The following is a 63,070-nucleotide window of genomic DNA, read 5'->3' on the forward strand; positions in this document are numbered from 1 at the left end:
AGCACAGTAGTTCTCCTTCAAATGATGTATGATGGGCTTTCATTCTGTTGTCATCTGCAAAGTGCTAAGGCTGATGGATACTATGGAAATATCCATCTGAATGTTTGTATAAGTGTACATTCTTGGAGCATAGGCAATATTTATATTCATGATTGTGGAAGCACACTAATGTTTCCAGCAAGAGTTTTCCATCCACTTCTCCTCCCAGCCTTTCCGTAGCTCCTGTCACACTCCACACTCATTCATAAAATCTTGTTTATTTTTGTGACAATGATTAGCCTGTCGTTTCTCCTATATAGCAAAGCAATTTTTCCAGTTTCATTCTCCCTTTCCTTCATTGGTTAAAATTTGGGGCAGGCGGGACTGAGAGGTTTCCAACAGTAAATTCTACCTATAGATAGCAAATATGGACAAGTTTTTCTCTGTGACATTCTTTTACATAATGAGCTAAAAGGGATGTCACCACAACATGTGGGGAAACCCTAGCAAGAAACTGCTAGTCAGTGTATGGATTATTCCAGAAGGAAGAGAGTCCAGATGGGAGATGCAGACCAGCTCAGTCGTCACAGAGAAGAATGGCTTGGGAAATGGTACCTCAAGAGACATGTAGAGGAACACAAACTATTTTCTTAAGGAAGTTGCCTCTTACCCTCTAGTGGACCAAGAGATTGAGCAGATGTCATACAAACTGTTGATCCGGTCAAAGGTCACTAATCTATATATGTGTATCTTGAGTGAAAGAGAGAAACACACACATACTTTAGGTGTACCCAGCAGAAGCACACGTGTGATCTGCCACAAGTCCCCCTTTTGAACTACTGCCCTGGTAAATGCTGAAGGTTTTCCGTGCTTAGATAAACCGACTGTACTGTTAAGAGAAATGATGGCTCTGGTGGCATTTCCTGCTTCTCTAAGTGATGGAAGGTGGGCAGAGAACTGCCTGTGGTATGTGGGCTGAGACCTGGTAACACCTGAACCCTCCTGAGATGTGAAAAACAATAAATTTTCTTCTGTAATGTAAAATATGTTCTGAGGCACAGGAGAAGTCTTGTCTGTTACAGGGAAGCACAAAGAAACCGGACTGGCCAGTACAGGCTGTGTAAATATGCTGAATTTATATTCTTGCACCGCTGAATTTTGAGCCACAGCTTCATCCCCACCTCGCCACAACCCTGCAGCTGTGCAGATGTACATGCTGTACTGCACAAGCAAGAGACACATTCTTAATAAGTTATTCTGACATTTCTACACTATGGCATTTGTATTTATTACAGCAGACCATCACTGTGCACATTGCAAATCAATACAGTGAATGTGAAGCTGTTTGTAGCACTCAGAGCCTTGTCCATTACTGTAATATCCAGTTGTTTACAGTGCAGTAATGAGGCACTTGTAGGCCTCACTCAAATATGGCTTTCATTCCCCAGCATGATCAAATGCCAACATGCTGTACAATGGTTCCTTTGTGGATCAGGTATATACTGATTTAGCCTTGGAAAACACTACACAAGTCAACAGGGTTGTAGTTCACTCACATCAGCAGGTAAAGATAAATTAAGTCAAAACCTCAGACTCAAGCAGTTTCCAGAATAAGGGAACTTTTGGCTCCAATCCCTTTCTATCAGGAAGAAGAATTTAAAGAGGAGAAAGGGAGAACAAGGAAAAAGAGGGTGTGGAGACAAGAAAAATATGCCATTTCAGCCATGCGCTGGCTGCTTCTGTAAGACAAGTCATGACCACAGCTCAAAAACACATTTCACAACTTCTTTGACTGAAACAAAGCCTAAGCAAGTGTCTGTATTCCATTTCCTAATATCACAGACTGACTCTGCGCAGGAGAGATTGCAGAGGTGCTTGATGGTTCTCTTTGCCATGTCTCTCAACCCTTCACGTATCCCAGGTGTGGGCTGTTTAGAGTTCATTTAGCAAATATTCTGGAGACCTACACTCCATTTCTATGGAAACAGGTAAACATTCAGTTGAGAAGGCTTTAAACAACAATGACAATAATAATAGTGGTGTTTGTTTTTGTTATTATAATACCTTGTTTTTACATTAGAAACATCAACCCTGTGGGGAAGGGTTTGCTGACTACAAGCAGAATAATTTCACCCCAGGTTCCTAGGAAGGAGGCAACACATTCTAAATTTGAGATTTTATTATTTTCCCACCAGCGAGACGAAGGGCCTGTAACAGGTTGAACTGCTACAGTTTTGGGAACAATCTGGTGTTGCACTAGGAAACACAAAACCAAAAGAGCTGTTTTGCTTGCAGACCAGAAAGATTTCAATGAGATGCCATGAGCAGCACAGAATGACTTAAAACAGGGCTTTGTCCTTCTCTCAAGCATCTTCAATGACCATATTAAAGGTAAAAACTGAAACTTGTAGTGAAGGAAAAAGAATAGATGCAATACAGGTATTTCCTTTCCTTCTGGCAGTGACGAATTTGTTCAAAATCTCTTACCTATACTTTCTTCAAATTTCACCTTTTTTCCTCTTTTCTTTTTTTCCCCAGTCTTTTTTCTCACTTTTCAGTCTCTTTTTTCCTGCCAAGGATTTCCCTTTCCACAGTTCCCTTAGCTCATTTATGTCAAATCCAGCTCCTCCAGTTGTCCTTCCCTAGTGGACCTCTCTCGTCTCCCAATCCTTCGTTATCTCCCTGCAGCAGCAAGCTTTATTATTCTGCTGTTCCTAACAAAAACCCAAACTACCTGTTTTTCAGCATCCCAGCTCTGGTGCAGGGCCAATCCAGAATGAGCAGCCCAGGCAGGCTGCACCAGTACCTGCTCACAGATGTGGCCAAGGAAGGCAGACCGATCTACCCCGGTGCAGAATGGGAATGGCTACACCTAGATCAGGGCTCTGATGTTTAAGAAGGGGTGGTAATACTATAGATGAGTAGATCTGTAAACAAGTGCCTCTGTAGAAAAGCTAGAAGCTTAAGGAAACTGGCCAAAGCACTTAGCTGGGAAGGTCACAGCTCCAATTTTATTATTTTGTTGTGTTACAGCAGTCAGTTTTTCACCAGGTTATGGCCTTTGCATGTGCAGTGGATATACTTCCATAATGTATGTCATTTGACCTTTTAACCATGCAGATTGATTTTGTGAATACAACCTAAACCAAAAAAACCCCTAAATTATTTTGTTTAGTTTATCTTTTGGATATCCAAAAAATAGTCTATATTTGCTGATTTGTGCATGCTCAGATTTAATGCACTCCTGCAGACTATCTGCTTAACCCCCAAGCAGCAGGGCTGCTATATTCCATATGCATCAGAGTAACTGCACGTGCATGAACCTTCTGTCCGAGATTTCCAGCAACCTGGTGAGAAGAGCAGCAGCTCTGTTCAAGCTAAAACATTGGGCAGAAGGACGACGTGGCCTGGCAGGTAGCCTTCAGGTGCTGAGCTTCATTCAGCTTCACAGAGCTGCTGCAAGGTATGTAGATAGTGGTAGCCTTCAATCCCAGGTGGTCCGTGACAACTGAAACTATGACTGGCACAAAACTTGGTCGAGAACACGCAAAACCAGCCCTGGAGGAGAAATGGTGACTGACACATTTAGTGAGCAGCACTTAGTTAATATTAAACATGGCAGGCTCTGCAGCAGCTGGAAATGTAGAGTATTGTAAACATTGTTATTGTGCAGAGCAGAGGGTGAAGGCAAGACTTGCCTGACCACTAACACACTGAGCAGGTAGACTAGAAACACAGCAGCAAGGCTAGAGCTTCAGTGACAGCTTCCAGCAATGAATGACATGACTGTCCCCATGTCAGTTCCTTATCTGAAACCAAAGTATTTCTCAGAAGTCAATAACTAGGCAGGGCTGCTGTGCCAAATTGTTACAGGATACATACAAGGAATTGTTGCTATGTCTGAAATGCCTCTGTTTGTTTGCCTTAACTCTTTTCTGGCTTTATTTGCTACTCTGCAAATTATAGTAAATCTCTTACTTTAGCCAATTAAAAGAGAGTAAGTTTGGAATCCTTTACATTTTTCTAGACATACACAATCTATAAAATTTACATTTCATTCAGTGGCAGCTCCTAATGAGCTCATCATAACTGCTGTCTCAAGTGAAACTTATTTTAGCCACTGCAAAAGCTGAGTTCTGAATGTGAGGACCTGGTGAATCAGACGGGATGCAGCAAATCCTCCAGCTGATGTGGTCCCCTGTTCCATCTACCCTGACCCAGCATGGCCACATTAGGAGTGTCACTGCTATAGAGCTGTGCTATTCTGTTTCACAAATCCACGCCTCTCTAGTGTGTACAAATAACAAACTCCCTCGCTACCACTCCAAAAATATTTAACAGTAGTGGCTCCAGGGATGATTCACATTACTGAAATGTAATTAGTCCTACAAGAAGTGTAGGAACATTTACTAGTCTATTATATTAGCATAAAGAATAATTACAGTGCAGGGATTTTTTTTTTTAAACGCAGTTATAGAAGTACACATTTTGCACTGTGAGCACACAGAAAGGCAGAGAGACCTGGTAAGCCCACAGAATAGTCTTTATTTGAGTCATGGGAAGAAGAAAATATCCAAGGTTTATAGGTAACCTGAAAAAGGGACAAAGGCGCTGCAGTGATTCACCAAATTGCTTATTCTAATCCTTATAAATATGCACCACATATATCTTTTATAATTGTTATATTTTGCAGTATTTAGGCAATAGTGGGTATTGAAGGCTTTGTCAGCTATGCTTCAATGGATTCACAAAAGCACCTTCCACTTAAAGAAAGAGGATTTCATAGTAATGGGCAAAATTTTAAGTGGTGTCAATGGCTACATTTCATCTCATTGATTTACACTGTGTAGGATGATTGCCTGATGTGAATCCCATATGCTGGAGACGTGCCACATTCAGTGCAAAACAACTGGAGTTTATAAAAGAAGTGAATTAGCAAAAATCATGGACTCTGTCCATAGAAAGCTCACAGGGTTACACAGTGCAGCAGTGAGGGGAAACTAGCAAACAACGAGTCTTCAGATGATGTCTTAAATCTGTCTGGGGCCAAAATACATGTGCTTAATTAGCAAGTGTTCTGTTTTGGTGCAAAACATTGTTGAAAAGAGGCCTTGGGCTGGGACAACCACTAACTGCAGCTAAGTGGAGGGTGTTTCGAGATGAAACTTGCAGATTGGGATGGTTGGCACTGTTAGCAAAACACTACTAAAGCCTGTGTTTGCTGGGGCTTGTTCTTGCCCTGGATAATGGTCAGTAAGGTGGGAGGAAGCCAGGGATGGGTTATGATCTGAGCTATGTCAAGTTGTTCGTGCAGCAAGGTGGAAGGGGTGTTTTGAACTGAGTGATAAGTTAGGTGTGTCACTTGGACTTCAGACTTTGTTACTTGGACTTTGTTATGGTCTTCACAGTCAATGATAAGAGGTGACATCCTGGCGTACTTCACCTAAAGTGTGCTGTCATCAGTAAATCAAAAGGCAGAGGTTTGGTTTGCCTTGCGCTTCACAGTAAAGATCAGACACCATGTTTTCTCTTCCAGCCTATTTCATGTAGGTCCCCAAAAGTTACATTTCTGTTCCTCTATTAGACTAAGTAAGGGCATAGTCTGGATACTAAAAGCATAGTAATTTTTTTTCTCTCTCTCTCAAAGAGGGATTCAGTCTGTGAATTCTCGTGGACTAAATGCACAGCTTTTATCCCAAAGTACAACAGTAGGCAATAGCTTAAAATTTCAGCTTAGAGATGAGCTGATTAAATGTGCACTGCACAACAAATTTTCCTCAAACCAAAAGCATCACAACTATGGGATGCAAAATACTTTCAGCACAACTGAAACCTTCAATGTAGAAGAAACTTGAAAAAGTTGGCCAGGATTTAAAATATAGGCTATAAGCCTAGGCAGACAAAAGGTTAACTCAGAGCACAGCAGAACAGGACAAAGGAGCCTGAGCAAGGTCAGAGGAAGGTAAAACCTCTATGCAGCACAGAAGAGAACCATGCTGAATTTGAGTCCCAGAGGCAATACAGATGCACCAGTGCACATGTTAATAAGCTTCATCTCTGCAAAAACTATTAGCATGGGCACAGCCTCCTGCTGCACCAATTATTCCGCTTTGAGTGCTGGTTTAGCTTCTTCAAGGTGCTCCACTGCAAACAACAGCCATGCCCTCTGCTCCCCTGCCATACACAGCTCCTTTGCTAGCAAATAAATCTGTGGTATGCAAAAAAAAATTAGACATGTCTTAGTTGTGGCTTGGCCTTGCTTCCAGTGTTTGCATTGAGGAGTCAAGAGCTATAACAGTTTTGATTGTCTGAGAAGCTCCCCAGGGTATTTTTCCCTTGACACATTGAGGGTGATGGAGGGTGTGGATTGGGAATGCTAGCAGGGACCCTTGAACCCCAAAGCCAAGTCTGGCCAGAGCAGGGGGCTGGCAGCCAGCTGTTTGCCAGCAGAGACTGCTCACCTTTACCCTCACCCAGTCATATGTGGTCAGCCCTGGCTGACATTGGGTTTCCTCTGTGTGCTGAGTGTTTAGGAACCAGGACCTGCCAGGTGAGTACATCTCTGGCACACCTGGCAGCTGTTCTGTGGCTGTCACTGATCGCTGCCACAGGAATGAGTTTGCCCTCAGGCTGACGCAGCTGCTGTCTGGCTTCAAACACAGCAGAACTTAGTTTGGGTCACATCTGCCCCAAAAGCAGTTTGGATGAACTGGCTATTTCAGTGCATCTCCCAGGTTTCTGCCCTCTCTGTCATGTCTTTGATGATGCCAGCCCAAGGATTTATTGTAAGGTTCTGGAACTCCCCAGAGAAAGGGATGAATTCAAATGGAGAGGGTGCACCATGGCCAAGCATGTTGGCTTGGGGTTTGACCGACCCCCTCCAAACCCAGGCATCAGTGACTGCTCCACTGCCCCCTGGAATTCACCTGGGAAGGTAAGACATGCAGCCAGGGAAGAAGACAAGTTCTGAAGCCAAAGAAAATAAAGCTTTAATCATAATTATAGGGTTATTGCATGATATCACAAGAGATCATCAGGAACTTTCCGATGTATTTCTCTTCAGACTTATTTTAACTAAGCTAACTTCAGCTGAGTTTTCTGTGAATTATGAGGCTTGCTTGGGGGACAATTACTTCCCTTTGATGTGTTTTATGCTGGCATGATTGACATATATACCAGCCTTAACTTCTTAACAGGGGTTTTGGCTCAGTTCAGGAAACAATTCTCCTCGTCCCATTCAACTTATATTTAAGTGTAATAGCCAGTACTAAGGGGTTTTCTTGCACAAAAGGCCAAATGCAGAAGCAGGTCTTAGATCTCTGAAATTAGATTTTTGTACTGAAACTTAGATCCTCTTGGAGGTTGATCATTTTGTACAGCCTCTGAAGTTCGTGGATGGAGAGGTGGGGGAGCAGCATGTACAGGAAATGGCTGCTGCACCAGGAAGACTGGGGCATTTAGGTAGCAGGTAAGTCCAGTAGTGGCACTTCATCAGAAGATACCCTGTTACCCTCCATTTCACCCTGCCATATACAGAGAAGGCTTTGTGTCTTAGCAAAGAAAACAGCCTTTCACCCCAGCCAGCCCTGGAAGGGCACACTCTGGAATTAGGATCAGCATACAGATGGAAGCATAAAAAGTAGGTGCAACTACTCATGTTCTGAGATACCATGACTGATATCCAGCTTGCATACTGCTCCTTGCCTAGATCTATATCTATGACCAGGTTACAAGGATCTGGACCATTTCCAGGTTACTTGGTCTCTCTTATGCTGCTCTCTTTACCTTCTTTTGCTCTTCTGGGTCAACCTATGTCCTCTGAGTACAATTCTCCAGCCTATGGCAATTTTCTGGATGTGTTGTTTGGGCATGTATTTTTTAATCCAATTGACTATGAGCTTCCTACCAGTGCTAGCACTTTTCTCATGCAGGCTAAGTATCATCACACATTGTTCATTACCTAATAAACTTGGTCAGCACCACCGCAGAGTCTGGAAAAATGTTGAATCTAATCCTGTCTCACTTCCACCACAGTCTAGTGACTCACCATGGCTGGGAGCAGAGTCATGCTGACACCTGGTGTGGTGCCGTGAGTAGGTCCCACACCTGTGCCACAGTGAAATCCACTCTTTTTGACTTGGTAAGCGAGTGGAGGAGCCTCTCTTCTCTGTCTGTTTTGGAGATCTGGTTCACAGCTGGTGGTGGTGGAGTCAAACACAGCTGCTTGAGGGAGCCTTGGTTGGCAAGAAAAACATGGAAACTGCTAGACATTGAGAGGGGCAGTGAGGAGATCAGAAAAAGCATTGGTAGGAGAAAGGAAATCTGATCTAATAACCAAGGTACAGTGTTCAGGGACTAGGTAGCAGTTGCTACTGTCTGCTACCCACTTTATTATGTCCTTGGGCAAGTCACTTTGGATCCCAGCATCTGAAGGCCTTGGGCATTTCATGAGCCTGCACACCTCAGTTTCCCTTCTGTAAAGAAATAATACTGCTTTCTTACCTCTCAAGCAACTTGTGACAATAAATATATCAAGATTTCTCAGCAGCACAGGTATGGGTATGATGCACACCAGCAAATACCTCTGGGCTCTTCTTGGTTGGAAAGCACATGTGCTGTGAGGGCATGTGGGCACTGGGTGTGTGCAGCCCAGCTGGGCCTGGGGGGCCATGCAAACCCCACGTGTGGGGGAGCTGGTGCCACAACACGGGAGATTTACACCTTGGCTGGCTCCACAGTAACGTCCTTGTGCACACAAGTCCTCATTGTACCTGCAATGTTCCCTGCAGGGATGTGCTATTAATTCACATCCCAGCCTTGCGTGCAATAATTTTCCAGTGGAGACAAGCCTCAAGACAGACATGAGAGTGGAAATGTAAGGCAGGGCAAAAACTAAGGCCAGCTGGAGCAACAACATGGTGGGGAAGGAGGGTTGTGTACCCCTTCTCCACAGCCACGTGCAGGATGAGCGAGGACTCCTGTAGTCCCTTCAGTCTTCTCTCCTACCTGTGCCCTAATATGTTGAGAAAACAAACCTTATGAGAAAAAGTTTTATGAATCAGTGAATACAACATGGAAAAGGATGGAAGGATTTGTTTTGTCCCAGCTTTTTAACACAGACCAAGCTGGAGTTTGCTGCAGGATTGAGCGGTTTGGTGCGGTTTGTGCCCACAGACTCGCACAGCAGCACAAAGTTGGAGAGAGAGAAATGAGGCCTTGTGAGGAGGAGATGCAGAGCAAAAGCATGCCAGGAGAAATGAATATTAGGCAAAAAAAAGAAAGTGGGCACGCCTGTTGTGAGTGAGCGTGTGGCTGCGGAGAGGGGCATGTGCAAGACAGAAAGTAGATGAGGGACCTGCCAGCAGCAAGTGTGAAGATGAACACCCAGTAGTGACAACGATGTTCAGGCCAATCAATGATGCTTGATGCATGGGGGACGGGGTAGATGTCATTATTCTACAAAACCATACACAAGCAAAAACAAAGCCATCTTTTTAAAATGGAAATGAAAGAAATGACAGGCAAAAAGCAAAATATTTGTGAGATGATTTAAACAAAGAGAAGTAAATCCGAAGAACATATTTTTTCCCAACCAATATGATGTACTGTATGGTTTACAAGAGAAGAAGGAAAAAAATCAATCTGTGGCAATATCTGATGTGCCTCTGTGTAATAAACTGTTCTGCAATTATATGAACAAGGTAGTGGTGGTGACGAGAGTTAGGGGATTTTTGTGTCTCCAAATGTGCTGGGTTTGTATCATCCTGTCACCAGTTGTTCAATATTGTGATACCGGACAATCTCCAGTGTTTTTCCCAGTAGGTCAGTGAACTTATTTTCTTATCAAGCCTTAAGGCAGGTGTAGACACGAGGAAGGCATTTGCCTTTGTTTTTCTCCTTCAGCCCAGCCCAGCAGCTCCTTAGTATGCGTAGCCAGTGATTCAGCCACACAAGTTTCCTCCTCCCAGTATTTTCTTTATAAGGATTGCAGTGAAAAGCACCACGGGGAGAAGTTTCATCTCTCCCTGTAAATACAAATGAGAGAAATGTCTAATACCTGTTATAAAAGGTGGCATTTTAATTACCGCACCACGCTGCAGCAGGCACACACACACATCTGCTGCGCCTACACAGTCACAGAAACACACACACACGCACCACATTGCACCTCTCTCCCCCCCTCGCCAGGATGAAGAAGGTCTTCTTCCTCCTCCAATCCCTTCTCCGCCTTTATGCAACCCGGGGAACACGGGCTGATTGGAAAGGTCTCTTTCCTTGATAACAACAATTCAATGCGCCTTGACATTTTAATAGCCTGCCGTCCTAGTGAACACAATCGAGCTGAGCAGTGAAGCAAAAATCATTAGGTAAGCAAGATAATCTAAACGAAAAATCAGCCTCAACTGGTTCCCACATCTGGGGCACATCTGGGCAGAGGCTACCCTTTCCTGCCTGCTTCCGAACAAGAATCTTCTCCTGGGAACACTTTCAGGGAAAAGAGGGGTGTCCATGGATTTATTGCTGGGGGAAATCCACCCTCTCCTGCCCCCCTACCCCTCCCACCTGCAAACCCCTTCCCTCTGCTCACACCCCCTTTTCCATAGGAGTGAGATGCTGACTTTGCAAGCCATTCGCTTTATGAATATGACCCTCAAAGGGAAGAAACCCTCTCACAAGCCCAGAACTATGTTATCATCGTTATTAAGGAGCTTAAAAAGGAGCTGGGAAGAGGAGACACCGGTGGAATTGCAGCCTGATTGTGATTGATGTGTTCCTATTAGCTCCTCACTGTTATCTCTCTGGATGGCAAGAACAGCCAGTGGCTTGTAACACAACAGATTACCTGAGTTTTCAGCCCTAGACGGATGTTTAAATAAAATATAGTCCCTTTTAGCGAGAAGCTCATTTTCTCTCCGAGGCTCCCAGACTATTTCATGTCAGCTGTGATTCGCTGTGACTCTCCTCAGTAAACATGTCTTATCATTAATAATTCTTTACAAGCACAATTTCATGGAGTCTTTTTGTATGTGTGCGTGGGGGGAGGAGGGGGCGTGCATGCGCAAATGTTGGTCTCAGCCTCATCTCGATACAGTTTGGGAACCCAAGGTGCTTCTCTTCAGAATTTCACCTGCCTTGCAAAAAATGATTGATTACCCCTAGCAGACTGGGTGTCCAGCTATACCCAACAAATGACTTTGGCCCCTAACAACAGGCCTTGGCCAGATAGAAATCAATATTTCACCATTAAAATCTATCAAAGAAGAGTTAAGGCACCATCTGTCCCTGCCGCCTTTCCATGGTGTGTGAACATTAAATCCGACACTTGTAGTACATGAGTAATCAATATATAGTAGTTCACAGATCATTTGTGGTCCCCTTTTAGCAGTGATGGATGCTTGGAATAGTTGTGATTCATTTTGTCACACCATTAAACAAGATTCTGTCCAGTTCCTTCCTGATTTCATTTAGAGGATCATTCTTCACAGTTCATAAGAGAGAAACGGTTTTACCAATCTGCTTCTATTTCAATAAGTCACTTTATAGAGATTTTGTGTCCTGCAGACTGTAAAAATTCTGGAGAGATAGTACAAACATACCTCTAAAACTATTCACTGCATGACATATGCATAAAGTGTGAAAAACTGAATGTAAATATGTTTACCTCTTTATCTACAAATATTGGTTTTAACCCTTCCCTTGCTACAGGGGACTTGAGGCAGAAGTGCATGGAAATGCAGCCTCCCCTAGGGCAGATACAGCCAAGTTTGGAAATGGGCTGTAATTAAAAGCATGAATAAAACAACTGCAAACTCAGTGATAGGGCTTTACTTCTGAAATTGAAATGGTCAGGTCTCAGTAAAATAAACACCTTTCTTAATTGCTTCTGGTCATATGCACCAAGCTTCTTCTGAATTGTTCATTTTATACCAACAATAAATGTATAATTGCAAAGCATGTTCAAGTGGTTCCAAATAAATGGCTTTCTTTTCTTTTAATTTTTCTTATAATTGTCATTATTATGCAGACTTCTTCCTTTTTGGAGGAGGGGAGAGAATTACATATTAATGTTCCGTAGATTATTAATCTCATAAAAGACCTTCTCTTTCAGTCTCCGAATCATTCAATCAGATCCTCAGATGATGCTGTAATTGGGCATCATGACGGGGCTTCTCAGATTTAAACACTTTAGGAATTGGCCCTGTCTGGACTTCCCCTGGCTGCAGTAAGATATCCAAATAATATAAGCAGCAGACTTGGATGCGGAGATAAAATCAGAGGGAGCCCTGAGGATCTGTCAGAAGACATCTTCTAAAACCTGCATTGTGTGGCAATTTTCCTAATTAAAGGACATAAACAGCAGTGATTCATGCAACTAGCAGTGCTGGCCTGTCCTCCATGGAGCACTTGATGCAGTAATTTTTAATCAGGTTGGTCATTTATAACCCATACATTTTTAAGAATCCCATTTGGCTGCTGGAGTGCATTGACTCACTAAACACAGGGCAGAGGAGGAGGAAGGCAGAAGTCCGTCCTCGGCTGGATGAGGTCCCACCAAAGCTTTCCTGGCAGTAGACCAGACCCCACAGACACTTAAGTATTCCTTGAGGAAGAACATAGTTGTTAGAGTGCAAACATCCTCAAAGTAGGGTTCCTCTTCTGTGTGTGGCTGTGTCCCAGCAGTGTTGAACGGCTCCAGGCAGATGGGAAGAGGCAGCAGGAGAAGGGAAGAGCCCTATTCTCTTCAATGAGATCACTGAGAGCAGGAAATGCAATAAACTGATGAGTTCATATGAGTAAAGGAACCAGAATATTAATGATAAAATTTTACAGATGATTTTTGTAAGTAAGGTTGAGTTGTTGGAGCAGAAATCCATAGTGAAGAATTCCTGGGGCCAGGCCTGACTTTGTCACAACTCCTGAGTGGCTGGGCTCAGGTACATAAAATGGCTCCAGGCAGAAAAAATTGCCCCAGCTACACATGCTTCTGGGCTGGTATCCCAGGAATACTGCCTGTGGTTCCATACATGTCAGAGCAAGGACGAGAATGGAGGAGCTGTGCCTAGGAGTTGGCTCTGAGACATGGACTTAGGCAGCAGCTGCACCTTTAATTTCTTGCTTTATATAACCATTGCTCGTTAATTCCATAAACAGATCTGTGCTCCTGGGAGATAACAAATGCAAAGTATTACTGCTAAAAATGTGCTACTTAAAAAAGCACAAATCAAATCCCCACCTAGGTTTCAGTGAAGATGTTCTGATTTGCACACACAGAAGCCCCTGTCCCTTATGTTTAGGATTGCTGTATTTCAGAGAACAGAGAAGGCAAAATAATTACTGACTGCTTTCCAGAAAAAAAAAAATGGAATCATAGTATGGAAGCAGCTCCTAACTTCAGCCATATGCCTGACATCCTGGAGCTGGAGGTTGCTGAAGGTACCAAGTTTCTCCTGTTACCACCTAGAAAATCCATAGGTTCAATACAGAAGCCAAGGAAAGAAAAGAGGAAAAAAAATTAAATCTAGTAAGAAATCTGAGTTATTACCAGTAAAAACACTGCACAGGGAATAGAAGAAAAAACGAAAATATGTATCATTTTTACTCTTCAAATATTATGCAGAGCACCCCTCTTCAGCTGAATCTCTAATACATTTCAACAGATACATGTATTGATTTTTTTGCTAATAAACTGCATAGCTGTGATTCCCTTATTATAAATCTTTTCCTAAGCACAAAAGTGAGCAAAGGGAGGAGGAAGGGGTTGTAGGGTAACAAGACTAATCAGGACTTCACCATCAAAGCAAATACATCCAATTAACAGCTATTAAAGAAGAATTTTATGGCACCGTGCGCAGTGAAGGCCATTATATCCAGTGGAATTAATCTTAATTATTTGTACCTGTGTACATACATGCAAAGGAAAGCAACTCGCATTAATCTACATTAAACTTAATACACAGTTGGTGTATTATCTTCTGAGTCAAAATTGACTGCTGGTTTCTGCATATGTATAAGTGGTGCTATCTTCAGTGCATATGGGATGTCTAAGGACAGAATTTGCTCCCTACAGAACAACTCAGCAGTTAAAATCTTTCCTGTGATTTTTAAAAAGCAAAAAAACCAGACCAGTATAGGCAGATGGGCAGATATTATCATCTCAGAAGCCTTTCTTGAAAAAAAAAAAAAAAGAGATACACAAAAAAAAGGCCAGAAGAAGCTGTACAGATTTATTATCCAGCTTAAGGGGAAACCGAACAAATATAAATCTACAGCTTTCTGAGGTTTAAATAACAGCAATTACTACCCCCAAAATATTGCATTTCATGCACTGTGGACAACGTTGTTAAAACCACCCACAATATTTTGGACTGTGGAGATTTTTTTTCCAGGTTTTTACAGAAGCTGACGGTAAATTATGTTGGTTGTTTGTTCACTTGGTTTGCATTATTTGATAGGGCTGGCTGTGGAGGTCTGTGCTGCGGTAACAATAATGAATGGTGTACTTTTTGCTTTAAATCCCTGTCTAATGAATATAGACATAGGCAAACAGCTACTTAGGATTCCAAAATATAACTAACCACAAAGCAGAGCTCCAGCTGGTCTTCCCTCCTAGTGCATTGTTCAAGGGCATTTTCCTTATCAAGAAATGGATTTTGACTCCTGAGAAGCAAAAAGAGAAGCTGATAAGCCCAGCAAAAGCACTTCTGATATGGTGGTGATCGAGTACTCAACTGCTTAATAGTCTTATAAAGGTTCACACCTAACAGTGGGTTTTATCCAGGTAATAATAGGCAAAATCTTGACCGTGCAGATGTCAGTAGGTCCCAATTTGTTGCTGGGTCTCAGCTCAGGATCCCCAGAGCAGGTGTTATATACTTTAGTAAACATAGATAAGCTCCTTGTCCTGTGTGAAAGCCTAAGCACTGCATTTTAGTTATATTTTAATATATGTTATTAACCTTCAATAGCTACCAAGATACTAAAATCTCATGGACCCACTATACAAAATATTTCTCGTAGGGCTAATCATAGATAGCAGCAAGTTAGAGTCCTTCCATGCCAGCATTTGCAGATGTGTCAAAATATGCAACTAAGTCCTATTATGCACTTCAGTTGTTTTTAACAAGCACTTTGAGCTAACAATTGTAACTATGAACCTCTGGTAGTAAAACTGGCAGATTCATGAAGATTTAAAGAAAAGGCTTGATAATGTTTCGTGTTATTTTCACTCCTGCAGCAATGTTTAGTCTGATCTTGAATGTTTTAGGAGCTGTTATATTTCACTCTATGCTATTTAAATATTGATGCATGTTTCTCAGCTATTAAACCATTACAGCTGAAGTGATTTCTCCTACCCAGGCTGCTCCTGGGGCTTGCTGCAAGTACAACTGCACAGGATACTCAGCGCTCTTGAACTGCTGTTCAGTCTGGCATTTTAGCATGAAATCAAATTCTTATGTCAATCTTAGTTTTTGCACTGTCAGGGACTATCAAAAGGGGTGGTGTCGCTGGATTTGCTTTAATTCAGATGCTTACTGAAGTCTGAAGTGACCATCCTTTCCTCTGCTTGTATAGCAAACCTAAGGCTTTTCCCTCAAGCCTACATCACTGTCCTGTCTGTGCACATTAACCATAAATCCAGAGATTATGTTGCCTTTGGGTTTCTCCATCAGGATGACAATATAAGCACCACAAAACAGAAACGCTCCCAGCCCAGGGGCATCCAAGCAGCAAGGAAACTAAATGAAGAAGCTCCTGCAAAGGTGGGGAGTACAGAAGATTAATGGGTATGAAAGGAGACAAACTTAGAAGAAAAAATGGGAGAGTCACCTGCCAAAGACTGATGTGCTCAGAATGACCTCAGTGACTCTTTTTGAGAGGATATTAGAAAATACACCATTTTCCACTGTAAAACAGTAAGATCTGAGCTCTGATGCTCTTGAGAACAATTCTGCACTGGGATAACTTTGCAAGTTAAGACAATGAAGGTGGTAGTGAACCTTTAAGAAAGCCAGTGAACTCCATGATGGAATGAAGGCTGAAGGCAGAAGTATGGATCAGTACAAATACCATCATTAGCTGCATTCCTGAGGTCTGCAAAGTGCAACAGAGATGTCTGTTCATGCAAAAAGTTGTTAGCAAGCCTCAAAACCACCAAATAAGCGGGTGGGGATGGAGGAAAGATTTGTATACAAAGATGAGTCTTTGTGAATTAAGGAAAAAAAAAACCAAACAAAAAACCACAAATAGATGTTTCTGAAAATATCTCTATCCTGAAAGATTAGCTTCAGCAGAAGTGTCACTGCAGAAACCATCTGCATATTGAAGAGGTTGCCTAGCAAGGGTTTTTTCCCTCATTATTATTTTCTACTTAGATTTCTAAGAAAAGATCTCTCAGGAGAAATAACAGTAGGATCATAAAAATAGTTCTGAATCTGCCATTAAAAATTCAATATGGATATTGTCTAAGCCATCTGTACTCAGGTTGTTTTGAAGCCATCACATTAAATAGCCTGAGATTCTCTGCTGAACTTGGTTTTAATTTTAGCACCCACTTGAGTATTTCCCTGAATTAAATGGCCAAAGAGCAGAGGGGTGTTCCGGGACCAAACATGGGTTTGAGGGGGCTGTCACACCAGGGCACAATGAGCAGGCTGTGTCCTCCTGATGAAATAAAACAGGACAAGGAATTGCTCTGAGATTAGAAAAGGAGATCCATAGGAGTTACCACAAGGACAAGAAATTGCACTCTAACTAGAGGAGCTGATCCATAACAGTTACCATGAGACACTCCTGCAATAAGAATGGAAAGGGGAGTGAACCAAAACCTAATGTTTTCTGTGTTTCTCCCCTATGCTATTATATATATGTTGTTATACTGTGACCACCCCTGTTGCATTTTGCCCTTTTCTGAAATCACACAATGGTTTCTGTCATGTACTGTTTCTTCTTTCTTCTTTTCCCCCTCTGGAAACTGCGTATTCTCCATACAAATTTGTTCTTTCCCCATTTAGTCTTTCTCTCCTCACTATTTTCTTCATTCACTGCCTATCCCATCAAAGGTCTCACTGCTGCCTTCGCCTCCCCGGGCGCCCTGCTTCTCACAGGATCTGAAGAATAAAGTGCTCAATAAAGAGCACTGTCCTCTTGAAAACAGGAATGGCATCAGCCAGCACAGTTTGTAGGCTATTGCTGTATCACACAGTTCATATATTAGGCATTTTTCCACTGTGGATTGTGTGCCTGGATGATGGTAGGCAGGAGGAGCCTCAATGGCCAAAACATTCCTTTACCCTGCAGTGCCGTGTACAACCAACACTTGTTTGATTCCAAAGTCATCACTCTCAGGAAGAGCAGGATGCTGCACTCTTCTGTGGTGCAGATGTTTGTTTATGTTTATATTTATATTATTTACTGAAGCAAATATTATTTGGATACACTTAGTGAGGATGAATGTAGCAAGCAGAAACCTGTGTTAAATTACGAATGTCTACATTTGGAGGAAAGTGAGTAAAATGTTGATATTGGTTAAGAATTTTCATAATTCATCTTAATGTGTCGAATACAAGTGGAGGTGGGTAAAACCTCAGCCCTAGTGAAGCTAGTGGAAAACCACTGACTCCTTAAAACACCCAGCAGAAGCCAAAATTTTAGGTGGATGGGAAACACTGTGAAGATTTATTGTGTCCTAAATTCTCCATCACTGTAGCCTCCAAGCACATCTCAAATAATATGACTCATTGTTTCTTTTGACCTTCCTCTGGGGACAGCAGAGAATGCACCATGAAATGGTTTCTTTTGCTGCCAGCTGTATTTTGAGGTGGAGGGGCTGCACATCCTGTTTGTTTCTGCAAAGAGAGGAAGGCAAGGCGAAGATGTCTGTACCTTGTACCTGATTGACAGGTAATTGTGCCTTTGATGACTGTCCATTCCCAGAGGAGTCTGCTTCCCAGGCTGGTACCATGAACACCCACCCTCACAGTGAGAGAGCCAGGAGGCTGCCTGGAAATGAATTCCAGCATGCCAGAGGCATGGAGTGGGCAGGCATTGCCTCCATCTCGAGCCTTGAGCCAGCCTGTCATATATCTTGGTCACAAGCCACCAAGCACTTTAAAGCCTCAGACCTGTTCAATAACGTCAGTGAGTGCGTAAAACCTTTTGTGGTCCCACACAATAATTCAACTTCCATCAGTGCTGCTGATCTTGCCAATGCAACAATACCAGCTACCGCATGCCAAAACAATAAAATAGCTGTTTCCATGAGCAGCCTGATGTAATTTGAACTCTTCAGTTCTTTCCAGTTATTTACAAGCATTGTATGTCACAAACAGACCACCTCTTTTGTAACGTTCTTTAGGAAAGCTGTGTATTATATTGGCATAATAGTCTTCTTCAGGGAGAGCATTCTGTTTTAATAAAATGTGTGCCACCATATTTAATCAATCAGATTGATTGACACCAGCACTAGCTGCGTTTCCCAGCAGATGCTGCTGCTACCTTATTCTTATTCCAGTTTCATTTCTCAATCAAATCCATGTGTAAAAAACATAATATGCTGCCAACATAATGTAATAAAACTTCAACTGAAATGCACACCACTACGACTGAAACTGATAAGTCAAAGTATGGGGAAAGTTAACTTTAGCAAAATCATTTTTGACATGAAAATATTAAAGTTTTACAGTTCAGATATGCCTTGGCTAACCCTAACATAAATGCAAAAGTTTCTCGGGTGTTAAAAAAAAAACCTATAGAAGGAAATTCTGGTTATTGAGCTTTTAGCTGGCTCCCTGCATTTTCTAATCTTTGGAATTTGCTAGTGTCATTCCCGTTGGATTTAAGTGGAGGCTGCCCAAGTGAGATGAATTATAACTTTTACCTGAACAGCTCGGGTGCCTGTGTTAGGTGAACACCAGGTAACAGTGACACATGGCTCAGTGCCAGAGGCTGAACTAGCAGGTTTGGAAGTTAATGATTCATACAAGCGTAACGAGAACCCTGACTGTTAGGTGTCACACACAGGATGAAACTACTCTCAACTCTATTAAAGTTCATACTAAATAATCTGCACCCCCACATTACCCACAGAGCACATATGGTTCACAGAGCACTTTTCTGGGTATTTTCCTTTACTGTACTTACAGTTTCAGATCACTGAAGTCGAGACCCCTCTTGATACAGATGGATCATTCAAATTCCCAAGGTGGTTACACCTCAAGCCCCCAGGGTCAAGCTTCAGCCTCACAGCAGTTCCCCAAAGCCAGCTGGGAATTAAAGCTGGGCATCTGACAACTTTTTTACCATGTGCATGCTGTTTTCATGTGTAATTACTGAAGAAGGTATGAAAAGAGCTCCAGATCAGTTTTTTTAAGGCTGCACAATAAATTACTTCCCTTTCATTTATTTTATACTTCTCCCAGTGATGATATGATAGGAAACACATGCCATGAATTCACATCCCACCAATTTCCATACTTCTGTTACAAAGGAGAACAGAGGTTTTAATCTGAGAAAATGTCCCTTTTGCCTTCCCCATTTCAAATTAATGACTCATTTTCAAATTAAAACATTTCATTAGCTGCAATCCTGTTGGACAGTGCTTTGGACAGAGAAGGAGAGATTGGGAAATTCTAGACAGCAAGGAACTTGCCACAGATGAAAGTTTTTCAGCCTCTTTAGGCAAAATGCACAAATGTTAAATATATTAATACAAATAACACTTAAAGAAACAGCAAGGCTCAAATATTATCAGCCTCTCAGTTTTTGTCTCCCCAAACACAATAAGCCCAGTTGGCAGGTGGGCTGTGCTGAACTGTGCCAGCCAGTTGATATCCCTCCTTTATTCCCCTGGGATTCAGCACATTCTGCTGCCAAATCAGCCCATCTTCCTCAGAAACAATGCGTTTCCAAAGAAGGTTCCTTTATTACAGACGAATGTCCAGGTGTGCTCCAGCCTCACAACACGGGGGCAATCACATGTAGGCTCCATAAAACAGGAGTAAGGACAGTGGTAGGTGTTGTTCAAGCTAACCTCAAACCCTGAGCTGAGGCTGGTTGAGGTTTGACTGCTCAGTTCCTGCTTTCCCTTGCCTGTCCCAAAAGGTGCTCACCATCAGGACTACAACACCAAAATGCCCCTGGGTGACAGAGGCAGTGAAAACCCAGCAGTGCCGGAGCTGTTGTCCCACCACCTCCTTCTGTGCCTTCCCAGAGTGGGGCTGAGGCTCCTTGCCCACCAAATATAACAAAGACACATGGGCAGCCTGAAAGAGATTCCAAAAATGAGCCATGGAAATGATTCAGTGTTTGGAAAAAGGCTTTTCTGTAGTGCAAAGATCAATCCATGCAGTTTAGTAAAATGAACATTCAGCAATAGTTTAGTTATCATCTACACATAGTATCAGGGGAGGAAATTCTGACAGCAGAGGGCTCTTTAAGCCAACAGGCTGAGGTACAGAAAGATCTGGTAGCTGTAAGCTGAAGCTGAACACATTTGGACTGAAACATCGCTGAAATCTATTAGCGATGAAAAACTCTGATCTCAGGACTTCCTTGCTTTAGAAATAAGTTGGATTCCATAGAAGATGGAACTGTAGTTTCAATTGGATTGTAAATAAAATTTTCATTTAAATTAGATACATTTTTAAAAAGAAATAAACTTCTTTAAAATTGCACTTGTTATTATGACAAGCTATAGTAAAACCCAGATTTACTGTTATCTTGGAGTAATTCAGATGCATAAAATAACACACTGCATCAATGAGATAAAAGTGGTTTAAATTCCACATTCATTGGGTTTTAGCATGTAGTCCAAGGAAGAAACCTGAACTTCTGGAAAGAGCCCAGGGTGAAGAGACTTGTCACAAAAACATGCAATGTCATTGCCTGCATTATATTTTTTTTTCTTTTTAAGTTTAAAAGACCTCAAAAGCTCATTATTTGCTCCAAGCCCATTTCAGGACTGAGACATCAACCAGATGTCTTTTCATTCCCTCAAAAAACACATCCTCTCCTTTTGAACAACAAGCATTCCATGTTCAACCGATTTTTCCCATGGAGAGGTCACAACTTGCTGCCTCTGAGAGCACAAGCACTGGCTCTGCAGCATTAAAGTGTTCATTGCTGAAGACTTCACCCATGTTCATCAGAAACAGGTGGATATTTCTGCCAGAAAAACAAAGAAAACTGCCCATTTTGTGAACAAAACTGAAGCAAGCGATGTATTGCATGTTTGAGGAAAGGTAGAGTTAAATGAACCCAGAACAGAGTTTTGTTGGAGATGGTACAGTGAAAACACTCCCATGTGAAAAAACAGAAGAAATTTCTCTAAGAAGTTTTCCTCAGCGCTGCTGCTGAAAGGAGTGTTGTGCCTTCATACTACAAAGTGGAGTGGCTGGAGCAGGGTTTTACATGGCACTTGGTGTGTGCCTCAAGGAGAATCTGGCTCTCATCGTGGTTTTAGGAGAGAGAACTGATGGTCAGCTCCCAGGGAGAAATGGCTCTATTAAAATATGAATAAGAAAGAAAATATAGCAACATGACTCTTGACTCTAAAATATTTAGATTAAATTTCATCCACATCTGTACTGAGCTTCTTTCTGGCACAGCTCTGGCAATGTCCTTCCAGGCTATAACATTGTGTGTTATTCCAGACAGTGCCAGTGGAACACAGTTACATCCATGTATGAAAGTTATTACTTTCATTTTCTGATTATCAAAACAGCCACTTATCTTAGTACCTGGGCATGTTGTCTTCTCCTAAGGGTGGCAATTCGCACTGTTACTGAATTGCCCCTCCAGGAAGCTCTCTGAATGAGGCACAGTTTTCCAATGAGTATGTAGAGGAATTAAAGCCCAGAGGGTAAAGCTCAGCGGCTGAAATGTAGGTCTCTAGTGCCAGGTGGGATGCTCTGGGGACCTGAGACATCAGTATGGGACCGTCAGGAAGGAAAGATGACTTATGTGAGACCCCAGTATCCACAGAGAAGGCCAGGGCTGGCCAAACGGAGAGTGAGGTACGTGTGTTGCAGCAGCCAAATCCCCTTCAAGATGACTGAAACCTGCCCAAGCTCCTCTCCAGTACGGCAACAATTTTTACAGCATGAGGCTGGTCCACACCAGCCTTCCAGGGCAGGAGTTGGATATGGACCCTGCTCATAGCTCACAGTCTTCATTTGCCCCAAAGTGCCTTTGGTACTGATGGACCCTCAAAAGAGGCTTAGTATCCTTTGCCGGAGGGACGGACATTGCTTGTCTGAGCTGACACCCTGCAGGCTCTGCCACCTCCTCATAAGGATGCCTGTTCGACTAATACCTTTTCATTAATGTCTCTGTGACCTTTTCTGGCTTTTGTTTAACATGTAGTTCAAGCTTGTCAAAGACGTGATCACTGAAGTGTATTTTTGAGTATACCTTTGGCACTGAACACCCCAGGCTGTGCATTTCAGTCTTTCAGCACTATTACTTGTTGCTTCCTTATCTTCTTACATGCAGTTTTTAATTATGATTTTTTCCTCCCCCTCAACATAATTTCTCAGTATAAATAAGGGCAACAGCACTTCTCACTTCCATGAGCATTTAAACCCTGAAGCAAAGTGTGCTGCCACTGCTCTAAGGGTCTTGTTTTGTAGTGGAAGTGAGGAGATATTGTGCAGAGGGAGAGTGGATCTGTGCTCCGGATGCCTGTGGTCAAGGTGGGGAGGACACATTTTTCCTGTCTTCTGCTACCTCTTCTTGTCTTTCCCTGCCATTCCTTGGCATGAGGTCATGGGTGTTGATTCCCTCTCCCCTGAGAGCTGTGACCCCATGATTTGAGTCTGGATGACAGAGATAAAAAAAATGAGCCACAGGAGTGAGTGATGAGGGCAGAGGAAATGGTGCTACTGCCCCTCTCCCCACAGCCAGCCAGGGCTGTGCTTCCCTGGCTGCCGCAGGCGTTCCCAGCACAGTCTGTTCCCGCTGCCTCCACTGCACTGCTCTGCTATGGGGGTTTTTGCGTTCTATTGGTTTTGGCCACCTTCCATAATTTCCCTCAGGAATGCAACTGCAAGGGGGGAAATGGCAGTTTTTAACACTTCATATTTCAGCCCAAACGGAATGATATTTTAGTGGAGAAAAAACATGGTGGTTGAGCACCTCTGTAGCCCGAGGGCTGTCTGCTCTCCAAACACCACCAGCACGCCAAGATCCCAATGTCAGCCTTGTGAAGGGAAAAGACAGGACAGTTCTACGAGGAGACATGTTGCAAAGGCTGGAAAAAATATTTCATTGCACACCATGCTCTAGTACATGCTAGAGAAGTCAAAAAAAATCCGGACGTTAATGTTTTCGGTAAGTTTCAAAAGCTCAAACTGATACAAACATCCTCAGATTTTGGAAACTTTTCAATTCCTGTTCAGCATCCTGTTCAGCCTGACTCCATTTCTAATTCATTTGTTACTACAGAGACATGAAAAGTCCTGTCCTGTTTGTCTCCCATGTTGAGCTCCGAGCTCCCTCCTTGGCACAGTGGGGCTTGCAGTTGGATTGCAGCGCCCTATGCACACGCTGCTCGCCCGGAATTTGGCTGTGGGGTTATTTACAGCCTTCCCCATGGAACGAGGCAGGGTGACAGTTGCCAGCTGTGCTGGTGGCTTTTGTGATGAGCAGACTGAATGCTCTGAGTTTAGCTGGAAATGTATAATTCATTGCACATTAAAAAAAAATGAACACCATCAGATGCGATGCTCCTTTTAAATGCCCTGCTGCTTGGCTCAGGTTTCTCCTCATCTGTGTGAAGAAGCTGCTGCACGGCCCGGGATTGTGGACAAGTTGGGACAGCAGCTGTGCTGCAGTCATCCTTTTGGAAAATTGCTGGGTTGGAGGCTAATTTTACAGACTTTGGCAAGGTACAGAAAAGAAGAAACTTTAGGATATCTGGCCAACCTTGGGAGTATCCCACTGATGAGAAAATCTTCAGACTGAGGTGTTGATGATGAAACAAGTTGATGTTATGCCAATTTACACTTTCCCAAATAACTCAAGGAACAGTTGAGTAGTACCAGGAGAGGGGAGGTTAGGCTGGAGTATCCTCATCCCTGCCCATGGACAGATTTGTTGCCATCTTATAGTAAAGACTTCTTTACACTAAAGGTTTTGTTTTATCTTATCCAAGGCATCTCTCCTGCTGTTTTTCTTGCTTCATCCAGTTGTTATGGCTCATCATTCATATAGGCAGTCTGTTTGGGACTTCCATATTCAAAAGAATGGAAGTGTAACAAAGTCATAATTTGGATAAAATTACCAGTGCTGCCATGATACAAACCAGGAGTTTTCTCATCTAGGACAGGCAAATAGTTTGTAAACCTCCCTATCAAGTATGAGAAGTTCCTTCCCATAACATTACAATCTCTCGAATAACCCAAGGGATTTGATTCCTTTGCTGCACAAGAGAACTGTGTGGACTGTGACTTGATGAGAGCTGTTCAAAGAGCTGATGTTATCCCAAAATTTGAATAATGTCTCCTGGAGAACGTGAGGTAGAAGGAGCTACACTTAATCGAATTCAGGATTTTAGTTGCTTGTATTAGCAGCTAAGGAAACTGGTTTAATTTCTTCTGTGAGAAAAGTGAGATAAATGATGTGTACATGTGTCTCTGGTAAAATATTTGATCACTTACCTTCTTAGTCATCACTGGTCTTTAATCGCTCATTATGTAACATTACACCCAGTACAGATTACATCGGGGGGGAAAATCACAACCATGCAGCCTGCAGAAACTAGAAAGCAATTTGTCTCCAGGAGGAAGGATGCTCTTTTCTGCACACTCTGTGTACAGCACCATTTATCACCTGGGAGCATCACCCAGCAGAACAGCGCTCAGCTAAAGTCACATCAGGCCAACTCTCCTCTTAGAGGCTCATGTACCAAGACCAGCCAGACCCTACAACTTTCCTAGGGCAAAGGCCTCTAAAGCAATGCCAAATCAGTCAGCCCAAATAGGTTTATAAGACCTTTTAAACTCCTGGGCACTGCTCGTAGTCTTTTCAGGCTACCTCTGTCATAGTGCCTAATTCAGAACACATTGTACTTGCAGATTGAAGACAGATCTATTTGGTAATACAAAAAAGAGAAAGAAAAAGAATCCCAAAGCCAAACGCTCCAAACAAATTATTTCCTACTGAAGGAACTTTTCTGGTCCTGTGAAACCTAACTACACTTTGGCACGTTTTCCCAAACACAGTATGCAAAAGTAGTAACATTTTATGTTTTGATTATAGGACATTGTGGGCTGCAGCCATCTGCTAAGAGAGGGCCATTCTGCTCCCCAAACATCCTGGCTGTAATCTGCACAATATTTGAGTTTCTGAGAGATACCAGGAGCTCAAATACATTGTAGATACCCACAAGCACTAACAACACTTAAAACATGGGAGAGCTGACTTGAGGGTGACAGCAGATTTTGGCACCTCCTGATTTTTCCCCAGGCAGTGGAAAATGTTCCAGCGTGAACTGAACACGTAAAAAGGTTTACCCAAAGCACATGTAGCCCCCATGGAAAACTGCAAACATGAAGCAGTGCCTCATGCTATAACATCATCTCCCTTTTCCAGAGTTACAGTTGGGTTCAATTTTCTATTATAGCAGATCTTTGGGGTGGGGCTTTTTTTGAAGCATTCAGCCTTGGCCCAAGTCCTCTCTCTCTGGGAAACAATGAGGCCCTGACCCTCCCACTGCTTTAATGGCAGAAGACTGAAGCCAGCACAGAGCACTTCGGAAAATCCCTCCCTCCGCCGGCTCCCGCACAATGGGTCAAACGTTTCATCCCTGCATGGAGCCTGAATAAACAGGCATTGCACAAGGAATCGTGGTGGGGAAGCAAAGCCGCTGTGCCAAGGGCAGCCTCTAACGCTGCAGCCAGCCTGCGTTAACTATTACAGCTCATGGGCTGGGATTGATCCCGGGAATGCCACTGCCCTCCCGGGGAGCCTGTGTCCCCCTCACTGCCTGTTTGACTCATGCCCATGAAGCTCTGCCAGTGCTGCCTGACAGGGCCAGGCTGGCTGTGACGTGGTTCACATCCTTCCATATCCTCCTACTGATGACGAAGATGGTAATTTCTGACCTCGGGGGCTATTTGCTGTAAGGTCAGTTTTGGTTCCCCGGTTGCAAATTTTGATGCAAGTTGGTATTTTTGAAAATTGACCCATTTCATTTGTTAATGAAAGAATAATGTGATCATAAATCATTACCTACACCTCCAGAAGAATTTACTGTTGCTTTGAAGTGGCTGACCAAACTGTACCTAGCCCTCAAAGATACTAAGCTTGGGGACATCTATCTGCCACACCAGGCATACCCTCTCATTTCTTGACAAACCATGTCTTCACCTAGGCAGCAAAGACAATCTGCGCTAAAAGACCTGCAAAGTTCACCCACATTCTTCTCCTTGGGACTCATTGGTAGGGATTGCAGATGGAAATGTACAGTCGCACAGTGAATGGGTGTTTCTTCACCCATGGGCTGCCTTGCAGGAAGAGGTGGCATGGAGGACTAAATATGGGCTCAACAGCCTTAAGCCTGTGCCTGTAGCACCCCAGACAGAAAACTAAGCTCGTATCGGGTGAAGAGTGTTACTTTGCTGCTAACATATGCTTTTACATCGTTATTTCATCCTTATCTGGCATGTTTCTGGTGTGGTTCGTCAATGCTCTGCCCTGAATCTCAGGATGGGTTTCTGTAGGCCAAAAGGAATAAATAGCTTTCTTTCTTCTGCATTAGGTAAACAGGCACAGTAAATGGGCTCTCTCCGTTGACATTATTTGAGGATCTGTCTCATCATCATCAATGCCAAGACAGATGAGCATTTCCTACCATCCTTCTGCTGAGACATAAAGGCATAAAGTGCTTTTTCAGGCAGCCCTGTGCATACTGTGCTCATTTAGGAGGTAAATAAAGAAGACATCACCACTGGATGTGCGTCCTCTGCTAGCAATCAATGCACAGCATACACTTCTGATGAGGTTAGATAACAAGCATCACATGGAGAGAGGAGTACCACGCACACACAACCTTCTGAATATGTGTCAGCAATAAAGTGAGAACTTCAAAGGCAAGCAGTAGCTGCCCACTGTAGGATATCTCATCTAGTTCAAGTTCAGCTATGCAATACAAGCCCAACTCTCTGTAGTTTGATAAAAAACCCTAAAACAACAACAAATCTCCTATATACTGCTCTGAAGGATTAGCACAAGGATCTATCTTTGTTCACAGATCCCTTTTTAATCTTGAAAAGAGAATTTCTTATATAAAGAATAAAGAAATTCTTTCATGTCACTGTCAGCTCTGTAGCCCACCTAAAATTGCATTATTACCACTGACAGAAAGACAGGTGTTAACAGCTGGAGAGAAAACAAATGTAGAGCACTGTGGCAAAATTTGAGGAGAAACAGATGTGTGAGCAACATTGTCTTTGATATTTATTTTAATAGTGCTTCTCAAATGTGTTCAATATTTATGCAGCCATAGGCTCAGCTTTCACTGGCACACGAGAGCCCACGCGGTGCATTATTCACCTCTGCCACCACTTCTCCTTTTCTTTTCCTCCCTTCTAACTGCCATAAAAACAGCATCCACAAATCTCTCAGGAAAAGCTGGTTTATTCCTCCTCCCCTCCCCCAGTATAAAATGGATAGAGTTTTTTAGCAGTGGGAGTTCAGTGTGATTAGTATGCTAATACAGGAGAGAGAAAGGGAAATGGAGATGAGAGATACGGTCCTTTAGCGAAGAAAAGCAGGAACAACTGAAAGGAGGATCTCTGCTAATCAATTAACCTACAATGGACCTAATGCCATAAGAAGCTATTGTGCATAAAGGGACAGAATTCTCAGTGACAGATGGCACTTGGGCTCATGATATTAAAGGGTTGCTGCTCGAGAGCTTGTTTACCTCCCATACAGGGGTAAGCAATAAAGCAATAAAATTGCTTATTTATTTTAAAGAGAGAAGTTGAAATGCTTATTTACCAAATCAATCAAGGTTTACTAAGGCAGAACAGCCACAATCCTCATGGCCCTAAAATGCTGGATACTTCACTGATTTCAAATAGCAATTATCTATTGCAGTTTCTTGAACCCACTCTGACTGCAAAGAGACATTTAATTTGCAAATTTTGATGAAAATTGTCATTTTTTTAATTGCCTATTTCACCAATTTGAATTTTAAAACAAACTATTAACTAGAAGCTCATTTTTACTTGCCTTGGGCAAGCCCGGAAAGATATTTGTCAAGACCCAAGCCTGTCTGCTTAGCATTTGAGTTGAGAAATGCACAACTGCCTTCAAGTCAACATTAGCTGTGACAGAAGCAAGACTATTATTTAACAGTAGCTGAAAATGTCAAAAACAAGCGGCATTTGGCATTTTGACAAGACGGTGCTGAAAAGAAACTACTTTTTTATTTTTTTTCCCCAAACACTCAGTTAACTGTAAAGCAAAACTGTACAATTATCACTTGGCTCTGAGTATGGCTCTGGCCATTTCCTCTGAACCAGAGGGGAGAAGGAGAGCAGGTGGGTCTCCATCTTCTGCTTGCAGCCACCTTCAAGGTCCCACCACGGGCCAGACCCTCTGTGCTTAAATCCAACCCACATTCTGCTCCCAGAAACAGAGGTGGCATCATCTTACAACGTGTCAGGCCTCAGGCACATCAACGAGATGAAGACATCTTGAAAGCTAAGGGCATATGTAAATGCTTAGAGGTATATATTTTAGATGTTAACTGGCTGTCAGAATAAATGCAGGTATTTTTAAAAAAATGTAGATATTGTGCCTGGGCATTAATCAGCCTTTTTTACTTTAGAAATTGTAACAAAGGGTCAGCTGAATTAATTAAAAATAGCATTGTGTTGAAGAGAAGTCTGATATTGAAGAAGCGCAGGGAAACTAATATCTAAAATACTTTGTTCCCATGGGAAGATTAAGTTGGAAGTTACTGTTTTAATCAATGACTAGATATAACAGTGCTTATGATAAACAATATTGTGAACCATCTCAGGGAAACAGTGCAACGGGTGATAAGATTCCGCATTCAAAAACTTTAGATACCAGAATGAACAGACCTTCATAACTTAAGAGATGTCGAAGTGATGAACACATGTTCATCTTCATTGCATATACCAGATACTCTGCACCATTTATCTGAGCTCAAGTGAAACAATTTTCTAGCAGTATTTCCTGCCCAGGAAGTCCCTTCAACATCAGTCAACATTAGGTGGAGTATAAAATCCATAAAGATTTGTCTATATGAGTGTCAGTTGCTTGTTTATGTCCTTCCTCAGTGAAATCTCAGAGAGGCATCAGGAGATGTGTTGCCTGGTCCCTATTCCAGGTCCCATCCCTCAATAATCTTCTGTGTAGCAGCTACATGACCAACCTCACCACATCCTTCTGGGTTTCATTAGTTACAGTGACCTTATAAATCACAAACTATCAAGGTCTGACAGCTCACCAAAGTGTTAAGTATTCCATGAAAAGCTAATTCAGATGATGCCAGGAAGCACGTCCTGTCCCCATGGCTTTGAAACTTTCCTGAAAATTTGGGGGTTTCTGGTAGCAACTACGTCCCTTTCCTGTTACACAACACCCCTGGTGTCTCACTTCTAAGACTAGTGGAAGGCAGGAGGAGGTAATACCACAGACAAGAAGAGGCCTTCCCTTTGCACTGACCTTGCATTGGTGCTGGGATGGAATGTAAAGGACTAGGGAACCACTCCTGATTCAACTACACTTATTATATTTCCTGGGAACAGATTAAGGGACCACGCTTGTCAAGCCACCGGCTGTGGGAGCAACTCAACCATCCTCATTTATCTATGAGCTGATCCCAAGCAGTGAAACACAGTGGTTTTCACATCCTAAGATGCACTGCAAATCCAGGGAGCTGGGATACAAAAAAGCACCCTAAATGGCACATGTGGGTCTGCAGAAACAACACTTCCTCATACTTTCAAGTATAGTCCCACAGAGGTTAAGGGCTGAATGCAAAAGCAACCCGTGATATCTCTCTCTGTCCCTTGGTACTTGAAGGTGATTCTCCTTTATAAATTCACACTAAAAAAAAATTAAAAAAATCAAAAAGCCCATGTGTGAACTATACAAATAACACTGGTATTTGTCTTGGCACTGGACATTTTGACCTGACATCTCAACAGAATTCCCTTTTGTATCCAGCCAACTAATCAAGTGACCCCCCATCTTGCTGCTCTCCACTGTCCCGAAGTTCATGCCCTGGACCAGTGCAATGATCAAAGTCTGCAGAACAAACATGGAAAAAAACCATTTCCAGGGAACAGATATATGTCTCCCTTTCTACCAGCTTCATTATTTCTTTACACCGCATTTCTACATTTATTACTTACGTAATACTACATGTCTAACATTTCTAATGCCACTTATTGTTGCAGTGGACACATCACTTCATCGATTCATGTCCTTGAAACATCAGTCTTCAGGATCTTTCAATTCATCTTCTTCAAGCCACTACTCCAGCTGCATTTTCACTTGATACACTGATTTGAGGAAACTGGTTGGTAAGAGGAGTCTGAAACCACACAAAGCAGTATTATTTCTCTCACCCCAGTTTAATCAGAGCAGGCACAGGTCCAACACAAAGCCTCAGCTGAATTTCCTACAAGTAAAATGCTGGACAAAAAAAAAAAAGCAAGATCATGGCAAGCATTTATGACAACAAGCTCATTGGCGGCCAACATTTTGTATTTGCATCATTATTAATCTGCTCTGCCAGATCTGATTCTTCTGAAGAGCTGATACCTCATATAAAAAGCACATATTGCAAATCACAGGGGATGATAACAGTTTCCATCAGTGCTTAAAGAGAGGAGGGAAAGGCAAAATGTGCAGTGTGCTGCTCTTACTTGTTGCACAATGTAGGAATTTTTTTGACCTGTATCACATTAGAAAACAAGTGAGGTCTAAACAATTTCACCCATTTCAAACACAGTGGGCCAAATTCCCAACCAGCATGAAATGCTGCATATCCACTGAAATCGATGGAGTTATGCCAGTTCGGCTGAGAACTTGGCTTTGCATGTCAGTTCTTTCAGCAATGATTGCACTTGACATGCAGCACAGAACAAGCATTTGGTTTTAAAAAGAAACAGTGGAGTCTTTCAGTGCTGACCCAGCCTATACATAGTCCTGGCTCCAAGAACAGCATTAACTGTCCTTAGCTCAAGGTCCTATGTATTTGTGCAAAGGAAGAGTAAAGAGGAGGGAAAAAAGCACATTCTTTGGCGCTCGGTTGGCATGTCACCACCCAAGACAAGAAATGATGGTCTGTAGAACAGGGCAACTTTGCTCTTCATGGGAACTTGCAAGTGGCACATGCACTTAATGTCCTTATAGACACTGGGCATCCTTTCACCCCACTTGAACACCATGGACTCACATCCCTCACTTTACCTCACCATTACCAACCAGTGCCCTGGGCCAGACTACCAGTTTCTCACAGAGTTCAAAAGGACTGTGTCAATCTCAGCAAGGAGTTGCTAAAGCCATATTTTCAAGAATTCTCTGGTGGCATAGCTAGGCTTACCCCAGGCATCCTTAGTCGCTGACGAAACAACTGGCACAACTGGGGTAGAGGAAAACAGACAAGCCAAAACACATTCTGCTGATCATAGCAAATTAAGCGATGCCTTTGGAGAACAGCTGAGATCAGAACAAGTCAATACAAATGCATCTGTGAGACTCCCCTTACCCTTGTTTTGAAACCCATGGTGCAATCAGAATGATCATTTATTGCCCTTTTCTTTCTTGCAACATTATGGAAAATGCTGGAGGTTCTCCTTGCATAATTTCTCTCTGGTAAATTAAGTTGGAGCCCTGTTCCTTACAGTTTTCTTTTTAGTTCACATATTTTCCTTGACTAACTGCATAAAATAAATCTTGCTTTGAGATTTGATTACCAAAAAAGTATTAAATACTGAAATGTTAGTTACAAGGCCACTAAACTAATCAGAGAACAGAAATAGCAAAATTACATTGTGAATTCAGATAGCAACGTATTTATAAGTACAGATTTTTCTTTCAACAAATACTTAGCCATATTTGCTTATAAGGCACAATTTCAGGATTTCTACCACAAAGACATAAAAAACAAGTGTTATGGCTACACCTGTGGTCCTCGCCACTGCAAATGCTCTGCAATGTGTGCACATATCCCTGCAGAACTAAGTACAACAGGTCACCTCCTGCATAGAAATTTTTAAGTGCAAAGTACAAGGCAGAACTGCTGTCTCTACAGAAAAAGAATCCTATGAACCTTGATCTGGGAACACTGCAGGTTGTGCATCTGACATGGATGTGCAGGGCACACTGGGCACAGAGCTCTCACCTGGCTTGGCCTTGGGAAAATTAGTAGCTGCCCTTTCCATCTGTATTCCTATATATTGCTTCCTATCTGCTATAGTGCCGGACAGGCTAAAAAAACAAAGTGTGAAAGTATAACAGGAGCTACTGAACTTCTGTGCTTCAGAACTGAGGAGCAAGAAAGGAAAACCTCAAGAAAATGCCAACCTACATTTCAACCTGGATTTTGGCTCAATCAGATCAAGAAATGACCCCTACCTCTTTACCAGCATGGCTTTTAAACATTCAAAGCACAGTATGAAAGTCCCAGTATGCTGCTGTCTGAAAAGCCCAGGCATAAAGTTTATCCTTTAATTTGAGGCTTTGTCATTTGGCTGGGGGGAGGCAATCAGGACAAGGCTCTGGACCATGCCGCTCAAAACATGACAACAGATACCAAAAATCCGAGCTGGCTGCCTGAAGCAATTAAAGGAGTGTTTACTATTCCATGACACTTAACATGTTGGACTGACCTTTCATTTACTGTTTAGTGCTGAACATTAAGCTGCAAAATTACTCATGCTTTGCATTTAGTACTGGCATCAAAACTAACAGCATTGGATCGCTATTCCCCACGGCAAGACATGCGTTCCCTCTGCCCAGCTGTGCTCGTATTTTCATAAGCATTGCATTTGATATTTAACATCATTTCCACAGGTTATATTGGAATCATTGGTAACACTGCTCCAAAATGTAAAAAGCATATGCAAAACGTCTGGGGTGATGCGGCTGGTGAAATTATGTTCCTTCCTTACATACCGGGAAGGATAAAGAGGGAAGACTGGTGTATGCCCACAGGTCCCCATGGCAGCTCCCAGCCAGATGGTAGCAGGGAAGTACAGAAGATACAGAGGAAAAGTTTCTTCATTTACTCTCCTCCTGACTGCTTAGGGCAGCTGTGTTATAAAGCGGCACAAGATGCGTTTTGTGAGAGCCTAAGATGCGTTTTGTGAGAGCCTGGCAGCTCAGCAGTTGGAATATTCTCCCCAAAACAGGCAACTTTCCTTTTGATACCCGGGAGTTTCCATTCCTCATGGAGAGGCTGCAGATGAAAGGGAGAGGTTAAGTTTCCAGCAAAACACCTTTGCTTGTGTGCTTTTGGTTGATCTTAGTGCTTACTATCCAAAATTATGGTTATTTCTATCCCTGGCTATAATTTGCCTGGTCAGACACTTGGCACGCCCAAGATGCTGCATTTTGACATTAGAGTTAGGAATTTTGGGTCACAGGCTGCCAACACAAACAGGGGATTTTTCCATTTACTCGCTGCACTCCTTCCAACTTTCAGTTGTGGTTCTGTCCTGCTGTGGGACTGCATCTCAAACCTCCACGAACTTCTCTTCCCACCCCTTACTCACCTCTGCCTGGACACTTTTCCATTACACATTTCCAAACCTCTATTGGTCACATCTTTTTTGAGAGAGAGCAATAGGCATAATGAATTGAGTCTGTGAATAGCAGAATAACATTCACTTCATATCCAGACCGGAACATTAATAAACACAAATATATTAAAGAGTTTCTCTGTCATTTGTGGGTGGGTTTTTTTCATATTCATAGCAGCTATTTATATCCAAATCTCTATTTTCTGTATTGCAAGGGGAGTTATCTGACTTATTCCCACTGCAGATTCAAAAGGGCAGATTTTCCAAGGCTGCTCAGCATGCTAATTAAGATAGAATCATGGCCGATTTGATCTTGCCTGCTTCTTTTTCAGTATTTCTAGGCAGGTGTGCAACCAATATGCCAGGAAAATGGTCAAAATTATTAAGAGATTGCTGATAGAAGGCAACTCAGTGTATTTTAAAAATCAGTGTAATTTCTTAAAGGAAGAAGAAACCTATCAATCAAGGTTGGAATTGTATTTAATGCACATTTTGCTTTTATCGGCAATTTGCCAGTTTAAACAGCATAGACTTTACAATGCTTAATTGGTGAAGAGGTTATAGTGCTTATAAAGTTGTATAGAAAATATAGCTTATTCATTCTCTACTGAACAACATTTTTAAGAGCCTAATGTTATAATGTTATAATGTTAAAATGACATGCTATATAGTAGCAGCATGTTCCCACCACTAAAGTTAAGGCCGTCAGCATTTTCATCATGAACCTTTTCCAGGGTTTGAACACATCAGCCACAAAATTACAGCGCAGTTTGAAACAACAGGACACCCACAACGTGATCCTGTATTGATGTTAGTCAAATAAGAATAAAAACAGTAAGACACATATAATAAAGGACTCCACCCAAATTTATTTTGGATGATTGCTGCCTTTGCACAACATGCTTAAAATTTCCAAAATGAAATTTAAACGTTAGCAGACAGCACAGTCTAACCAGGTTTAGCTGAATCTGAGTGCAAAGTGCCGTAAAGTGGGTGCCACAGATGCACAATAACCACTTCTCACATACTGCACATTTTAACATACACAAGGCTGCTTCTGTCTAAGTATCAAGACTGGCAGGTAATAGCAGTTCTACCACCAAGTGAATAACAAAAGCGACTCATCTCCAGTTGTACACACTCACTGGTCGTGATGAAACTACACTGTTTACCAAGTCAGCACACTGGCTACTGAGGTACCATGTGTTCTCTACAGTTAGGATAAGAAATATCTGAATTTTTATGCCACTCATGCTGCCCAATCATGCTGCCCACCATGCTGCACGGGCCCACCAAGCTGAAGGCATTTGTTGAAGCAAAGAAGGTGGATGAGGTGAAATACTGTAAGAGAGAGACCCAACAGCTTCTTCAGCGAATCACCAGAGCCTACCTAAAGAAACTCACCCGTCATTTGTACCCCATTTCCTGGTTTTATTAATAAAATGCTTCTTATTGCCATATGGTTTGGTTAAGAGAAAATCTCTAGCCAGGGATCTACTTAAACGTGTTCTACCTCTGCTTAAAGCAAAGCACCTCTGTACGTGCTTTCCTGAAACATTATCCCATGACCATGTGCTGTTGGTGCTGAACTGCCACGGAACCATGACAAGCTGATGATACTTTGTGGAGCTGCAGAACCAAGCTCTTTATACCACACTTGTTTTTCACATTTACAGTTCCCCATTCAATAAAGTTTCCTTCCATGACCACTCCATTCCACACCTTTCAGACTTGGAGGTAAGCAGATAAGACTGAAAAAGAGTTGCCTAGTTCAAGCTCCGTGTACAACACATTCACACGTTAATAAAAACTTGTCTAAACATCTATGTGTTCTTTGGACCAACTCCAGCCTCCCTAGGTGACTGTAACATGTCTTATAAACCTTTCATGGAAGACTTAAAAAACAGTACTTCAAGACAAAAAAGGGAAAACAAATACATTAAAACATCATCAAGAAAGACAGAAGAGGAAAACAAAGTGGAGACATCCCATGCCAAATTCACTGCAGGCACAGGTTAGCAGTGTCCTCTTGAAGTCTGCTTTCTGCCTTGTTGCACAAGTTCTTTTATCTCATGATCTTAAAAGGGAGCTGCAAAGCCAAGAGGAAATTCCACGTATGCCCCCAAATATGGGTCACAAACTGAAATCCTTCTTAAGACGGGAACTGATTAGCACACAGCCTATTTCAGCTCACTGTCCTGCCAAGCTTTCTGTGCATGGGCACCTGTAAAACAGAGGTAAAACATTTTTCTGCCCCAGAAAACTGCTGTAAGAACAAATGCATTTATGGTTGTCTGGACACAGTCACAGAAACAAGAGCTACATCGGCACCTAAAATACAGCCTGGCTTCCTCCTGCGGCTCCCTGCCAACAGAGCAGGTGGTAGGCAAGGACTATCAAGAGTAACATTGGTAATGGAGGGGTTTATGACACTATATGGTAGTGGCTGATTTACTTCAGCAGAATTAAATTTTCCAATAAAAACTCCCTAAGATTTTTTTTCCTAACCACACAAATCAGCTTAAAGGATTGTACAAGAATAACCCAAACTGTATCACGTTGTGCACATGGGTAGTTTCAAAATCTGTCCACATGTGACAATAAATTCATACACAAACATGTATACTGGTTGTACCAGGGGAAAAATAGCAAGTAATTTCTAGATTCAGTTTCCATTTCTGTATTCTGTGATATTGGGCACGTACCACAGACCAATGAAATGCTACAGCAATAACCCACGTAACCTGTATTGTTTCCTCACCTGTGTGTAAGAAGAATGATACACTGTGTTAATAGGCATAAATCAGTTACTTATTGCATCAAAGCTCACCTGTAATCCATAAATTTCATACAGATATTATGGGCTATCATCATGGAAAGAGATCTTCATTCCGAAATTTGAACCCCCTGTCTTTCACTAGCTGTTTAGAATATATTCCTCAAAACTTCCAAGATAAAGTGAAGCAAAAAGTTTCAGCTACAGAAACATAGTGCAAAGGTTCAGTTTGGCACTGCAACATTATGGACAAACAGGAATTTATGGTAAACTGTTTAGATTTGGAAAAAAAGAATCCTATAATTGAACCAATATTGTCAAATGTATTGCATACTATTATAACTTCACAGTAATCAAAATCAGACATCAAGGTTTCTATAGAAGCAGCAATCACAGATTGCAGTAAAGTATACCACTCAAGGGAAAAAAATTGCATTTTGGCAATTTCATAGTCAAGTGTTCCTTATGCTCCTCCAACAGTCATTTGTCAGAAATTTTCCTGTTTAAACGGTGCATATTGTTTCCTCTCAGTCCTCGTGAGACTTCTCTGCAATGACTTTGCATTCATACTGAAAAACAGAAGTTGACAAACCAATATTAATTTACATAAATCATGAAAAACACTTATGAGAGTGACTTTTCTACAAAATGGGTAATAAAACAGCTCTTCTTAAACTTCACCCACATGACTTTGGTCTCCCAGGTTCTGTGCACACACTGGTGGCTGCAATTTCTGTCTCCCTGAGCAGCAGATAGAACAGGTCAGATCTGGGGGATGGCCTGACTTTTCCCCAAACACAGCAGCTCTTATTTAGCTCCTGGTCCTTTCAGGACCTAAAAGTATGTAACAGAGTGTGCAGAGCAAAGCATAGGCTGTGCTTTGAACAACAGGAAAAGCAATGATTACTGATTTCTACCTTACTGCACACCCACGAGTCAAATAGCTGGTTGGTATATATGGAGGAAGAAATGACAAGGACATTTAGACTTTTACTAGAAGGCAATCAACCCTCTCCTCCACACTCACTCACCATTGCCAGCTGCCTGCCAATATTGCCCATAGTTATTCCACCAGCAAAAAATATACATGGCAACCAGGAACGAACATAGAGGAAATCTGGAGATGTGTATCTGGAAAAGAACACACGTTTTTGAGCTCAACACTGTGCAATACAGAGAGTCCTCCAACCACAAGGCAAATTATATTAGGACATTTCAACTCAGAAAGATACATATTATAGAAATCTAATTACTTGCAGAAAACAACAAAGGAGGCTTCTTATTGATTATAGCTGCATCTACTCAACTGAAAAAAACATGTTACATTATTGGTAAGGTACTAATTTTATTTCAATTAGCAACTTCCAACTAGATTTCTCACACACATAACAGCTTTCATAAACAGTCCAATTTATGCTGTGCTCAAAATTAGGTGCTGACAGCTTTGGAAATCATGTCAAATCATACCCTTTCAGTTATTCTGATTTTATGTTACAGGTTCAGAATACTATAATTTAATCTTAAGAGAGCAAATACTTACTGATAAACTCCATTGTACACAAGAAGCTGTGATACCAACGTGGCCAGGAAAGCAATTCCCACTCCAAGGCCAAAGCCACTCCGTGATCTATCAAATGTCCACCACAGTCCAATCGACAGTGCTGCTAACGTGAGAGACAGCTGGATATTGTTGGCAAAATCCACCTTCTGTGCTGGTTGTTAAGGATAAGTTTGGAAATACCATATACAAGTGTAAAGTAATTTTTTTCATTCTGTTTATCATATTTTGGCACAAAAGAAAAAATACTACTAAAAAAATACAGCATTACCTGTGTCAGCTCTCACACAGCTACAGGTGTGAGAAAATAAGCGTTGTAAAAGTTGTCAATATATTGGGAAACTAAAAACTTATGACACTTGCTCAGATTTTAGGGTCTGGGCCCTGTACAAGAGCAAAGATACTCTAAACCTACCAGAGAATGCAAGCATTTTATAAAGACACACAATGCACACGTTACTGTTAAGAGTAAGAACATCTCATCCTCACCTCATCCTTTATTACACTAGATATGAAAACTTAAATCTAGCATTAGACTTCTCCAAGTGACAGGGATTTACCAAAAAAAGGTTTTTATCACTCTTAATTAATTGCAATTTGTTTATTTAAATGACACTTTACATAAAGCTCAACATTAAAATGTTAATGTTTTTTATAAAATAAAATGTAAATATTACTGGAAGTGTTCACATAAATCAACATAGAAAGTCAGTTTTGTCAGCTTTGTGACAGAAGCATGAAGTCATTCCAGATATCTTTGTAGTGTTTCACATCCTTCAAAATGTTTTGGAAACATTAACCCATCCTCCCTACTCCTGTTCAAAACAGATAATTAAAAAGGAGGCTGTCACATTTCATAAGCCTGAAAGCAAATTTATGGGATGACAATATAAAAAACACTGCTCTGTTTTCACACAAAAATCTGGAGAGAGACCTAGAGGAAATGAGAAAGAAGCTTCACTAACTGAAATAATGACAGGATAAAAATCAACAGCATCAGAAAAAGTATCAAACAAAACCAAAACCCTCACCAAACATGGCAATGTGCAGAATTGGCAATAGCTGAAGAGAAAGGAGACTGGAGAGTTGTCAAGGAGGAAATACAGACAGTATGTTGCTGACGTCCTGAAATATGGGTAACAGCTGTTAGAGAACTGCAGAAGGTTTGCTGTAAATAACCAGACCCAAGCAGAGAGGTGGTGCCAACTCTCTTGCATTTCTTAAAAGCAGCAAAGTTGCATGTGGTCACCCAACAGGTACAGGCCAGGTCAGTGAGAACCACAGCACCAGACTAGTGCATCTTTGGCAAGGAGAGCGAGGCTTGTGAGGGACAGTGGGAGTGACTCGGAGCCTTGGCAGCTCCAGCTCATGTGGCCATTCTGGAGAGCAGTGGAACACCACCAAAAACCAACAAAACTCATCTGACGGCCAAGCCACCTCAGTGGGAACTCAGCCTGCTTTCCCATCTTTCACCTAACTTGCCCTCTTCCTGGGAATGAGGAGACAGTAGCAGGTGGTCAGCACTTCTTAGTACTGTTTTTGTGAACTGTGTTGGAGCTGACACTGATGGAGACAAGCATCTCAGAGATGATCAACTTCCTTTCTGATTACAAGACCCCAGTTTTCACAAACAGATACTGGCTTTAGTTGACAGAGAATGGACTAGACATGACTACAGAAAACCTCTCAGCACTGCCAGTAAGGTGCACCAGTCCATGAGAAAAGCACCCTGTCACCCAGCACGTCCCCAGCTGCTTCAGAGGGGACACCTTTGAGCTCACTTGTGGCAGGATGTATCTGAGCAGCTACACAATTAGGAGGAGTATAATGTACTAAAACGTGCTGACTGACTTCTAATTGCTCTTACTGAATGACCACAGGAATTAGAACTACTCTCTTGGCATCAAGGAAGGCATTGTTTGCAGAATGGGGGAACAACGCTTCCTTGAGTTGTATAGTCCTGGGTATTCCTGGTCTGAGTTTTCCCCATTCTTTGCAAAGTGCATGTGCTTCACTGATGACCTCAAAACTGGGATTCAACCTCTTACTGTGGTGTTAAAAGGACATAATTTGGAATGTCTTAAAGCACTTTTCTGTAATACCTACCACATGAATATTTTCCTACACTTACTTTAATTTTTCAAAGAAAATAAAGAATCTAAGTAAGACAAAGCCTAATACTGAGACATTTCTAATGAAAAGATTTTTCAAAAAAAAAAAGACCTGAGACTTATAACCTCCAACACTGCTACAACAGTTTGACACTAACACATATTCTACATGTCCCTTGCAAAAACTCTGCATGTTATATCTTTACTAACAATTCACGTGACTGACTGTGTGATTTTTTTTTTTCATGGAAACCCATTTGTTATCACCAATTTCATCTGAACACAGGATACAGCACTGGCATGATTTATTCCCACAAAGACTGCCACACATCGCATTACACTGGACCATTCTCTCTTGAACTTATGTGGCTCTCCCAGATGTCTGTCCATGCAGGGGTACAATAACCCAATCACAGCTGTGGAGACAGGAAAGAAAAAAGGCCCAGAAGTTAAAGCACTGCAACATTTAACTAAAATAAAGACTATCCAGGCTTTGACCATTATAATCACTACTAAAACAGACCTGCAAGGATAAATAGCACAAAAACATACATTGTAAACAAAGAGGAATTTCAAAGAATTTCATTATTTAAAAAAGCCCTGTAAAACTTCAGCAGCATCTTTGACCACTGCAGCAGTGACCTGGCAGAAGGAGCAATACAGAGACAATTTGAACTAGGGGCAGAGGATGACAGAGCTCTCCCCCACACCAAAATCTGCATTGCAGTTCAGGAAGAACAGTGATAACCTGCAGGGTGGCACTTTTGAAAGCCCCACATATCAAACATACATGTTTAAATAACTGCAAAACAAACACACCACAGTACGGGCAGAGTGTGGTATTTTGTTTTTTCTTTTGTTGTTGTTACAAGCAGGTTTTGTTTAGATAATGTTTTTCTCTTCTTCAATGCTCACTATCAAGCTCACCCAGAAGAGAGAAAACCAAGAGCCTATGGCAGCTGTTGAATATAGAAAACAAACAGGACTTCCAGCCCCAGGGAATTGTGATGCTCTTTCAGTATTTCTTCATAAACGTGTTCTCTACTGCAACTGCAGCTAAAAAGACTGTTACCAACCCCACTGAGGACTAACAATGGTGCATAATGTTACACTGGTGTGGCAGGAGCGTGGCAGAGTCTGAGCCATCAGTACAGACTTCAGTGCTCTCAGTCCAGCACACTGCTGGGGGTAACACCACAAATGCTCTTTATTCTGCCACAGAGGAAACTGATCTCCAGGACTCGGGAAAATAAATCATCAGTAAAGCTGGAGCGGAAAAAAAAACCTCCCTGAGCAATTTTCTTGCCAAAGGCCTTGGGCCAAACTCATGACTAATAACGGTGATGGATGAAAGGACTTCTCTGAATGCAGCCTCGATCACCACTGATTATAAATATGCAAAATACCTTTATTCTGTTTATTATAATAAACCATACTGCAGAGAAATGTTCACGCCAATTCCAGGAAGGCTGTGCAAGTACAAATGGTAAGAAAATGGGTGAATTATCAGTATTTACCACAGAGATTCCCTGTATGTATGCTAGCAGAGAAGATAAGGGAAGAAAATGGAGAAGACTGATAATGAAAAAAAAGAACCTGAACACCTCAACAGGGGTGACTCCTGCTGGGAAAAGCCAATTAAGTCTGTAATATCTTTAAATCAGGTGGCTTAAAATCAAGTAGTGCAACTGCCTAGCAAGTGACTGACTACAATTTACAAGCCTTATCCAGTCTTTTCATCAAAACCACCAACCCACCAGATCCAGAGAGGCCCACGAGTTTCTTGCGAGATGATGGCAAGACCTAACCTTCACAAGTTCCCACTCACAGCTGCAGTGTCCTCAGATTACCCAAGAGAGCACAAAGTGCAGCCTGATGCAAACAGCTTTTGGTGCAAACACTTCAGTAAACACTGCAAACCTTGTGCATTGCTGCTATTACAAGCTGGTATTCTGTCACTTCAACCTCCATTACTCCATACATATAAAAGATCAAATCTTTATCAGAAATATTTGTCAAGACAGTCAGTCTAAAGCATGAAAGAAAAATGCAGCAAATAGAGAATACGAACCAAAACATAATCAACAATCTTGGCAAGATAACAGGAAAAGGACTAAGACAACTAGCAGATAAAGCAGGTACGTAACTACCACCATAATATGCCAAATGCATTTCCACTGGAGAACACAACTGACGTATTCAGCAAGCTGTTTGGAGGGTTTCCTTTCAAATTAAGCTCCTCGATGATATCTGGGGTGTAGTAATTCAAGAAGGTATTAAAAAAAAAGCTAGGAAAAAAACCAGGCTTAAATATTACCATTAGCAAAACAGTGATGCCATCTTGAAAACAAGTTTATTGACTCACATTACTACCCAGAATCACAAGCTTCTCAATCTTATTAAAACTGACTTCTAGGAAGATATTGCCTACAACTAACAGTTTCACCAAAGCAGAATGCTCCAGTACTGGCTGCTAAGAATATTTCCTTAGTAAAGCGTGAAACTGACCCACAGATCAGTGATTTTCAGAGCCAAGTAGAAAGTCTAATCCTATCATGCTTGTAACATAGAATATGCCTTGATAGTTGAAAGAAGAGGGAAAGGGGATATTTCTTACTACCTACGGTGGACATACATCTCACTTAAACTAGTTAAACACACAAAAACCTCAACTCCCTACGTGGTCATGGGAGAAATGGAGCATGTTCACATCATCTGAGGTGCTCTGTTCTGCTCTGTGCCTCTACAACTATAAGCTGCCTGCCTGCCCTAAGCTCTGGAGACACATCAGGGCTCCCAGCTCCATGGAGCTAAAGCCATACCTCCAGCTGGAACAAGGAACAAATGGAAAGCTGGACGACAAAACAGAGTATTGCTCAGGGTGGTTTGCTGTGCTCAAACAAGGCACTGTGTGATGCACAGTCTGACACTGTTGGGGTATTTTCAAGGGCTGTCTGAGAGCACATTCCTGTAATCCAGCATCCAGGTTACATGTGGCACCACCTTCTCAAGTCTGTTGAACTTGCACTCTACCCCAGCAAAAAATTTGCTGTGCTAACAACAGTACAGTAAGACAAAATTGCAGAACAACAATTTCTGGATACGTGCATATTTGTGTACACACACAGGAGATCAGAAAGGACAGTAACAGCTCAAAAAGGGCAGTGACGATGGAAGAGAAATTTGTACCTTCCCCACCTCTTATACAGCTTTTTGTAACTATCTACCTCCCTCTCCACTTTTTCATCTCCATGCTAGGCACACACACATGACTGAACTTACCTGATGCTGTGCCACAGCAAGGTGGTACCCACCAAGCTGAGGAGAAGATGCTTGTGATCACGTCAGGGGGGAAGAGAGTAACGTTTCTCTGGATCTGAAGCAAGTTTAATACTAATGCAAGAAATACGCCAATAAAAAACAGCACTATACCACGAATTACCAAATTCATGCCACGACTGGTTACAGATGAAATATATGGGCCACACTTTTTTGGTAAGGTTGGCATTGCATCATTTTCTGCCATGACTTCTTATGTTCTCAGAGGCATCCAACAGGCTGACTGAGGAGGATTCACTTGCAATCGGTACGTTGACTCTCTTCAATTAGGAGACACCCAAACCCTGAAAAATAATAAAAAAGGGTGAAAATGCAGATATAAGAAACATTACATATATTTCTCTTAAATTATTTGGAGACTGGGTTAAAAAAATGTCTATTGTACTTTTTTCTGAATTTTCTGAGGAGGCAATTAGTCATTTGAGAGCAGAAACAACCACAGCTGCAAAAACAACTTACGAAGAAAACAGGTTTTACAAATAGCTTTGTCTATTAGGAGACAGAGGAGGAAACACGTGGTATGGGACAGCTAGGAATGTGAAACCACAGTCAGGAGGGGAAGAAATGAAACTGGTATCAGATGGAAGAAAGGCTTGCTTTGTAGTAACAATAAATTGTTTTTATCCCCTCCTTTAAGCAACAACTGGAGATTATGTAATTCAGAAGCAAGTAAACACAGCCCTTAATTCCACGTCAGCCACAGAGGTTCATAGATCTCTCTTCCTGAAGAGATGCCAGAAAACATTTCTCAACTGGAAAGTGAAATCTGAAAAATAATTTTCAGGATGGAGTCAGAATTTCAACAATCCTGCAGCGAGCACATTTTGTAACCCCTGGTAAGTGCAAACAACTTGGCAAACCAGAGCAGTAACCGCAATACAGAGAAATATTTGCCCAAGTAACACACTTTTGGTGAAAACTGCCATATATTATTTCAAACCATAACTGTAATCAGGCACAAAAGCACCTGAGGGTGAAGGTAAAAGGAGCTCCGCCTGCCCGTGCACTCGGCAGCGTCCTACGTGAGTAACTGCAGGCACTACAGGAATGGCAGAGTTCCCATCCCAATCACTCTTTTTTAAAAAAACCTGTCCATCAAAAGTCTTGTTATACATGAATTCAGTGCCACATTCATGTATAACAACGATTTTGATCGACAGCTTAGCCACCTGGAACTTCAGAAAAAAAGCCCTGACATTGTTTTTAAATTTGAAACTGCCAGCCAGTGGCGGCTTCTGTTAACTCTTATTTATGGCACATGGGAAGCCAAACCAGAACATCCATCTCCCTTCCTCCCTGGCTCCAGCAGATCCAGAGGAAGCTCTCTGAAGATGCAGCAGCAGGGCAGAGGACACAGCATTCAGTTTTGCTGACTGAAAGCTGAAAGGGAAGTTAAAAACATCCAGGCTACGTAAGATACTCCAAGTAACTGCACAGAAGATGCAACGCCACACCACAGCATCCTCCATCAGATGGAAAAGGTTCCAACAGGCAACAAAAAAAAGGAAAAAAAGAAAGTTCTGATCACATGCAGCTTCCCACTGGCAATCTGGGGAGGCAGCAGTGTCTTCCTGAGAACACAGGATCTCTTCTGCACAGCTGATTCTCCACATTATTTGTAATAATAAGCACCTCTTAGGGGGACAGAGGACAAACAAGGTGTCTGGCTTCTCAGTCTGCTTCCTGACTCACACTGGCACTGGCACTGCAACACACTTCCCTCAAGCAAAAAGGAGGTGCTCCAGATTTTTTTCCCCTCCTCCGGATGACATGGCTTGGTTGCTTGGATAAGTGGAGCTTGGATAATACGTTTAGCCTCCAGGAAAGAAAGCATGGAATCACAAATACATCACTATTTCAGCTGAGAGTCTCCCCTGTATCCCTGAGGGCTTGCCCAACAGATGATCACAGGAATTCTCAGAATTTACATGAGTCTTTTCAATACATAGCACTGGAGGCTGTAGGTCCTAGTTACAAAGTCTCGGGAATATTGTGCCTAATGGGGGCTTTCAAACTGTTATGTCCCTTCTAAGCTTTAGCTTGCCTAGGAAAACAAGTTAAACCCTTGACTCTGTACTTACTTCTCCATCCCAAGAGCTTTTGGCATTTCCTGAAACCTCCACATCCCTTTTTTTAAATACATGACCACAACTGACATACAAGAAAGTTCACACCTTTGTGTCTCTCTATAACGAGCAGTTTTGCAGCACACAGGATCACGGTTTCTTTTTTCAGTCATAAAGTGGTTTGCTCACGTACCATGATCCATTACTACATTCCAGTGTCTCTTCTTTCATGTTACTGAAGTCCTTGTTCCCCGCAACCAGCCCCAAACCCCGTATGCTGCATTTCAGGTGTTATTTACTCTGACACTCAACGTCATTCCATTTTTTCTGCACAATCTCCCAGTCCTCTTTGGCCCTCCAAACGGCTCTCAGCTTTGGGTCCTCAGCAAGCAAGATTACTGCATCCTATTTTGTGCACCAATGTCATCAACTAAAATAGAACCATAGAGTGCTTTGGGTTGGAAGACCTTAAAGATCACCTAGTTCCAACCCCTAAATACTGAGAGAGATCGGCCCAAGCCTCCAGTCTTTGATGAAATCTATTAACAATTTCCCCACAGCAATTATTTCCCCCTTTTATACTATCTCTTGATATGTCCCTCTAACAAGACTCTGCTTTTTGTAATTCTTCAACTACAGGAATCTTCAACCTAATTAAGAATCACCAACTGTCCTGCACGGCAATACTGATGTAAACACAAATCAAATGTTATTGTTTTTTTTCTAGAAATGCTGATGATTGAAAAAAGTCCAATTTTAGTCTCGCATAAACCAGTTTCAGACTAGGAAACCTGCATTTATCCAATTTCCTTTTATTTGTCATTCAGCAAATATATATTTAATTGTGAAGGCTTAGCAAAACGTCAGAGGACTTTGCTACTCAAGGAAATCATTCACTGCTCTTATACAACCACTGCAGCTGCAAGTCATAGAAGGCACCAGCAACAGATTTTTACTACCAGGTAAACAGCCTGACCACAGCGAGGGCACCCGAGTGGGTACACATTGGTAGATGTTCAAGGTCCTAAAGTAGCAGTAGTTTTCACCTGGTGGTTTCTCACCCCACACGTATCATTTTTATTTGTTTTATCCCAGTTTCTAAATTTTCCACTGACCTTACGGCCTTCTGGCATGCCACAGAGCAACAGGGGAATGGAGCAAGGTGACCAATGCTCATGAAAAATTCCTCAGTGCCTCAGACAGCTCTGGCTCAGCAAAGATATTTAGTATCATCACTTTTCATGAAAATGAAATTAAGATCTCTAAAGGCAACATCACCTCCTCCTCCTGGACTGGGAGGCTACTGTGCCTGCAGACAGAGAAGACAATGTCTCCTTTTAAGACTTATTTTTTACTGAGTGTTTCCTCTCAGATGGGAATAGATCACATATTGAACCAACGCGATTTCTGAGCCTGCGTCTCTTGGGACTGCTCATTCACAACTGAAACACCACACTAAAGCTACAGGCTTGGCACTGCCAGAGCCTCAGCTGCGCTTCCCAAGCCTTCCTTCCAACACACCGTGCAAGGCGTAAACACGGTGTCTGGCGTTGCACAAACACTTAAGGAGTAAATTACCACCTTAGACATTTTGGAAACACTTAGTCACTTAACTGTCTCCTGTTGAGAAGGTCCGTCCTGCAAGTGCCCCCCAAGGGCTCTCCGGGAGCACCGGGAGAGATCCACAACTCCTGACACCGCACACACACACCGGGCACGGCGCGGCGTTGCGGGGGCCGACTAAGACAAGATTTATTTAAGCAACACCGCGCAGGAGATGGCAAGAAACCATCCGTCGCCTGCCAAAAGCAAACCACCCCCTTCTTCGGTCGCGGCGGTTCAGCCCCGGACCCGCGGGAGCCCTGCCCAGCCTGGGCAGCGCCAGCACCCCCGGCCCGGTTCGCCCCGGCCCGGCCCTTCCAGCAGGGCCGGCGGAGGGGCCGCGGGCCCGGGGCAGCCCCGTGGGGCACAGGGTCCCGCTGCGGCCCGGGGAACGGCCCCGCCGGCCTGTCCCCGCCTCGCCCCCGGCACGGTCCGCCTGCCGCCCCCCAGGTGTCACCCCCGTCCCGAGGCCCACGGACAGGACCGGCCGGGGGCACCGCTGACCCGCCCGGCCCGGCGCGTCCCCCCCTCCCGCGGCCCCGGCCCGGCCCCTCCGCAGCCCCGGCACTCACTCGGCCTCCGCCATCTTCCGCCAGTCCCCGCCCCGCGCAGCCTCTGCAGCGCCCGCCGGGCCCTGGGGCGCGCTGGGCTCGGGCGGGCGGGAGAGAGAATCCCGGGGTCTGCCCGGGTATCCATCGGCACGGCGCCGATCCGCCTCGGGAACGCGTTGGGGACCAGAATTGGGGGTGTTGGAGCAAGTCCAGAGCAGCGCCACGCAGTTCGCAAGAGGACTGGAGCACCTCACCCTGAGTGCTGTGTGCAGTTTCAGCACCGCAGTATAAGAAAGACATTAAGCTGTTAGCGTCTGAAGGAGGGCAGCGAGGATGGTGAAGTGCCTTGAGGGGAAGCCGTATGAGGAGCGGCTAAGGGCACTTGGTCTATTCAGCCTGGAGGAGGCTGAGGGGAGCCCTCTTTGTGATCTTAAACATCCTCACCAGGGGAAGTGGAGGGGCAGGTGCCGATCTCTTCACTCTGGTGCAGTGACAGAACCCGAGGGAATGGCCTGAAGCCAAGGGAGGTTTAGGTTGGATGTCAGGAAAAGTCTTTTCACCCAGAGGGTGGCTGAGCACTGGAACAGGCTCCCCGTGGTCACAGCACCAAGCCTGACAAGAGCTCAAGAAGCATTTGGAAAGTGCTGCCTGGCACATGCTGGGATTCTTGGGGTGTCCTGTGCAGGGACAGGAGTTGGACTCAATGATCCTGATGAGTCACTTCCAACTCAGCATATTCTGTGATTCTATGACAGGCTGCAGATGTTGGGACTGTTCAGCCAGGAGAAGAGAAAGTTGTGTGGAGCTCTCATAGCAACCTTCCAGTATCTGAAGGGGGCCTACAGGGAAGCTGGAGAGGGAGTGTTCATCAGGAGCTGTAGTGATAGGACAAGGAGTAATGGGTACAAACTGAAAGAGGGCAAATTCAGGTTAGATGTTAGGGAGAAGTTCATTACTTCGAGGATGGTGAGGCCCTGGCACGGATTGCCCAGAGAGGTTGTGGATGCCCCAACCCTGGCAGTGTTCAAGGCCAGGTTGGATAAGGCCTTGAGCAACCTGGTCTAGTGGGAGGTGTCCCTGCCCATGGCAGGAGGTTGGGACTAGATGATCTTTAAGGCCCCTTTCAACCCCTTAACATTCACTGATTCTGTAATTAAAACAAGATCCATACACATTGGGGTATTTGCACCACGGTCACTCTGGGCTCGGTGCACTGGTGTGGCTGTGCCACAGCCCTGTTACACATTCAAGCACAGACAGGGGGATAAAGTCCTTGTCCCCACCTGACGCTGCCAGCCCCGCTGTGGCCGTCCTGAGCACCTGGTCTCACAAGGACTTTCCCATGCACTTGCTTTATTGATTGAGTCCAAAATTACACATCCCCTTACTCCAGAAGCCACATTTTTATTGCCAGATTGGGAGAATGTACAATGTTAAGCAGAAAACAACTTGTGTTAGCCAGTCTTAACTGCTGGTAAAGGCATCACAATAAAAAGTACCATTTCTTGTATGTACATGAGGCAGATTATGGGACAATAATACTGTTACAGCCATTTATATCTCATATATATTCCTTATAACATTGTACTCATAATTATTCTATTGTTAATGAACTCTTCCCTTTCTCATTGCACTGATTTTGAATACAATTTATTAAAAATATTTGAATGTTGCATTCCCTCAAGCTTAGTATTTTGTTGCAAAGACTTTGACAGAGCTTTCCATATTACGAAGTCTGCAGTGGTTCCGTGCAGATCCCATTGTAGTTTCCAGAATAATGACTGGGTAGGATGGAATTTGTAGCTATTTACTATATTGTCATCTTTAGTCATAACTGTGGTTTCTTTGTGCTGGTATGTTGCAAAAAACAGTGTCACCAAACATATAGAAACTCAGACGGGAATACATGGGTCTATAATAGATATACTAAGAATGGAAGACAGAGACATTTGCAGCAGTAGAAACCCATTGTGGTTTATATGAGCAATAAATGAATTTTCAAATCATTCAACTTTGAGTTTTGTCACACAGAAACAAAGTCTTTTTATTCTTAGTAATTGTAATTCCTAATGAGCTGCTTGCTCTGCCTGTGGTTTACATATTTGCTTTGCTGACCTTGAACTCCAAATTTTGGATCGAGAAAGACAAACAGATGTTTTAATCAAATAAAATAGCTTTCCCTAATGTCAAATAAATGCCTTTGGCCAGCCATGTGCCTGAAGCAGAGCAAAGTGCCTTATCCTCCGTGCCTTAAGGACCAGGACCACCAGAAAGCCTGAAATCAGAAACTTTGTGAACATAAGGTGTGTGCACTAGAGAGGAAAGTATGGCATAAGTAGATGGAGACTGTGAATAATCGCTGGATCTTTCCTTCTCTAGACACACATATATATAGTCAGGTAATGGCTTGTATATAAATTTGGATTAGTTACAGTCAGGTCTGCTGCTGTGTTTGGCACTATAAAATTACAAGAGATTAGTTCCTACAAAAAATAAATTATCATATGATAAATATTAGCTGTATTACTAGAGGGTATGAAGACTAACATGTGAGAAAGTGAATAACCGGTGTTGGAGTAAATCTCTGCATCTCCAAGGACTTCATGGCATTGCCAGTTTACACCAGCTGAAGGCTCAGTCCTTACACCCATCTGGTTATCCTGGAGGGCACAATGTCCTGTTGCACAGAAATGGGAGGAGCACAAGGGAAAAACATACAAAAACATATCTGAATTGGAAATTGCCAAAACAAATATATCAGCAAATAGTGTTGCAGACAAAGGAGACAGAGGTATGACCTGCAGAGAAATGTTGCTTGCTCTGACTTTGACTGGAATTGCTATGAAACATCATGGGAGAATCATCTCTTTTGGAAAGCAATATGGAGTTGTTTCATTGCAGTGGCTGCAGAAGAAGATGATACAGAGTGTTCTGCACTTAGTTTTGGGACATCAGTATTGCTCTGGATATATAGACTTGACAATGAAAAGCCCAGGAAATTTCACATGAAGCAGAGGAGCCTATAGCAGCCACACACCTGTAGAAAAAGTGGAATTCCTCTCATGACTCTAACAATGACTTTTTAAAAGCTGTATTTTGTAAAGGCTTTCAGAACTGCCTGATACACTGGTTGAGTGAGCCAAGGCCAGTTGGCTGGACTGGAGATGTGTCCATAGCAGGATAATAAGGAAAGAGTAAGAAACAATGGATAGATATATATATGGATGTATGGGTTAGAAAAAGAGAAAGAAAATAAGAGAGTAGGTAAAAAAACCTCACCTGAGTCTCTCTGTGATGATTCATAATGAAATGATCAGGTGTTCCTGGAACTATATGCATGTGTAACTTGAGAAAAGCCTATGTGTATGACAAGACAAAGCCTTCAGTGGCAGTCTGGAGCCAATTCCTGGTAGGGCTTCCAGAGTTTATAGAAAGGACAATATCAGGCCAAAGCTGTTGCCCTTTCCGAAGGCCTGCCTTTACTGTGGGGGGGGCAGTGGAGCAACCACAGAGTGTAAGACCATCTGGGTAGGAGCCTTGTTCCCAGGGATTAAGCCAGGTTTGCTTCCTGTTAGGTATGTGATTGAACGTCTGTAGAGCTCTTCAAGCACAGTCTGCAGATCCTAAGTATCTGTGGCATCCCCGTAGCAGGAGTTCTGCGGAATCCTCTTTGTGAGCCGTGCTGAAGCATGGCTTCAAACCAACAGAAGTTTCCCAACAAGGACTGCCTGTCCCTTCCTCATTTTACATTCCAGACAACTATATCAAGTATTGCTGTTATTTGGGGCCTTTAGCTAGTGTTGTTAAAAAAAAAAAAAAAAAAAAGAAAGTAAATAATAGATTTTTCTCTATCAAATCATTCTTCAGGAATATAAATCTCTTCCAAAGCCTTCTTGGAAGTTCTCCATGCATGCAGAAGGCTTCTGGAAGGCCAAAGTGAAGAATTAAAGAACTGGGCACGTTTTCCACAAATATCTTTTATCTCACCAGCTGAGGATGCTGTCTTGTCTTCTACTACCTTTTACTATCTGCAGAAGGCATTGCAGGCACCTGGGTTAGCACACAGCTGGTCACAAATCCTGCAGCACATGGGGAGCTCATTAGGCACAAAGAGGCAGAGTGCTGTGAACTAGTCTGGAGTCTTGGCAAGAGCACAGCAAGTAGTTGACAAGTTCTATAAAATTGATTTTTCAATAGCGTTGGCATTTTAGAGAGGAAATGAAAAAGAGACAGCAGCAATGTGCAACTATCAGATCACATGCATTCTCACATGTGAAAAGGGCTTGTGCTTATCTCAGGTTAGCAACAAGATACACAGTTGTAGGGCTGACATCATAAGCATTTTTGTTTATTTAGCCACTTGCAAAAGGTGCTGTGTTGTCAGCTCCAGAGGCTAAAGTCCTTTATTTATGTACTGAAAGGTGCTGCATGGACAAATGCAGCCTGGGTTTTCCTGTATCACTCTGCCAGCGTGGCTCAGCCCTGGTCTGGTTTCCATACTCATTCAGTACTTGCTAAAATAGTTACCTAGGGAGTAAACACTGCCAACCACAGCCGTGGTTTCTGAGATATGGAGTCCAGCCCAGTCAGGAGTTTGCCAAGATAACCTCATTGCATCACATGCCAGAGAGCCACAAATAGCTGTAGCACTGAAGGACTGTGACATTTAAATAAGAGATTGAAAATGCAAGGTAATCATCATCATGTTAGAATACGTCCAGATATGGGATTTAGAAATTAAAGACTTCCTACCATATTTTTACAGTGCCATACAACATCTAGATTCAAAGGACAGACTAAATAGCTGGGACACTGAGTTTCAGTGGGAAGTCTTTTTTTCAGTGGTAAATTCTGGTGAGAAGCAAGGACAGTATGGAGCCTGGAGGTGCATGGAGAATGTATATGAATGCATTCTACCCCTGGGTGTATGTGCATCTGTCAGAAGTGTGTCACTTGCTGAGAGTCAAAATAAGGTCAGTGCAGATGAGTAAGTATATGCAAAAAGGGCAGGGAGGAAATTCATGTCAAATCAAGCTAAAAATAGATGGCTGCGTGGATGAGAAAAATGGCATAATAAATGCAAACAGAAAAACTGCAGTGTCTGAGAAGGACAGTACCCTTGCACAAGAAGTTAAAATATTTTCTGAACTCAAATGAAAATATTTGAGATATATGTGTCATTGAAGTTAGAACGAAAATTAATATATTTAAGTTGGGAGATTAACAATTTCTCTGCAGCCATGAAACTCAGATTCCCTTCCTTTCTCCCTTCCTTTCTTGATCCCTTTCCCTCTCTTTTTCCTTCATTCCCTTTGTGGCATTTCAGATCCACAAGGAAGAAGAAGATTCTAGCAACTGAAATTGAAAGCTTCTGCTCAGTATCCCAAGGCTTGCCATGTAGTCATTAGCAGGCAATCTCAGTGCCAATTGCATTTGGCAATACTGTTGACTGAATTTATTTCAATTGGCATTATATTTGTAGAGATACAGACTTTATACTTATGCCTACAAAGAATATCAACAACTAATTTTAAATTATTTTGAGGTAGGGCAACCCACCCCTATTTTGCCCTTCACTGTACAAAGGCAAAGTGTGAACGTCTCAGGCACATGCTGGGATTCTTGGGGTTGTCCTGCACAGGGCCAGGAGTTGGACTTGATGATCCTTGTGGACTTGATGATCCCTTCCAGCTGAGCATATTCTATGATTCTACAAACAGGCTATTTCTGCAAAGTTTACAGTCCAAAAAGAGCAGCAGATTCCTCTGCGGGTGGTAGAAGGAAATAGCACACACAGAGAGACCCTTCTGCTCATTTGATATATCTATTTAAAGTTAAAAAATTGTCCTCTGGAGAAGCTTGCTTCTTTCCTTCACCTGTTGCAAATGGAACAGGTGCCAAACTTCATAGACATCTAACTTTTAAGCCTCAGAATAAGAAGATAATGATGTTATCCTGTGTATTTGTTCAACAGCACAGGTTATCTGGGTCAGTTTTGAGGAATGTTTGTGTTGCATCAGTCTCAGGTGCTTCTGTCAGAGAGCAATCACTGCTGGCATTGACAGTGCTGGGAAGGACACATTACAGAGCAGTTTAAAAAATGTCTATTTCTCTTAGCCAGCGAAAATCTGCAAATTTACAATGACAATTCAAATACCACAAGTTCTCGTTTCCAACAAATATTTCCATTTTGCAGCATTCTGCTTTGTCTCAAATTTGACCTTTCCCTCAGAAAGCACACGGTGCAAATGCAGAAATAAAGGAACCAAGAGCTCACTTAGAAACACAATTTTACATTAAAATCAGTTTTAATGAAATATATTCCATCAGCTCTAGTTGCTTTTGACAGTCAGTAAGTGATTCAGGTGCCTAAACATAGGACTCACGGTCTGTCAGAAATACTTTAGGGCATCCAGGACACCTGCATGGAGCTGGGGATGTGACAGCCACCTGCAAGACCTTTACCTTCCTAAGGCTGTGGCTGTGGCTGGGGAGGGACACTCTGGGGCATCTCGAATAGCATTACACACCCTGGGCTGGACAATTAGTCTCAGAAACTCTATGATTTCAGACAGAAAAACATCCCACCTGATGCTGTTGTTAATGGGCTGTCAGAGCCTGATAAAGGAGAGAGGGCAGCAGCACAGTGCTCTCGAGTCTCACCCTAAATTCACACTCCATGACCTCCAACAGGTGCTGAGCACCAAGAGCTGGTTCACCCACTGCCTCCATGCCAAGCCCTGGAGCAAGAGGCAGGTTTCAGTCCAATCGCAGCAGGAGCCCCTGCTGTCCTGGGAACCCTCCGAGCATGTGGCAATGCAACTGCAGCAAGCTTGGCAAGCAAGAAGTGAAGTAGTTTGTTGGGCAACCTGACTGTGCAAGGAACACCAGGATAAACAGAGCAGTAACTAGCAATCAACTCTATGTAAGTCTCCCTGAAGCTATATAAAAAAAAAGAATTGTCTGAGTCAGCATTATTATATATTTTCTTTTTGATCACAGAGGCAACACTGGAGAGCCCATGTGCTGGAGAAGGAAAGAAGACAGAAGGATATTACTGGTCCAGGCTGGGTGGGGCTTTGAGCAGCCTGGTCTAGTGGAAGGTGTCCCTGCCCATGGCAGGGTGTTAGAACAAGATGATTTTTAAAGTTTCTTCCAACCCAAACCATTCTATGATACTGTGGTAAGATAAAATAATTTAAATTGAATTTGTGTTGGAGAATTCTCAGGCCTAAAAAATGAAAATGCTTTCTCTCCTTCATAATTACTTTACTGTCTTGGCTGTAATCTTTGTGAAAAGATAGAGAGTTGTCTCTTCCCTCTATAGTGACCCAGTAGTTAGTGTCATCAAAGAGTTGTTAGGCTGTCCTAGAGTTCTGAGCTACTGCTTCAACTTGACCTTTTCCGATGAAAGCCGAGGCTTAGCTGTGTTGTGTAAGATTTGATGTTACAATCAGAACATTGAGTATGAACCTTTTGAACTTATATTTTAATGTGATGGTAAATGGATCTGTTAACAGAATCACTTTTACTCTCTTCTACATATTTTTAAGGTTTAATGAGGAAGTTTTAAGGTTTAATGAGAGAGGTGGTTTTTTTTTAAATTCTTATCTCTTTTACTAGAATTATCACATAATTCTATAACATAAGTTGAGCCAAAGTACATAGGACTTCACAAGAACTGAGAAATATGTGCCCAGATGTGTTGCTGATGTGGGACACTGAACTACCACCAGCCTAAACTGGCTCCTGGATTTTGTTTTAGCCCCATTACTCCCAGGCTACACATTTTGGATGTCAATTTCTGCTGCATTGTAAATTTACCCCAGTGAAGAATTTGGCCTTCATCTTGCAGAAACAAATAAAATCTCAGTATTGTGTTTGTGTTTGTATTGTTCCTAGTGGGTTTTTGGTAGGTTTTTTTTTATTCTTTTTGCTCCAGTGATTCATTTATGAAACAAGGTGATGAGATTCAGGCTTCTGATGGTATTTCCATTACCCAAGAATTGAAGAAGTCTGAGTAGGCCAGGACTTGCATAAAGATAAACACATGTACCCAAAGTGAACACAAATACTTTAAACACAGAAAAATATTACAACTTGTGCCCTGTACTATTTACCCAGCAGACCTTCTGCTGTGGATTTATGGCTGTTGTCACAGTATTTTCTCCTCTGGCCTTTCTCAGAAGAAAGCTTTTTCAAGAGCTAAATTAATTAAATTCATAGTGTTAAACTAAAAATATTGTCCATACAGATACGCACATACGTACGTGCATATACCCATAATTAGCAACCAGTTCTTCTAGAGATTTGATCTAAATCTGGCAGATTAGATTATCTGATAATTACTTTGTTTTGTGGATCTCCATGGCAGATGCAGGACTCCAATAACATAATTAGTTTGGGAAAGGGCACGAGCTTCTCAGCAGTTCACTCTCATTTTCTCATATGTGCTTCCTGAGAGCCGTATGAAGGTCTTCCATTCCAAATAAATCCAAAGGCATGTGTCAATTGCCAAATATATTATAAACAATAAGGGAATTTTATGCACCAGTCTTTTTGAGAGTAATCTGCTTATACAATTTCTTGACTCTTAGATCAATATTTTCCAGCATTTGTGGTGCAGAATAAAAACCATGTTTTATTCCAGTTATGAGATTTTAGCTATATATTTTTAGAGACTTTAGAAGTAGTTTAACATGCTTGTAACCAGAACATGGGCCAAAATGAGTAATGTTTTGTCATCAGTGAATTTCTGCTGCTTCATAAAAAGTGATCTTACCTTCATAACCAGCAATGATCTTATAACTTCAGATGAAACTTGGTCTCTTGTGGCTGTGCTAGAAAACTGATACATTTTCTGTTTGCTCTATATGCAAAATTTCAGTCACCCTGGCTTTCTCTTTTGCTGCATAATAAATAAGTGGTGTTGTTCAAGTTTTATTTTTCTTACTCATAAATAAGAAATCTCATCTTCATTTGGTGTAGAGCTGCTTCAGATGCTTTACTGATATTTTATTGTCTGCCTAAGTAACAAATACACTGTCTATCCAGAAACACTGTGGCTTTCATTAGACTGTTCTATTCATTGGATTCAAGTGGACAATAAAACATGCTGAATGACAGTGTGTCACTGATGACTAGAGAACTTTAAAGAAAAACCATTCTGCCTCCTGCCTTTTTCTTGGTTTTCATATATCTGAATGTACCCCACACACTGTTTTAATGGCCTTGTTGATGTATTTCTATTAATTTTTGGTGATTAGCCCTGTGTAAAGCCTTGTTAGATAAAACTGATTATGTTATTTTTCCAAAGGAGAAAATAGGTACCCAGATGTCAAAGATTAGTAAACACCCTTCTAGTGAGAAATGTTGGTTAAGTGTATTTTTGATGAATTATTCTGCAGTACTTGGAAAACATTGGAAAGCTGAGGGAGGTCCTTTAAATGAAAATGTGTATATATATAAGTCCATCTGCTCTGGGCATAGATGGAAGAGATGACTGAGAATCAGTACTAAAAAGGGCTAGTCTGTGACTTCGTCAGGGGTGGAATTGGTGGAATGTCTGGTTTGGTAACAAAAGACATTTCTTCCACTCAGGTTGGAGTTTACCATGTTCCAGAAGCTGGTACAAAGCCAGTACCACATATGTTCCTGTTTGGCTCACACAATGCATAGATTTCACGTGCTGCACAGGGATAAGGTGTCATTAACTCTTGTTTTTCTTTTTTTACTCCTCCTAGTCAAGCAGAAATGTAAGTGACTGTAATTCCTCTCTCCATTAATTAGATGTGACACTTCAGCAACTTCTGCCTGACATACATCTGGTTTTCTGGAGTCCATCAGAGGTCCCTTATCCTGGGGGATCTACTGAACCTTCACATGCCCTTCAGGTATTAGATACCAGTATGTGATTTTCAAGGTAACACTGGAGATATTTCTTTCTTTCTGAAATTCAGGTAGGTTTGTTTTTTTTTTCCTGTTTATCACATATTTATTCTGTGGTGAAGGAATATTCCAAAGTATATTGGAGATACTACCCCCCCTTTCAGAATGCTTGTATTCTGTGCCTTAATTAGACAGTGGCCAGAGGCTGTAGCTTGGGTGCATTGGCCCTCTTTCAAGAAATTATCTTTTGAAAACTTGGCCACAAGGAATGGGCTAGGAGGGTTTTCATGTGTGCTGTTTTAATGTTGTGGAAGACCTATCACAGCATTATTAGAGAAGCACACAGTGCTGCAGCAAACACATCCCCCACCCTCGGTGATGTCCTGCCTGGGGTGAAGCCGTGCAGACCCCCTGTTACCTCCTGGAGATGATGTCTCTTTGGGACAAGCAGCACCTTTCCACTGTGTGTGAGCACAAGATGTAGCAAAATTGTCATATTACGCAGCGTTTCTAGGACCAGACTGCACATCTCTGTTGCAAATAAGCTTTTGCTTACCCAAATGACCTCTGTGTAAATGGTGCTTGCAACATGGACCCCAAGAAACAATAATGACAGAAATAATGATGGCAACATATTTCTGTGGCTGCCTGCCTTTTCTGTTACATGGGAGACATTCAGGTACCACAAGATGGATGTGGTACAAAATACAGATCTGTTGTATTGGGAAGCAGCAATACTGGCAGCACTTGGAGAAGGGATGGTACTGTGTGCTGAGAATGTTACATTTCTCCACCTCTTAAAATTACAACACTATTTACAACACCTCTTGGTTAAGTGTTTATTTATGTTGCTCCACGTCCAACTAAATGTTAGATATGACATCATGTAGTCCTGGTCTGTCTCTGGGTGAAGGTATGAGTGGAAAGGCATACAGAACTTTCTTCTCTGACATTCCCATCTACAGATACACATGAATTGATAGAAATAACCTTTTGTAATACCCACAAGTTTCTGTAGTTCTAATTTTTATTGTGCCTGCTGCCTGAAAGATGATAAGACTTATTCATAAATTCACACTCCAGTGGTTTGATAAATATATAACAGTCTGAAAAGGAGTTTCTTGGTGCAGTGCATGTTATTTATCAGGTCTCAGTTTTCCTTGGGTTTGGTCCTAAGGTTTATTGTTGACTTTTTGTGGGTAGTTTTTTTTTTTCATTCTGACATTTTTGGCTGACTTCTCTGATCCTACCCATAGCTACAAGGAAAAATAGCAATTGGGACAACTAAAACTAAATATGGTGTGACAAAAAATATGTTTATATACCTTTATTATATTATCTCTTATTCTCTATCTGATAAATGAGGAGGCGAGAATATTGTAAAGTGATATTCTACAGCAGGCACAACGCTTATCAGTTATTTTCTTTTGACCTTCTGCCTTAGAAAATTAATTCACTTGAGCTGCTCGTACACTAGAACATTAGGAAAAAAATAATGTTAGCACTAGTGAATATAATCTCTGCAGGAAAGCTGGGCAATTATTCAATGGCCTAATCTTATCTCTTGTTTCATTTTTATATGGCAAGTCTACATTTAAAGTATTAGATATACTGTGCTTCTGCTCAGTGCCATCAAACCACAGTAAATAAACGCTGCTAAGTGCCACCATGAGTGAAGGAGCTTATAATGAGAAGTGTGAGCGGACGTGTGCGCCATTCATCATCCTGCTCAGGCCGATATTGGGGCTCTTTTTATCAGCACTATTCGTAGCAGTGTCATCACCTCTGGTATAAATCTTCTGTCAGTGTCTGTCGTCCCCGTGCCCTATTAAACTCATGCTCTCACATAATCACGGAATGACCTTTGGATGTCTTTCATTAACCTCTGACCTGAACCCCGCTGGCTTCTTGTTGGTAGGTAAATCTATAACATGACATTTGCTTACGACTCAACCTTTATCCTTTTTTAATAGTCATGCCTTTCAATTTTATTTTTTTTTTTTTTGTTCTGGAGCAAAAAGATAGTTACAATCTTAAGGCACAGCTTGGATTTCAAAGGTTAGAACACAATATTCACCTAAGTGTCTCCTAATAGACTTTATAATATTTTTCCACTGCTGCTTACTGAATCTTATCAATTGTAAACTGATGCAGGACGTTAGCCTCACAAATAATAATTTTGTTTCTGATAGAAGTTTGTTTTCCCTCAGATATTTTCTTCTTGCTGTGTTCACCTAATCAGGGATTAAAGATTGATTGATTCAAATTCAGTTGTGCAGCTGTGCCACAGCTTAGCCTAAAATTTCTGGTGTTGGAGATGAAGGATAGCTATTATATAGCAGTAATGATAATAAAAATAATGCAAGATTTTGTTCTCTTGAGGATCAAGTGGGCTGGAAAGTAGCTCCTGCAGTGCTCTCTCTATGTTACCGATGTCTTACTGCAAACCCTTGGTCAAGCTACTTGCTTTTTCTATGACTCATTTACCTCACTTGTAAAACGGGCCATGGTAAAACTGTACCTGAAGAATAAAACATGAAAAATGGCTTCTATTTACCTCTTATGTGCTTGGGAACCAGACCGATGCTCTTATTAACCCTGTTCAGCTAAGTGTGTGTACAGAGTTGAGAGTGTACTGAATTATATTTTTCCTCCTTCAGCCCTCCCTCCCCCCTGTGAATGTGCCCCTAGTTACCCCTTAACTATAATTAGTGCCAATTAACTCAAATTCTTAGCAGTTGTATTCCTGCAAACCCATTGGTGAAAGGGGCTCTTGGTAGAGAACAGGAAAGTAGGTGATTGGGGTTTGTGCTGGTCTTGAAATGAGGGGTCCATGGAAAAGGGTAGGACTGGCTGGTGCTCTCTTGGCAAGGGGTTGGGGCCATGGGCTCAGCCTCTGATGGGAAACGGGAGAAAGGAAATGGATGTGGCACTGGAGAAACCCAGGGAACACAAAATGTGGGCAGCAACTGTGTGGAAGGTTGTGGGGAGACAGTGGGCAGGCAGGTTTGATGGGGGTCTGTCTGCAAGGTGCTGTGGTGCTGATTCAGTCTTTTGAGGGACCACAGAAAAGAGCACAGGCCTTCCTGTAGGTAAAAATATGAGTGAATTACATGCTTAGCTTTTGTATTTTTCTGCTAAAGTGCTGTAAATCATCCTGAAGCAATGTTAAAGAAGAGATTGGATGGCATTATCTTCTCCTGAATTTTATACATACCTTTAATAAGGATATTTTATCAGACTTGTGTACTTACAAAAATTTCACCTGATTTGTGTAATGGTGTCAGTGTTTCCTGCTCCATATAATGCACACACACTCATTACATGCATGTCTTTATTTTGCTATGCAACAAAATGCCAGCAGTTTGTTCCTGAGATTTTCTCTCTCTGTTTCTTTTACTGTATTCAGGAATGGCAAGTAGGTTATGCTTCTTTTCCTGTTTTGGTATGAGGCTGTCTCCTCACAGCTGGAAGGCCCATCTCTTCTCAGCTTGTGAGCAAGCACCATCAAAACGGGGAAAATTTCAGGGAATTGGGAATGAACAGATAAGCAGTTTGTCTCTTCTTTAAGTTACAGTTTTTTGATCTATCATTTCTCTCTGTTTTTATCAGTATTGTCCTCATTTCTCCTTCTTCTCTCTCATTTTCTTCTATGCTTGGGTACGTCTTTTTTGATATCAAGGGCAAAAAAAAACCTCTAGTGTTGATGTTTTTTGGTTTACAAAATACCTGGAACAAGTTACATGGATAGCAAAGGAAACTGTAACAAACCAGAGGTGTCAACAGATACCCATCCCTGGTGTTGGCTGATGGCTGTAACTCTCCGGCCTCTCTGGAAGGAGAGGCTGTTCTTGGCATCAGCAATCTCCATGGGAAGGTGACACCACCATATGTGCCTGGGACCACCAGTGTCCTCTGAATGACTTGGACATTGCCTGAAACAGCATCAGCTTCCTTGTGGTGTCTGAACTCTGGGTGGTTACTGAGGGGTGTGGCTGCAGCCCTTTGGCGGGGGAGAGATGATGGTGTCGGTGTCTGCTTCAGTCCTTGGAACCATCTTCTTCCTTTTCAGGTCACCAGAGAGAAATCTTCTTGTCATACAGATTTGGAATAACTGAGAACTCATTTCCTGACCCCAGGCTTATTACATGGATGGTATTACCAAGTGTAATACAACTTACATGTGGGTAATTGGGCAACACTGTGCCTTTTATTCAACATACATGTACTCTTTATCTTTCGTTAATCAAAATGAAAAGGGATAATGCTAGGGAAAGGAAATAAAAGATTTTCATTCACAATGGATAATCCATCTTCCCAGCTTGTTTGCAAGCACCTTGCCCTTACAAGTTTAATGTGCATCTGCTTTGGAGCTCACAGGCAGTGCATGGGGCAAACACTGAGCAGTGAGATGGAATTGGTGGTAAATTAAAGCATGAGCTGGTGAGATGCCAGTGCCAAAATAGAGTGCACACAAATATCCTGGCAAGAGATTGTTGTTGCCAGGGCAGTCTCCTTTCATTGGCAAAAGGGGAAAAAACTGGGCAGCATACTGTGTAATACTAATCCCTCGGCCATTAAGGCCCATTAGTGCCCTCAGAACGCTGACACAAATCCCTGCAGTGACAGGGAGATAGGGAGGGACAGCAGGGAACCGTGGAAAATGTGATGGAAAGGGCATTTCCCTCAGATATGCCTAGTGCCAGTCTTTGCTTGAGCCTAGCGTCCCTCGTGGTGCCCATGATGTGACCTGGCACCTGGGCACACATTTGTCATGTTACTGGACAGGGATTCAGGATTTACTGGAAGTAAATGTTATAATTCCAAATAATGGTAACACTAATGATAATAGCAGTAAGTTATGAGAGTACTCTGGAGCTCTAGCTGTGGATCAGAGTTATATTGTGCTAGTGACAGTAAAGATCTTTCCATCACCACCAGACAGTAAGATGAACAAAGTCACAAAAGCATGGGAATAGAATCAAAAAAATAAAGGATTCCCTCTCTCTCCATTTTATTTGGATTTGCAAATACATTTGCAAATGGTTGTCAGGGTCAAATTTGGCAAAATGCAATTGAGAACCTCTGGAAGAAACTGTATTTTGAGAAGAAACGTATAGAGCAAGGATCCTGTCTCTTAGATGTCTCAGCCCCACAGACTTGAGTGAGCTTTTGATCTGGTGATGGCAAAGCAGATTTTCAACTGATGATGGCAACTGAGAGGACCTTGGATGATGGCAGCAAAGAAACACAAAGCGGTGGTTGATTGTGTGACCCACAGGGAGCACTGGAAGACATTAATGGGTATAAAGAGGCCATATTTCCATAAATGACCATTAGTCTTCTGCAAATGTTCCTTGAAACGTAAAGGAATGGTTTTCTGTCTCCAATTAATCATCCTCAAAATCC

At 42.2% G+C, this 63,070-nt stretch overlaps 1 protein-coding gene across 5 annotated transcripts; it reads right to left on the reverse strand.

The window, feature by feature from the left end:
- Positions 1–34,619: 34,619 nt before the first annotated feature.
- Positions 34,620–47,894, reverse strand: INSIG2 (insulin induced gene 2). 5 transcript variants are annotated; one of them, XM_064661516.1, is made up of 6 exons: positions 47,795–47,894; positions 43,498–43,838; positions 40,507–40,631; positions 38,087–38,253; positions 37,578–37,677; positions 34,620–37,115 (listed from the first exon to the last, which is right to left on the reverse strand). In XM_064661516.1, exons 2-6 carry the CDS (start codon positions 43,739–43,741, stop codon positions 37,074–37,076), a joined length of 678 nt encoding a protein of 225 aa, XP_064517586.1. In that variant the 5' UTR covers positions 43,742–43,838; positions 47,795–47,894; the 3' UTR covers positions 34,620–37,073. The 5 variants fall into 5 exon arrangements, with proteins under 5 accessions (XP_064517586.1, XP_064517590.1, XP_064517588.1 ...); XM_064661520.1 differs by having other exon boundaries at positions 43,658–43,838; positions 47,795–47,812; XM_064661518.1 differs by lacking the exon at positions 47,795–47,894 and adding an exon at positions 47,235–47,399.
- Between the last annotated feature and the right edge of the window lie 15,176 nt (positions 47,895–63,070).

Source organism: Pseudopipra pipra, chromosome 7 (genome assembly GCF_036250125.1).
Source record: "Pseudopipra pipra isolate bDixPip1 chromosome 7, bDixPip1.hap1, whole genome shotgun sequence".
Lineage (NCBI taxonomy): Eukaryota > Metazoa > Chordata > Aves > Passeriformes > Pipridae > Pseudopipra > Pseudopipra pipra.

Coding starts and splice junctions, on each gene's coding strand:
- INSIG2 (XM_064661516.1), bottom strand. CDS start 43,741: ATGGCAGAAAATGATGCAATGCCAACCTTACCAAAAAAGTGTGGCCCA. Junction 38,254..40,506: donor GAATAAATCATGCCAGTGCT/GTATCCTGTGTT, acceptor CAACCAGCACAG/AAGGTGGATTTTGCCAACAA. Junction 37,116..37,577: donor TTGGCAGGCAGCTGGCAATG/GTGAGTGAGTGT, acceptor TCTGTTTTTCAG/TATGAATGCAAAGTCATTGC.